Source organism: Pyrus communis, chromosome 5, assembly GCF_963583255.1.
Source record: "Pyrus communis chromosome 5, drPyrComm1.1, whole genome shotgun sequence".
NCBI lineage: Eukaryota > Viridiplantae > Streptophyta > Magnoliopsida > Rosales > Rosaceae > Pyrus > Pyrus communis.
This window is the reverse complement of record NC_084807.1, coordinates 12,860,240-12,932,328: the sequence shown is the minus strand read 5'-3', so window position 1 is coordinate 12,932,328 and position 72,089 is coordinate 12,860,240. Positions and strand designations below refer to the sequence as shown.

General features: G+C 38.7%; 1 protein-coding gene and 2 non-coding genes across 3 annotated transcripts; 2 read left to right on the top strand and 1 right to left on the bottom strand.

The window, feature by feature from the left end:
* Positions 1-31,170: 31,170 nt before the first annotated feature.
* LOC137734292 (uncharacterized) lies at positions 31,171-38,720 on the bottom strand (the record flags this gene model as incomplete). The annotated part of the gene is made up of 5 exons (XM_068473583.1): positions 31,171-31,214; positions 36,665-36,898; positions 37,145-37,513; positions 37,715-37,909; positions 38,633-38,720. Coding segments are annotated over 5 exons (930 nt in total), but the record flags the coding sequence as incomplete, so codon positions are not given.
* Positions 38,721-40,785: 2,065 nt separating this feature from the next.
* LOC137735799 (small nucleolar RNA R71) lies at positions 40,786-40,896 on the top strand. The gene has a single exon (XR_011068705.1). It is a non-coding gene; the product is annotated as a small nucleolar RNA R71 (small nucleolar RNA).
* A 25,289-nt stretch (positions 40,897-66,185) lies between these two features.
* TRNAD-GUC (transfer RNA aspartic acid (anticodon GUC)) lies at positions 66,186-66,259 on the top strand. The gene has a single exon. It is a non-coding gene; the product is annotated as a tRNA-Asp (tRNA).
* The last annotated feature ends 5,830 nt before the right edge of the window (positions 66,260-72,089 follow it).

The following is a 72,089-nucleotide window of genomic DNA, read 5'->3' as shown; positions in this document are numbered from 1 at the left end:
AAGTCTTAAGCAAGAGATCCAGCAGCTTAAGTACGAGAATAGAAGTTTTCATGTGCTTGCAAATAACTATTCGACGGGCATGAAGAGGAAGCTTGATGAGCTGCAAGAGTCTGAAGGTCGGATTCACAGTGACCGTCAAAGGTTTTCGTCTTTCCTCCAAAGGCACCTTTTTCCTGGCTCATCCAGCGCTTGGCCAAGTATTGAGGCCTGGAATGCTCTATCTTCGATGCCTCCCGCTCCGATGCCTTCCGCTTCGATGCCTTCCGCTCCGATGCCTTCTGCTTCGATGCCTTCTGCTCCGACGCCTCGTAGTGGGGCTTCACGTAAACAACCTTTGTGAAGCTCCACCTTTCTCCATGTTTAGTATCTTTATTTAATATATAAATTTTTTTTTTTTTTTTTTTTTTTTTAACATGCTTTGTTGCATTGGGTTGCCTCCCAAGTAGCGCTTTCTTTTACGTCTTGCAGCCGGACGAAGAACCCAGTCCCTCCAGGATATGTTCACGAATCGGATGAGAACTCCGAGTCATAAACTAGTACCTAAAACAAGAAACAAAACACGATAAGAATCTGGAATAAAATAAAATCAAATGAAAATAAAACAATCCAAGGGATTAGCAAATTTTCTAATCCCCGGCAACGGCGCCAAAATTTGATGCGAGATTTATACGCGCACAAATTAAACCCTCTTTTCGTCAAATTGTAGTATATGTATAAGTAGGGATCGTTCTGGACCGGGGATTAGGAGGGATTGTTAATCACTTGGATTTGACTCAAAAACGTAAAATAACAATATGAAACACTATACTAGACTCAAAGAATACAAAACTAAACTTTAAAACACTAAGACAAACCAAAAGACTCAAAACAACACAAACACACTCAAATCTGCCTAAAAACCACTTTCTGGGCAGATTTGAGCACAAACACAAATTTGGACGAAATTAAGTAATAACTTGACTCAAGAACGTAAAAACACAATATAAAACACTAAACTAACTCAAAGAATGTAAAACTAAACACTTCAAACATTAAAACAAACCAAAAGACTCAAACATCACCCAAAACACTCAAAACTGCCTTAAAATCACTTTCTGGGCAGTTTTGAGCACTTTGGTGAATTTGGACGAAATTATGTAACAAAATGAATCAAAACACTTATAAACATAAACTAAAACACTTTCTACTAAATTGGACAATAAAGTAAAGGGGGATTGAGTTTTATACGAAATTAAATAAAATGTACAGATTCGAATTAAGACAGATAGTATATATGAATGTGATGAAATGGAATGAATGGATGGATGCTAGCCAAGGGGTTCATCTCCATACATGTTATACTTGCATAATAAATGATTTCCAATTGCATTTCAATAAACCAAGAATTCTCAACACCCCAAGTTAACCGTGATGCACTAATTAACCTTCAAATCTTCCTAACGTTATTGAATTGGATGATGCATGCGACAATTCAAAACATTCCCCACAAGTCCTCAACATGAATGCATAGAAGAGGTACAAGCAAGAATCATTACGCTCTATGAAAATTATAAGTGTTGACGAGGCATTCGTTACTATGAATGCATGAAACTCTTGCCAAGAATTCGTTTAACGCGATTGTTTATAAGCAACCTCCACTACTTATGAATATAAGTTCGTAACTATTAGGTGAAACTCACTTATATTCTAGCGTCATATTCATGCATGAAAATTAAGCGTGCACTCTCAATAAACATACATAAATAAGTTATCAATAAAACGGTTAAACAAATTGAATCACAACTTATGAAACGCAATTAGAAGTAATCAAATCAAAATGCAAGCATAAACATATATTCGAATCACCCCCCAACCAAGGGGGAGTTTAGTTCCTTATGATACAAAACAAAGAGAATCAAAGAAACACCTAAACATTCCAACAACTCAAACTTGAATTGTAAGAACGTTTAGGCACTCTTATCTTCCTCTTCGTTCTAGCAAAAGGTCTAAGGATAGTTTGATGGTGTGAATGGTTTGGGTAGTGGTGGAGGAATGGAAGGATGGTGTTTGGATTTGTAGGGAAGACTCACGGCACAAAGGGGGTGGTTTGATGGTCTACATATCTGCAATGGATGAGTTTATGGAAGAGTGTTTGGAATGGGTGAATTTCTGGCACAAAGGCCTTATTTCTGTGGTGAATGGATCCCCCCCTCCTTGTGGCTGCAATGAAGGGTTATTTATAGGTGAAATGGGGGGAACATGACAGCTAGGAGGGTGGTGGAAATCTGGAATGGTGATGGGAGATGCATGTGGCTGATTTATGCATGTGATTAAAGGGTGGAAATGCATGTGCTTTGAATAAGTGGCTGCATGTGCAAGGGGACAATCTGGAAATGAGATGGGAGATGCATGTGGCTGATATGAATGTGTTTGCATGTGAATTAAAGCTTGGGTGAATGATGATAAATGCATGTGGATGGAAATAATGAAGGGTGAATGTGCATGTGCTGCAATGGGTTGGGAAAACATGTGAGGGAATGATTAAGGTGAATGAATAATGAAATGGGAAAGCATGTGCAAAAGGGGAATGCATGTGGCTGCAAGGTTTTGTGTTAGGTGATGGGTGCATGTTAAGTGATAAGTGATATGACAAGTGATGATGATAAGTGATAAGTGATTATGATAAGTGATATGATAAGTGGTTATGATAAGTAATAAGTGATAAGTGATAAGTGATATGATATGTGGTTATGATAAGTGATAAGTGGTGATGATAAGTAATGGGAGCATGTGAGGGAATGAATAATGAATGCATGTGTATGGTTTTGGGAGAAAGGTGGAGATGCACGGCATAAGGGAATTGGAAAGGTTTAAATGTCCTAAAACTAAAGGGAACAAGGTTCCAACACTTTGGTCTTCAATTTCGTCCAACATTTTGGCGCCAAGCATAAGCTATCCATCCTTAGCCCAAAAGTGCTCCAAAAGTCTCCAAAATGCATCTTTTTGCTCCTTTAGCCCTTTGGACCTACAAACACACGAAAATAGCTTAAAGTACTAAAATAACTAAAGAAACATAACGTAAATGCACGAGAACAAGCCATTTAAGTCGCATGAATATGCTCCTATCAGTAAGCAATCAGGAATGGATTCCAGGCAGTCGATTCCAGAACAGAAGACTGACTCCAAGTGCCTTTGATTGCTTTCATTTTACTTTGCCATGCGAGTAATAACAAGGACAAAGGAAAGGACAGGGAAAGAGCATGATATGAGATACTTTTGCTTTAGACCTTGATGATATGAGATACCTTTGCTTTTGAAGAAACGGCGAATGAAGCAGCACATGTATTTGTTGTGGTTGTCTCCACATGCTTCGATCGACCGTTTCCTTCTGCGTTATTTGTACTCCAGGTTTCTGGTATCTTCTTTGGGGGAGAAAAAATTGAGTATTTCAAGAGGCTTTGCTGGGAGTGCGCCCTCAGAGGTGAGGAAGAGTTGGACATTTTCTTCAATTTACCTTGCCATAAGAGATAAAGTCGACATATATAGAGATAATATCAAGTGGTGGTACTGTTCTTTTACCCTTGTCGACAAACGTTTTGATCTCGCAAATCCGGCTTTTTGAAATAGTGGCGCCTCTTCGATTTCTGAACGACGCCCCTTCGATTTCTGAACGATGCCCCTTCGCTTTCTGAACGACGCCCCTTCGCTTTCTGAACGACGCCCCTTCGCTTTCTGAACGACACGTAGTAGTGCAGATGCGGCTCCTTTTGACAAAGCTGCACGCGTTTTCTGAAAAGCAGAGAAAGCGTCGCCGAACTTTGCGCTTGTCGGCTAAAGACGTGTAGTTGCGATGATGGCCTCCACGTGTTTTCGACTTTGTCAGATATCTTTTGACAAAGTTGAACGCGTTTTCTGAAAAGCCGCGAACGCGTCGCCGAACTTCACGCAGGAAAATCCGGATTTTTGAATCGATGGTCGGGGCGCCTTGGCTTCTTATAGAGGTATTGATCACCCCAACATGCACTCTCTGAAGAATTCCCATTCTTGAAAATCGACTCTGGCCCTTTGAGAATTAACTCCATCCACCCCTTCTCTCTGAACACCTTTGAAAAATGGCTAACTCATCGAACCTTAGCTTAGATTTGAGTCTCAGCAGCGATCCGGTTGCGCCCCGCCAAGGTAATGTATGGCGCCCTTCTTTCTTTTCTTCTAACGGTCCTCTTACAGGTGAGGACTCCATGATGACGGATGCAACAACAGCTACGATAGTAGCTAGGAACCTCCTCACTCCTAAGGATAGTAGGCTGCTTTCAGGACGGTCCGATGAGTTGGCCGTTCAAGAATCCCTCGCTCTCAGCGTTCAGTGTGCAGGCTCTGTGTCCAACATGGGCCAACGCCTTCTTGCTCGCTCCCGTCAGGTTGAATCGTTGATGGCAGAGGTGGAAAGTCTCAAGCAGGAGATCAAACTGCTTAAGCATGAGAATAGAAGTTTGCACGTGCTTGCCAACAATTATTCGACGGGCATGAAGAGGAAGCTTGATGAGCTGCAAGAGTCTGAAGGTCGGATTCAAAATGACCGTCAAAGGTTTTCGGCTTTCTTCCAGAGGCACATTTTTCCTGGCTCATCTAGCGTTTGGCCAAGTATTGAGGCCTCGAATGCTCTATCTCCGATGCCTTCCGCTCCGATGCCTTCCGCCTCGATGCCTTCGGCTCCGATGCCTCCCGCTTCTAGAGTTTTGCCAAGGAGTGGGGCTTCAAGCAAACAACCTTTGTGAAAGTTACATTATTTTGCCATGTTATTATTATTATTATTATTTTTTTTTACATGCTTTATTCAGTGCATTGGGTTGCCTCCCAAGTAGCGCTTTCTTTTACGTCTTGCAGCCGGACGAAGAACCCAGTCACTCCAGGATATGTTCACGAATCGGATGAGAACTCCGAGTCATGAACAAGTACCTAAAACAAGAACCAAAACAAGATTAAGAATCTGGAATAAAATAAAAACAAACGAAAATAAAACAATCCAAGGGATTAGCAAATTTTCTAATCCCCGGCAACGGCGTGATAGGAGCATATTTACGCACCTTAGTTTAGCTTGTTCTTGTGCATTTATAGTGTTTTTCCTTAGTAAAGTAGTCTTTTAAGCTAGTTTTATGTATTTTCAGGTTTTAAGGGCAAAGTATGCAAAAGAATGCATTTTGGAGCAAATTAGAGCTTGGAATGGACATCATATGCTTGGAGCCAAGAGGATGGACGAAATTGAAGACTTGAAGATGATGATTCCTACTTGAGCAAGGTTTCCTAGTTGAAGTAGGAAAGTCCCTGATGGAAGATGGTTTCCTAGTTGAATTAGGATTCCTAGTTAAAATGGGTTTCCTAGTTGAATTAGGATTCCTAGAAGAACAAAGTTTCCTACTCAAATAAGGTTTCCTACTTGAAGTAGGAAAGGCAAAGTCCAAATGGTCTCAAGTGAAGCAACAAAGAAGTTTTCCAAGTCCAAGAAGGAAAAGGAGTCCAAGATGAAGAAGGAATGACAAAGACAAGGTTTCCTAATCCTAATAGGCAAAGTTTCCATGTGCAATGAGGAGTCCTTATCCATTTAGGGCACCTTATCCTTGTTCTAGAAACCTTATCCTTGTTCTAGAAACCTTATCTTTGTTCTAGAACCCTTATCCATCCTTGCCATGAGTTTTCCTTGCATTGGAGGGTTTCTAGAAGCCCTAAATCTGCCCTATCCTTTAAGTGCCGCACCTATCCCTTCTAGAAAGCTGATTTCCCTTGCCTTGCAAGGCATTCTAGAAGCCTTATCACCTTATCTCCTTACCTGCCGCACCTAGGAAGCATTATCCCTTTCTATTTCTGATTTCTAAGCCTATTTCCTTGTGGATTTGGGTTATTCAAGTCCATATCTGATTACCCTAGGGTTTTAAGTGCCTATATATACTCATATTAACCCCTAGATCATTGAACCACCTCTCATACACATTCATTAATTCCAGAAATTCGTCCAACCCTCTCCACACCCTTGCCGCTTCCCCTAAACACTACTACATCCCTCCATAACCATGCATCCATACACCTAAGGCCCTAAACCTGTCCCTAGACCCTTGCCGCACCAAGGAGGAGGAGAAGGAAGCTCGGGAGTTCATGCAATTCGAGTTCGCGTCGCTGGAATTTCTAGGTGTTTCTTTTCCTTTGAATTCAATGTTTAATTTCAATTCTCTTTGTTTTGTGCGTATGAGGAACTAAACCCCCCTTTGGCTAGGGGGGGATTCGAAACCATGAACATGCTTGCTATATGATTTGATTACCTCTAATTGTGTTTCATAAGTTGTGAATTCAATTTACTTATCTATTTGAATTAAACTGATTTGTGTGTGTTGGTTGAGAGTGCACGCTTAATTATCATGCGTAATTCTAATGCTAGGATATAAGGAAGTTTCACCTAATCATTACAAACTTATATTCACAAGTAGTAAAAGTTGATGATCTCAATTGCGTTAAGTAAATTCTTGGCATAAGTTTCATGCAATTCATAGTAACGAGTGCTTCGTCAATGCTTATGGTTTTCAAAGAACTTAATGATTCTTGCTTGTATCTCTATTATGCAATTCATGTAGGGAACTTGTGGGGAATACTTTGGGTTGTCGTATGCAATCATCCAATTCAATAACGTTAGGAAAATCTGAGGGTTAATTAGTGCAATTCACGGTTAATCTGGGGCGTTGAGAATTCAATGGTTTATTGAAAAGCAATTAGAAATCGTTTTGTGTGCAAGTATGGCATGTGTGGAGATGAACCCCTTAGCTAGCCTTCATTCCATTCATTAAATCCAAATTCGTTTAAAAATCTGTTCGTTTTACAAAGTTTAAGTTTTGTTTTCAAATTCGTCAAAACCAATCCCCCTTTACTTTAGTGTCCAATTTAGTTAGAAAGTGTCTTAGTTTGTGTTTCTAAGTGTTTTGAATCAATTTATTACCCAATTTCGTCCAAAGTAGTCAAAGTGCTCAAAACTGCCCAGATTGTGTTTTTAAGGCAGTTTTGAGTGTTTTGGTGCTGTTTTGAGTCTTTTGGTTTGTCTTAGTGTTTTAAAGTTTAGTTTTGCATTCTTTGAGTCTAGTATAGTGTTTTATATTGTGTTTTTACGTTTTTGAGTCAATTCCAAGTGATTAACAATCCCTCCTAATCCCCGGTCCAGAACGATCCCTACTTACATTCTTCACTACAATTGATAAAAAGAGGGTTTAATTTGTGTGCGTATAATTCTCATATCAAATTTTGGCGCCGTTGCCGGGGATTAGCAACTTTGCTAATCCCTTGGATTGTTATTTTCGTTTTTCTTATTAGATCAGATTCTTATGTTATTTTGTTTCTTGTTTTAGGTACTTGTTTATGACTCGGAGTTCTAATCCGGTTCACGAACATATTTTAGACTTTGACGACGATTTTGAGCGTGAGTTGAGACGTAAGAAGAAGAACCCGGAACCTAGTGAATCAAGTGCAAGTTCCGAGTCCGTTTCTGAATTTGAAGAAGAAGTGGAAGACATGGCAGCGGACAACCGAACAATCAAGGAGCTTTCCGCTTCGGGATTGGCCAATGCCGCACCCTTGTGCATCCAATACCCAAGGGCGGCTCAAGACAAGTGATAGGAGCATATTTACGCACCTTAGTTTAGCTTGTTCTTGTGCATTTATAGTGTTTTTCCTTAGTAAAGTAGTCTTTTAAGCTAGTTTTATGTATTTTCAGGTTTTAAGGGCAAAGTATGCAAAAGGATGCATTTTGGAGCCTTTTGGAGCAAATTAGAGCTTGGAATGGACATCATATGCTTGGAGCCAAGAGGATGGACGAAATTGAAGACTTGAAGATGATGATTCCTACTTGAGCAAGGTTTCCTAGTTGAAGTAGGAAAGTCCCTGATGGAAGATGGTTTCCTAGTTGAATTAGGATTCCTAGTTAAAATGGGTTTCCTAGTTGAATTAGGATTCCTAGTTAAAATGGGTTTCCTAGTTGAATTAGGATTCCTAGAAGAACAAAGTTTCCTACTCAAATAAGGTTTCCTACTTGAAGTAGGAAAGGCAAAGTCCAAATGGTCTCAAGTGAAGCAACAAAGAAGTTTTCCAAGTCCAAGAAGGAAAAGGAGTCCAAGATGAAGAAGGAATGACAAAGACAAGGTTTCCTAATCCTAATAGGCAAAGTTTCCATGTGCAAATAGGAGTCCTTATCCATTTAGGGCACCTTATCCTTGTTCTAGAAACCTTATCCTTGTTCTAGAAACCTTATCTTTGTTCTAGAACCCTTATCCATCCTTGCCATGAGTTTTCCTTGCATTGGAGGGTTTCTAGAAGCCCTAAATCTGCCCTATCCTTTAAGTGCCGCACCTATCCCTTCTAGAAAGCTGATTTCCCTTGCCTTGCAAGGCATTCTAGAAGCCTTATCACCTTATCTCCTTACCTGCCGCACCTAGGAAGCATTATCCCTTTCTATTTCTGATTTCTAAGCCTATTTCCTTGTGGATTTGGGTTATTCAAGTCCATATCTGATTACCCTAGGGTTTTAAGTGCCTATATATACTCATATTAACCCCTAGATCAGACCACCACCTCTCATACACATTCATTAATTCCAGAAATTCGTCCAACCTTCTCCACACCCTTGCCGCAGCCACCAAACACCTTTCTCCTTAGTTTTAAGCCTTGCCGCACCATCCCCTTCCCCTAAACACTACTACATCCCTCCATAACCATTCATCCATACACCTAAGGCCCTAAACCTGTCCCTAGACCTTTGCCGCACCAAGGAGGAGGAGAAGGAAGCTCAGAAGTTCATGCAATTCAAGTTCGTGTCGCTGGAATTTCTAGATGTTTCTTTTCCTTTGATTTCAATGTTTAATTTCAATTCTCTTTGTTTTGTGCGTATGAGGAACTAAACCCCCCCCTTGGCTAGGGGGGGATTCGAAACCATGAACATACTTGCTATATGATTTGATTACTTCTAATTGCGTTTCATAAGTTGTGAATTCAATTTACTTATCTATGTGAATTACATTGATTTGTGTGTGTTGGTTGAGAGTGCACGCTTAATTATCATGCATAAATTGGATGCTAGGATATAAGGAAATTTCACCTAATCGTTATGGAATTATATTCACAAGTAGTAAAGGTTGATGATCTCAATCGCGTTAAGTAAATTCTTGGCATAAGTTTCATGCAATCATAGTAACAAGTGCTTCGTCAATGCTTATGGTTTTCATAGAACTTAATGATTCTTGCTTGTATCTCTATTATGCAATCATGTAGGGGACTTGTGGGGAATGTTTTGGGTTGTCGTATGCAATCATCCAATTCAATAACGTTAGGAAAATCTGAAGGTTAATTTAAGCGAACCTAATTAACTTGGGGCGTTGAGAATTCATGGGTTATTGAAAAGCAATTGGAAATCGTTTTATATGCAAGTATAACATGTGTGGAGATGAACCCCTTAGCTAGCTTCCCATCCATTCAATTCCATCAAATTCGTTTTTACAATCTGTTCTAATTTAAAAAGTTTGTTTTGTTTTTAAATTCGTCCCAAAACCAATCCCCCTTTACTTTGTTGAGTCATAGTAGTTAGAAATCACTTTAGTTTGTGTTTTTAAGTGTCTTAGGTCAAGTTAAAACCAATTTTCGTCCAAAGTTGTGTCTAGTGTTCAAAACTGCCCAGATTGTGTTTTTAAGGCAGTTTTGAGTGTTTTGGTGCTGTTTTGAGTCTTTTGGTTTGTCTTAGTGTTTTAAACTTTAGTTTTGCATTCTTTGGGTCTAGTTTGGTGTTTTATATTGTGTTTTTACGTTTTTGAGTCAAATCCAAGTGATTAACAATCCCTCCTAATCCCCGGTCCAGAACGATCCCTACTTACATTCTTCACTACAATTGATAAAAAGAGGGTTTAATTTGTGTGCGTATAAAACTCGCATCAAAATTTTGGCGCCGTTGCCGGGGATTAGCAACTTTGCTAATCCCTTGGATTGTTATTTTCGTTTTTCTTATTAGATCAGATTCTTATGTTATTTTGTTTCTTGTTTTAGGTACTTGTTTATGACTCGGAGTTCTAATCCGGTTCACGAACATATTTTAGACTTTGACGACGATTTTGAGGGTGAGTTGAGACGTAAGAGGAAGAACCCGGAACCTAGTGAATCAAGTGCAAGTTCCGAGTCCGTTTCTGAATTTGAAGAAGAAGTGGAAGACATGGCAGCGGACAACCGAACAATCAAGGAGCTTTCCGCTTCGGGATTGGCCAATGCCGCACCCTTGTGCATCCAATACCCAAGGGCGGCTCAAGACAAGACTGCTGAATTCGAATTGAAGTCAAGCCTGTTACATCACATTCCGAAGTACCATGGGCTATCCATGGAAGATCCGAACAAGCATTTGAAGGAGTTTGAAGTCGTTTGCTCAAGCATGACTCCGGTGAATGTAGATGAGAGCATCTTGAAGATGAAGGCCTTTCCCTTTTCTCTCCAAGAGAAAGCGAAAGATTGGTTGTACGAATTGGCTCCCGGAACTGTCACATCATGGGAGAGCATGAAACGAGCTTACTTGGAGAAGTTTTTCCCAACTTCTCGAGTCATCCTCCTACGAAAAAGGATAAGTGGAATTCAACAAGATGAAGGTGAATCCTTTCCTACTTATTATGAACGTTTTAAATCTCTTGTTGCTTCATGTCCACAGCATCAAATGAAGGAGGAACTACTTCTACAATACTTTTACGAGGGACTTCTACCTATTGAACGTCAAATGCTAGATGCCTCAGCGGGAGGAGCCTTGGTGGACAAGACCCCCACGGCTGCAAAGACCTTGATTGCTAATCGAGCATTGAATGCTCAACAATACGAAGGCGTTGGACAGAGGAGTACCCCACGGCAACACCAAGTCAATGAGGTAAGTGCCATAACCGAACTTCAAAATCAAATGGCTAACCTTACTACGTTGCTTTCTCAGGTGGTGGAAGGTCCAAAAGTCAAAACAGTAGCTTCTTGTGGCGTATGCTCCATGCAAGGACACCCTACGGACAAGTGCCCACAATTAATCGAGAATGGAGGGTGGGAGACACTCAACGCCGTGGGATATGGCAACCAATACCAATCACGTGGTGATCCGTTCTCTAATACTTACAATCCCGGTTGGCGTGATCATCCGAATTTCAAATGGCGAGACCCCCAACAAGGTCAACAACAAAGCGGATTTAGGCAACAACCCCCGGGTTTCTATCAAAAGCCGTTGGCACCACCACAAGCCCAAGCACAACCTGCCCAAAGCAATGTAGGTAATTCAAGTGATAATGATAAGATTTTTCAATTACTTACTACTTTGACGCAGGAAGTCCAAACTCAAAACAAAGAGAGATAAATCCAAGACAAGAGGGTGGACAACTTGGAGAAGCAAGTGGGACAGATTGCCGAGTTCATGGGGCAATTTCGTGAGCAAGGAAGGTTGCCTAGCTCAACGGTGGTCAATCCGAAAGGTGGATTCGAATCTGCAAAAGCTATGCATTTGCGAAGTGGAAAGCAAGTCGGATCTGACCTCAACCCATCCAAATCACGTTCCAACGAGGAGGACGAGTTGAGAATTGAAGAGGAGGAGCAAAGGCCACTCACGGCCAAGGTGGAACCAAATGTGCCGCAAGTTCCAAGTGATCCCAAGTCGTCCAAATTGTCCAATAAAGGTAAAAACGTGTCAAGTTCAGTTCCTACTAATGATTTTCCTGCGAATGTTCCTTTTCCTAGTAGGTTTAAGCAAACAAAGAAAGAAGAAGCGGAAAAGGACATTTTGGAGACGTTTCGGAAAGTTCAAGTCAATATCCCCCTTTTGGATGCAATCAAGCAAGTCCCGAGGTACGCCAAGTTCTTGAAGGAACTTTGCACCAATAGGAGGAGGATTTCGACCAAGGAGGTGGTCAAAGTAGGTGAAAACGTCTCAGCCATCTTACAACGCAAGCTGCCCCCAAAATGCAAAGATCCGGGTAGTTTTACAATTCCGTGTGTTATTGGTAATTCTAGGTTTGAATCTGCCATGTTAGACCTAGGTGCATCTATAAATGTCATGCCATATTCAATTTATGCATCTATGAACCTAGGAGCGTTGAAAAACGATGGTGTGATCATACAATTAGCCGATAGATCTAATGCCTATCCAAAAGGAGTTTTGGAAGATGTGTTAGTGCAGGTTAATCATTTGATCTTCCCGGCGGACTTCTACGTACTTGAGATGGATGACTCGGACCATGCCCCTTCATTGCCCATCCTCCTCGGAAGGCCATTCATGAAAACTGCTCGGACGAAGATTGACGTCTATAATGGCACGTTGACGATGGAATTTGATGGGGAAGTTATTAATTTTAATCTTTCTAATTCTATGAAGTACCCTAGTGAGAATCATTCATGTTTTGCTATTGATGTAATTGACTCTTTGTCGCAGGACTATTTTGACAAATTGAACAACGATGCACTTGAATTGGTCATTGCACAAGGCATGGACAAGCAAAACATTGAAGCCACAACCATGGGAACCCACGGCATGCATGATCATTCTTTTGCCGTGCCCCCTAATGATGAGGTCATTGAGATGGTGGCTGCCCTCGAGTCATTGCCATCACAATCGGGTAAGTATTCGAACCCTATTTTAAGTTCAGTTTCGGCTAATAAAATGCTTCCCTCAGTTGTGCAGCCACCTACACTTGAACTTAAGCCGTTGCCTAGTCACTTGAAGTACGTTTTCTTGGGCGAGGATGACACGTTGCCCGTCATTATTTCATCCTCACTCACGGCACAAGAAGAGAGCAAATTGGTACGAGTGCTTAAGGAGTACAAAACAGCAATTGGATGGACCTTGGCCGACATCAAGGGAATTAGCCCTACTACATGCATGCATCGCATACTTCTAGAGGAGGGGTCCAAAACATCCAGAGAGGCTCAACGCCGTCTCAACCCTCCGATGATGGAAGTTGTGAAGAAGGAGATAATCAAGCTTTTGGATTGTGGAGTAATCTATCCAATCTCGGATAGTAAGTGGGTCTCACCCGTGCAATGTGTTCCGAAGAAATCTGGAGTGACTGTGGTTGCAAATGCCGAGAATGAACTTGTTCCTCAACGCATTCAAACCGGTTGGAGGGTGTGCATCGATTATAGGAAGCTAAACGCCGCAACAAGGAAGGATCACTTCCCACTGCCGTTCATCGACCAAATGCTTGAGAGGTTAGCCGGTTATGCTTTCTATTGTTTTCTTGATGGTTATTCTGGTTATAATCAAATTGTCATAACACCCGAAGATCAAGAAAAAACCACTTTTACATGCCCCTTCGGTACTTTTGCATATCGTCGCATGCCTTTTGGTTTATGTAATGCACCTGCTACATTTCAACGATGCATGATGAGCATATTTTCTGATTATGTTGAGAAAATCATTGAAGTGTTTATGGATGATTTTAGCGTGTTTGGTGACTCTTTTGATGGTTGCTTGCATAATCTTAGTTTAATCTTAAAACGTTGCGTTGAAACTAACCTTGTTCTTAATTGGGAAAAATGCCATTTCATGGTTAAACAAGGCATAGTTTTAGGTCATATAGTCTCTGAAAACGGTATTGAGGTTGATAAGTCGAAAATAGATCTTGTACGTCACTTACCCTCTCCAACTTCGGTTAGAGAGGTTCGTTCTTTTCTTGGCCATGCAGGATTTTATCGTAGGTTTATCAAGGATTTCTCGAAGGTTGCACAACCTCTTTGCCGTTGATAGAAGCATATATATGCGCCTTAGTTAGGTAGTTCTTATGCATTTATGTTGTGTTTTCTTACTTAATTTAGTGTTTAAAGTCATTTTCGTGTGTTTATAGGTTCATATGGCTAAGGATGCAAAAGGATGCCTTTCGGAGCCTTTTGGAGCAAATTAGAGATGGGAATGGATATCATATGCTTAAAGCCAAGTAGATGGACGAAATTGAAGACCAAACCATTCACTTATCACCCAAGTGTGTAATAGGATCAATTGGAAGGCAAGAAGGTGTAAACCTGATTTGCAAGTTGTGAAAACAAGAAAAAAAACGCTCAAAACACATGCCATATGTGGAAATACCATTTACATCAGATTTGAGCCATTTAACTTACCTTAAACACTTACCTTGTTTGTCATCCTCTCAGCCATATTTTAAAGTAATGAAAACCTGATTTGGAGGTGGAAAATAAGGAAACAAAGTTCAAAACAAATGCCATTCTCCTTAAATCAGATTCTAGCCTTTTATACACACTTCATTCCAACCACTCCACATGCATTTCCAACCCACATGCCCCTTTAATCATTCAACCATGCAGCCACACATTCACCCACATGCATTTCCACCCACATGCTCTCCCATTTCAGATTGCATCACACATCATTCCACACCATCATTTCAGCACATGCACTTCCCCCTTTCTTTAATCCATTGCAGCCACATGCACTTCCCCCTTTACCATTGCAGCCACATGCACTTCCCCCTTCATCATTTCAGCCACCAAACACCCACATGCACTCCCACTCCAGATTTTCAGCCATCCCAATTCATCATTGCACATCAACACATTCTATCATTTCCACATGCATTCCCCTTACAATTTCAGCCACTCCACATGCATTTCTAGCTTTCCACCAAGTTCCTAGCTGTCATGTTCCCTCTTTTTCACCTATAAATAAGCATCCATTGCAGCCACAAATCACACACTCTTCCATTTCAGAAAACCATCTCTCATACACATTCATTCACGCCAGAAATTCCTCCCCTCTCTCTAGCACTACCATACTTCACCATTCTTCATATTTTCTGCCCAAAAACACTCCTTACCTTCCCCTACATCCATCCCTACCCTAAACACATCCTTCTACATCATCCATAACCCCCAAAACTCACCAAAACCCCTTGGGCCGCAGCAACTAGAGGAGAAGAGGCCTAAACGTTCATACAATTCAAGATTGAGTTGTTGGAATTTTTAGGTGTACTTCGATTCTTGTTTTCAATGTTTACTTTGTTATTACTCTCTAAGTTTGTTGTAATCATGAGTGGCTAAACCCCTAATTAGTTAGGGGAAAGTTTGAAGCCATGGATATGTTTGAAATATGAATTGATTTCTTCCATTTGTGATTTGTTAATTTGTGATTGCAATTCAATTATCATGTTTATTAAAGACTTGTTTTTGTATGTTGATTAGGGATGCATACTTAGTCTTCATGCATAAACTCGATGCTAGTTTATAAATGAGTTTCACCTAATCGTCACAAGTTTATAAACATGAGTAGTGAAGGTTGCTAGTCACAACCGCGTTAATTGAATTCTTGGCAAAAGTATCATGCATTCATAGTTACAATTGCCTCGTCAACACTTATAATTTTCATAGAGCATAATGATCTCTCATTGTATCTCTTCTATGCATTCATGTTGAGAACCATTGGAGAATGATTTGAATTGTCGCATGCATCATCCAATTCAATAACTTAAGGAAAATTTGAGAGTTAATTAGTGCATCACGGTTAACTTGGGGTGTTGAGCATCATAGTTAATGAAAAACAATTGGAGAATCGATTCATATATAAATGTGTCATGTGTGGAGAATGGACCTCTAACTAATCCATCCATCATCTTGTTTCTCAAATCCGTTTATACAATCTGCCTAGTTTATTAACTTGTTTTATTTAATTTAATTTCGTCAAAACCTTAATCCCCCTTTACTTTAGTGTCCAACTTAGTTAGAAAGTGTCTTAGTTTGTGTTTTTAAGTGTTTTGATTCAAATTGTTACACAAATTCGTCCAAATTCACCAAAGTGCTCAAAACTGCCCAGAAAGTGTTTTTAAGGCAGTTTTGAGTGTTTTGGGTGATGTTTGAGTCTTTTGGTTTGTTTTAGTGTTTTAAAGTTTAGTTTTGCATTCTTTGAGTCTAGTAAGTGTTTTATATTGTGTTCTTACGTTTTTGAGTCAATTTCACATTGATTAGCATCCCTAGTTAATCCCCGGTCTAGAACGATCCCTATTTGCTCATTTACTACAATTGTCATCCATAGGGTTTAATTTGTGTGTTTAACTATTTTCGCATCAGCCGTCTCCTACAAAAAGACGTGACGTTTGAATTCACCAAGGAGTGCACGGCATCATTCAACCAACTTAAGGAGTTGTTGACCACGGCACCCATCATTGTTCCACCGGATTGGAGTCTACCTTTCGAGCTCATGTGTGATGCGTCCGACTATGCTTTAGGAGCTGTTTTAGGACAAAGAAAGGACAAGAGGCCGCATGTCATCTACTACGCCTCACGGACATTGAACGATGCACAATTAAACTACTCCACTACGGAAAAAGAACTTCTTGCCGTTGTCTTTGCTTTAGATAAATTTCGATCATATCTAATTGGCACTAAAGTAATTGTTTTCACTGATCATGCAGCTCTGAAGTACTTGCTCACTAAAAAGGAGGCCAAACCACGGCTAATTCGATGGATGTTGCTACTTCAAGAGTTCGACATAGAGATTCGGGACAAGAAGGGAAGTGAAAACGTGGTGGCTGACCACCTAAGCCGAATGGTGCACAATGAAGAGGCCTTACCCATTGCCGAGACATTCCCCGATGAACAATTGCTGTCCATTAAGGTTAGTGCACCTTGGTATGCCGATATTGTTAATTTTTTGGTGTCAAAACGTATTCCAAGTGAGTTCACTAGGCACCAACGTGATAAACTTAGGCATGATGCACGATTTTATGTGTGGGATGATCCATACTTATGGAAATTTTGTCCCGATCAGATTATACGTCGTTGTGTGCATGATTCTGAATGTCATTCAATTTTGAGTTTTTGTCATACATATGCATGTGGAGGGCACTTTGGCACACAACGCACGGCCCTCAAAGTGTTACAATGTGGTTTTTATTGGCCTAGTATTTTTAAGGATGCTAGAACATTTTGCTTGACATGTGATAAATGCCAAAGAATGGGTGGTATTAGTGCAAGGGACCAAATGCCGCAGGTTTCTATCCTAAATGTTGAAATTTTTGATGTTTGGGGTATTGATTTTATGGGTCCCTTCCCTTCATCGTATGGTTTCATGTATATTTTGCTTGCGGTTGATTATGTGTCAAAATGGGTGGAAGCCAAGGCCACCCGGACTAATGATTCTAAAGTGGTTGCAGATTTTATTAGAACTAACATTTTTGCAAGGTTTGGAATGCCACGAGTGATCATTAGTGATGGAGGGTCACACTTTTGCAATCGGACCATTGAAGCGTTATTGAGGAAATACCATGTCACCCATAAGGTTTCTACACCTTACCATCCTCAAACGAATGGCCAAGCCGAGGTTTCCAACCGAGAGATCAAGCAAATACTTGAGAAGACCGTTGGGCCAACAAGGAAGGATTGGAGTTTACGGTTAGATGATGCACTTTGGGCGTATCGTACGGCGTACAAAACCCCCATTGGGATGTCCCCTTTTAGACTTGTCTATGGCAAGGCGTGCCATCTTCCCGTGGAGTTGGAGCATAAAGCTCTTTGGGCCGTCAAGAAGTTCAACATGCACTTAGATGAAGCGGGAAGTCTTAGGAAATTCCAATTGAATGAGCTTGATGAAATACGGCACGAGGCGTACGATAATGCACGCATTTACAAGCAAAAGACCAAAGCTTTCCATGACAACATGATCCGTGGGAAATCATTCTCAATTGGGCAGAAAGTGCTATTGTTCAATTCCCGTTTACGTTTGTTTCCCGGTAAGTTACGTTCTAAGTGGATCGGACCATTTGTTATTACTAATGTTTTTGTTCATGGTGCAGTCCAAATCCAAAGCTTGAAAACGGGACAAGAATTCAAGGTGAACGGGCATCGTTTGAAGCCCTATTATGACACCTTTGTGGAGCATGCTGTGGATGACATACCCTTGGAAGCCGTGGGCCCTAGTAAGGAGTGAATGAGGTCTTCGTCCGGCTGTACGACGTTAAAGCAAGCGCTACTTGGGAGGCAACCCATGCATTCAACAAAGAGAAGAGTTTAGGAACGCAAATCTGGAATTGGAGTGCTTTCTCGGTCTTCCTAAACTCTTCTCTTTGTTGTTGATTTTGTTTCTGCCATGTTAGGTTGTTAGATGTTGTTTTGTTTGTGTGTGAGTCTATGCTTGAAACATTGAGGACAATGTTTGATTTAAGTGTGGGGGGGTAACCAAAGTGTTTTGATGCAAATTCGTAGGGTTTTGTCTCCCATAATTTCAAATGTTGTTTCTTGCTGCTTTTAGGTGTTTTTAGGCTGTTTTGGTGTGTTTTAGTATTTGTTGTTCTAAAAATCCGAAAATCCCAGAAAAAATTGAAAAAATTGTTTTGAAAACCCAAAAAGAGTTGTTTTTAAGTTGTTTTTGTGTGTTTGTTTGTGTCTTAGGGTACCTTCCAACACAATGATGAGGATTCGGTTTGTAATTGCATGACTGTTAAAGAGAATAATTAACATGGATGAAAGTTTGATTTACTCTTTGTTTATGCTTGGTTGTGGTTATAACTTATGACTTCACATGTAATCAAAAAGAAGAAAAAAATTAGTTTTTGTAACATGCTTGAAGGAAGGAACTCAAACTAATGCTACAACCTTGTGAGACTTGAGCCTAAACGTTTATTTGGAGAGTTAAAATCTGTGCATTCTTGTTTTCTAAAGTCGTTGCATGATCTCATTTTTCTTTGCTTGGTTACTACTTAGAAGGCGTTTCATCATTTAGTTCCAAATACTAGAACTCATGCCAATTTCATTCAAAACATGTTATTGAATTACATAACACATATTCAAGATGAAGTTAGTAGTAACCACCATAGCCAAATTGCCATATTTCCCTATTTCATTTGTTTGTAGGTTTAACCCCGTTGAGCCTTGTTTAGCCTATGTTGTTTGTTAACCCACATTATCCTCACCTGGCCTAGATTAGGATTATCCATACCCTTGTTCTTGAAGCATAGTAAAAGCATAACTCAAAGATGAATTCCTTTTGATCATTGCATTGTGGAAAACAAGTGTGGGGGAAGGATTCTTGATATATGGGTGTGCCAAAGTCTTGAATGAGGCACGGCAAAGAAAAGAAAAAAAAAAAGAGAGAGAAAAAAAAAAAAAAAAAATTCGTGGAAAATAAGAAGAAAAAAAGAAAAAGTTGTGAAAAGTATGAAAAGGAGTTGAAAGAGCATAAAATGAGCTCTAAGTTGTTGGTTATTGAAGAAAGGGTCCAAAACGTTGCATTTGACCCTAAGTATGCACGTGTATTCCCCTTTGTGTTTAAAGTTATTTTCTGCACTCTAAAGTGAATTCTAAGTATCAAGTTCATTGCTTTGCTTACTATTGTTTAAGAACGTTTGTTTTATCCTTTACCTTTCTTTGTTAGCCAATACCCCTAACCCCATTACAACCCTTGACTTTAATCTTGAGTGTTATGTGTTTCAATTTGTGGAGTCTAAAATTGGTACGAGAATATGGTGTCACTGGTTCTCGCATCTAAGTAGTAGCATTCCATTCATGAGATCATATTGATAAACATGCTTTGTAACTCCGAAAAGTGCTTTCTTTGTTATACATATATGTGAGCATTCGTTTTTATATTTACATCAATCTTCTCACATATAACTAGTATAGGGTGTGTAGTCAGAAAATCTGTGTGAAAATAGAGTGCATATCTAGTAAGGAATTGAGGAAATTCTCTAAGGCATGTTACTACATTCAAAATCATGTTTTAATTGGTTATTTGTGAACTAATGAGCAGTGACTATGATTAAGTAAATGCTTAAGCGTAAAGAAGGCTAAAATCTATGGGAATGATGATTTTTAACATGTCATGTGCATTGGAAATCTCTGAGATGATTGTTGGAAGGTGTAGGTTGTGTTTTACTCGTTTTACTTCATTTAGTTACTTTGTTTCATTTTGTTTTGCTCGAGGACTAGCAAAAGCTAAGTGTGGGGGAATTTGATAGGAGCATATTTACGCACCTTAGTTTAGCTTGTTCTTGTGCATTTATAGTGTTTTTCCTTAGTAAAGTAGTCTTTTAAGCTAGTTTTATGTATTTTCAGGTTTTAAGGGCAAAGTATGCAAAAGGATGCATTTTGGAGCCTTTTGGAGCAAATTAGAGCTTGGAATGGACATCATATGCTTGGAGCCAAGAGGATGGACGAAATTGAAGACTTGAAGATGATGATTCCTACTTGAGCAAGGTTTCCTAGTTGAAGTAGGAAAGTCCCTGATGGAAGATGGTTTCCTAGTTGAATTAGGATTCCTAGTTAAAATGGGTTTCCTAGTTGAATTAGGATTCCTAGAAGAACAAAGTTTCCTACTCAAATAAGGTTTCCTACTTGAAGTAGGAAAGGCAAAGTCCAAATGGTCTCAAGTGAAGCAACAAAGAAGTTTTCCAAGTCCAAGAAGGAAAAGGAGTCCAAGATGAAGAAGGAATGACAAAGACAAGGTTTCCTAATCCTAATAGGCAAAGTTTCCATGTGCAAATAGGAGTCCTTATCCATTTAGGCCACCTTATCCTTGTTCTAGAAACCTTATCCTTGTTCTAGAAACCTTATCTTTGTTCTAGAACCCTTATCCATCCTTGCCATGAGTTTTCCTTGCATTGGAGGGTTTCTAGAAGCCCTAAATCTGCCCTATCCTTTAAGTGCCGCACCTATCCCTTCTAGAAAGCTGATTTCCCTTGCCTTGCAAGGCATTCTAGAAGCCTTATCACCTTATCTCCTTACCTGCCGCACCTAGGAAGCATTATCCCTTTCTATTTCTGATTTCTAAGCCTATTTCCTTGTGGATTTGGGTTATTCAAGTCCATATCTGATTACCCTAGGGTTTTAAGTGCCTATATATACTCATATTAACCCCTAGATCAGACCACCACCTCTCATACACATTCATTAATTCCAGAAATTCGTCCAACCTTCTCCACACCCTTGCCGCAGCCACCAAACACCTTTCTCCTTAGTTTTAAGCCTTGCCGCACCATCCCCTTCCCCTAAACACTACTACATCCCTCCATAACCATTCATCCATACACCTAAGGCCCTAAACCTGTCCCTAGACCTTTGCCGCACCAAGGAGGAGGAGAAGGAAGCTCAGAAGTTCATGCAATTCAAGTTCGTGTCGCTGGAATTTCTAGGTGTTTCTTTTCCTTTGATTTCAATGTTTAATTTCAATTCTCTTTGTTTTGTGCGTATGAGGAACTAAACCCCCCCTTGGCTAGGGGGGGATTCGAAACCATGAACATACTTGCTATATGATTTGATTACTTCTAATTGCGTTTCATAAGTTGTGAATTCAATTTACTTATCTATGTGAATTACATTGATTTGTGTGTGTTGGTTGAGAGTGCACGCTTAATTATCATGCATAAATTGGATGCTAGGATATAAGGAAATTTCACCTAATCGTTATGGAATTATATTCACAAGTAGTAAAGGTTGATGATCTCAATCGCGTTAAGTAAATTCTTGGCATAAGTTTCATGCAATCATAGTAACAAGTGCTTCGTCAATGCTTATGGTTTTCATAGAACTTAATGATTCTTGCTTGTATCTCTATTATGCAATCATGTAGGGGACTTGTGGGGAATGTTTTGGGTTGTCGTATGCAATCATCCAATTCAATAACGTTAGGAAAATCTGAAGGTTAATTTAAGCGAACCTAATTAACTTGGGGCGTTGAGAATTCATGGGTTATTGAAAAGCAATTGGAAATCGTTTTATATGCAAGTATAACATGTGTGGAGATGAACCCCTTAGCTAGCTTCCCATCCATTCAATTCCATCAAATTCGTTTTTACAATCTGTTCTAATTTAAAAAGTTTGTTTTGTTTTTAAATTCGTCCCAAAACCAATCCCCCTTTACTTTGTTGAGTCATAGTAGTTAGAAATCACTTTAGTTTGTGTTTTTAAGTGTCTTAGGTCAAGTTAAAACCAATTTTCGGCCAAAGTTGTGTCTAGTGTTCAAAACTGCCCAGATTGTGTTTTTAAGGCAGTTTTGAGTGTTTTGGTGCTGTTTTGAGTCTTTTGGTTTGTCTTAGTGTTTTAAACTTTAGTTTTGCATTCTTTGGGTCTAGTTTGGTGTTTTATATTGTGTTTTTACGTTTTTGAGTCAAATCCAAGTGATTAACAATCCCTCCTAATCCCCGGTCCAGAACGATCCCTACTTACATTCTTCACTACAATTGATAAAAAGAGGGTTTAATTTGTGTGCGTATAAAACTCGCATCAACAAGACTGCCGAGTTCGAATTGAAGTCAAGCCTGTTATATCACATTCCGAAGTACCATGGGCTATCCATGGAAGATCCGAACAAGCACTTGAAGGAGTTTGAAGTCGTTTGCTCAAGCATGACTCCGGTGAACGTGGATGAAAGCATCTTGAAGATGAAGGCCTTTCCCTTTTCTCTCCAAGAGAAAGCGAAAGATTGGTTGTACGAATTGGCTCCCGGAACTGTCACATCATGGGAGAGCATGAAACGGGCTTTCTTGGAGAAGTTTTTCCCAACTTCTCGAGTCATCCTCCTACGGAAAAGGATAAGTGGAATTCAACAAGATGAAGGTGAATCCTTTCCTACTTATTATGAACGTTTTAAATCTCTTGTTGCTTCATGTCCACAGCATCAAATGAAGGAGGAACTACTGATGCGGGAATTATACGCGCATAAATTAAACCCTCTTTTCGTCAAATTGTAGTATATGTATAAGTAGGGATCGTTCTGGACCGGGGATTAGGAGGGATTGTTAATCACTTGGATTTGACTCAAAAACGTAAAAACAAAGTTAAAAACGTTCACAAAGACTCAAAGGACTCAAAACAAGTTCAAAAGACTCAAAACTGCCTAAAAACACTAACTAGGCAGTTTCTGACCTTAAACCCAATGTTGGACGAATTTAAGATTATGGTTTGATTCAAACATAAAAACACAATATAAAACACTATACTAGACTTAAAGAATGCAAAACTAAACTTTAAAACACTAAAACAAACCAAAAGACTCAAACATCACCCAAAACACTCAAAACTGCCTTAAAATCACTTTCTGGGCAGTTTTGAGCACTTTGGTGAATTTGGACGAAATTGTGTAACAAAATGAATCAAAACACTCATAAACACAAACTAAAACACTTTCTAACTCAAAGAATGTAAAACTAAACACTTAAAACATTAAAACAAACCAAAAGACTCAAACATCACCCAAAACACTCAAAACTGCCTTAAAATCATTTTCTGGGCAGTTTTGAGCACTTTGGTGAATTTGGACGAAATTGGGAAATAAAATGAATCAAAACACTCATAAACACAAACTAAATGTATTTCTAACTAAATTGGACATTAAAGTAAAGGGGGATTGAGTTTTATACGAAATTAAATAAAATGTACAGATTCGAATTAAGACAGATAGTTTTATATGAATGAATGAATATATGGCTAACCTTACTACGTTGCTTTCTCAGGTGGTGGAAGGTCCAAAAGTCAAAACCGTAGCTTCTTGTGGCGTATGCTCCATGCAAGGACACCCTACGGACAAGTGCCCACAATTAATCGAGAATGGAGGGTGGGAGACACTCAATGCCGTGGGATATGGCGACCAATACCAAACACGTGGTGATCCGTTTTCTAATACTTACAATCCCGGTTGGCGTGATCATCCGAACTTCAAATGGCGAGACCCCCAACAAGGTCAACAACAAAGCGGATTTAGGCAACAACCCCCGGGTTTCTATCAAAAGCCGTTGGCACCACCACAAGCCCAAGCACAACCTGCCCAAAGCAATGTAGGTAATTCAAGTGATAATGATAAGATTTTTCAATTACTTACTACTTTGACGCAGGAAGTCCAAACTCAAAACAAAGAGAGGCAAATCCAAGACAAGAGGGTGGACAACTTAGAAAAGCAAGTGGGACAAATTGCCGAGTTCATGGGGCAATTTCGTGAGCAAGGAAGGTTGCCTAGCTCAACGGTGGTCAATCCGAAAGGTGGATTCGAATCTGCAAAAGCTATGCATTTGCGAAGTGGAAAGCAAGTCGGATCTGACCTCAAACCATCCAAATCACGTTCCAACGAGGAGGACGAGTTGAGAACTGAAGAGGAGGAGCAAAGGCCACTCACGGCCAAGGTGGAACCAAATGTGCCGCAAGTTCCAAGTGATCCCAAGTCGTCCAATTCACCCAATAAAGGTAAAAACGTGTCAAGTTCAGTTCCTACTAATGCTTTTCCTTTGAATGTGCCCTTTCCTAGCAGGTTTATGCAATCTAAGACAGAGGAGGATGAAAAAGACATCCTGGAGACGTTTAGGAAGGTGCATGTGAATATCCCACTCCTTGATGCAATAAAGCAAATTCCGAAGTACGCTAAGTTTTTGAGGAAGATTTGTACAACAAGGAAACGGATTCGGGAGAAAGAGGTGGTACATGTAAGTGAGAATGTCTCTGCAATGTTGCAAAGAAAGCTGCCACCTAAATGCAAAGATCCAGGTAGTTTCACTATCCCTTGTGTAATTGGAAATACAAGGTTCGAACATGCTATGCTAGATTTAGGTGCATCAATTAATGTCATGCCATACTCTGTTTATGCATCTATGAATCTAGGAGAGCTTAAAAATGATGGTGTTATTATTCAATTAGCGGATCGATCTAATGCATACCCGAGAGGAGTTTTGGAAGATGTTTTGGTGCAGGTGGACCACTTGATTTTTCCTGCAGATTTCTATGTGCTTGACATGGAGGATTCAACCCACTCTCCACCATCGCCACTCTTACTTGGACGACCTTTCATGAAAACAGCCCATACCAAGATTGACGTGGCCAAGGGAGCCTTAACTATGGAGTTTGGCGGTGATACGATTAACTTTAAAGTTTCTGAATACATTGAGAATCCTAATGACGTTCGTTCTTGTTTTGCCATTGGTACAACTAAAAATATAGGGCAGGAATGTTCAACACCAATCAAGAAGGATGCATCTAAAACCACCATCGAGGAAGGAATTGGAAGAAAGCACAAGGAGCACGCCACTGCCCTAAAAACACCCAATCTGGCCGTACCTAAGGATAAAATTGGCGAGATGGTGGCTGCCCTAGGGGCATTGCCACAACATCCTAGTAAGTCTCCAATCCCAATTCCAATTCCCATTTCAACTAATAGGTTGTTACCTTCTTTGGTGCAGGTTCCAAATCGATTTCAAGGTGGTGGGAGCGTCTACATGAACTATAGGAACCAAAATACCACCATTAGGGAGGATCACTATCCCCTCCCATTCATAGAGCCATATGACGAAAGTGTTGAAGGGCAAGTTGTGGAGGACATCCCACTCCATGCCGTGGGCTCCAAGAGAGGATAAGAAGAATGTTCGTCCGGCTGTACGACGTTAAAGCAAGCGCTACTTGGGAGGCAACCCATGCATTCAACAAAGGAAGACCGAGAAAGCACTCCAATTCCAGATTTGCGTTCCTAAACTCTTCTCTTTGTTGTTGATTTTGTTTCTGCCATGTTAGGTTGTTAGATGTTGTTTTGTTTGTTGTTTGCTATTTGTGTGAGTCTATGCTTGAAACATTGAGGACAATGTTTGATTTAAGTGTGGGGGAGTAACCAAAGTGTTTTGATGCAAATTCGTAGGGTTTTGTCACCCATAATTTCAAATGTTGTTTCTTGCTGTTTTTAAGTGTTTTTAGGCTATTTTGGTGTGTTTTAGTATTTGTTGTTCTGAAAATCCGAAAATCCCAGAAAAAATTGAAAAAATTGTTTTGAAAACCCAAAAAGAGTTGTTTTTAAGTTGTTTTTGTGTGTTTGTTTGTGTCTTAGGGTACCTTCCAACACAATGATGAGGATTCGGTTTGTAATTGCATGACTGTTAAAGAGAATGATTAACATGGATGAAAGTTTGATTTACTCTTTGGTTCATGCTTGGTTGTGGTTATAACTTATGACTTCACATGTAATCAAAAAGAAAAAAAGAAAAATCAGTTTTTGTAACATGCTTGAAGGAAGGAACTCAAACAAATGCTACAACCTTGTGAGACTTGAGCCTAAACGTTTATTTGGAGAGTTAAAATCTGTGCATTCTTGTTTTCTAAAGTCGTTGCATGATCTCATTATTCTTTGCTTGGTTACTACTTAGAAGGCGTTTCATCATTTAGTTCCAAATACTAGAACCCATGCCAATTTCATTCAAAACATGTTATTGAATTGCATAACACATATTCAAGATGAAGTTAATAGTGACCACCATAGCCAAATTGCCATATTTCCCTATTTCATTTGTTTGTAGGATTTAACCCCGTTGAGCCTTGTGTAGCCTACTTTCTTGGTTAAACCACAATTATCCTCACCTAGCCTAGATTAGGACCACCCATACCTTTGTTCTTGAAGCATAGTAAAAGCATAACTCAAAGATGAATTCCTTTTGATCATTGCATTGTAGAAAACAAGTGTGGGGGAAGGATTCTTGATATAGGGGTGTGCCAAAGTCTTGAATGAGGCACGGCAAAGAAGAAAAAAAAAAAGAGAGAGAAAGAAAAGAAAAAAGAAAATTCGTGGAAAATAAGAAGAAAAAAAAGAAAAAGTTGTGAAAAGTATGAAAAGGAGTTGGAAGAGCATAAAATGAGCTCTAAGTTGTTGATTATTGAAGAAAGGGTCCAAAACGTTGCATTTGACCCTAAGTATGCATGTGTATTCCCCTTTGTGTTTAAAGTTATTCTCTGCACTCTAAGTGAATTCTAAGTATCAAGTTCATTGCTTTGCTTACTATTGTTTAAAGAACGTTTGTTTTATCCTTTTCCTTTCTTTGTTAGCCAATACCCCTAGCCCCGTTACAACCCTTGACTTTAATCTTGAGTGTTATGTGTTTCAATTTGTGGAGTTTAAAATTGGTACGAGCATATGGTGTCACTGGTTCTCGCATTTAGGTAGTAGCGTTCCATTCATGAGATCATATCTAAACATGTTATTAACTCCGAAAAGTGCTTTCTTTGTCATACATATATGTGAGCATTCGTTTTCATATTTACATCTATCTTCTCACATATAACTAGTATAGGGTGTGTAGTCAGAAAATCTGTGTGAAAATTGAGTGCATATCTAGTAAGGAATTGAGGAAATTCTCTAAGGCATGTTACTACATTCAAAATCATGTTTTAATTGGTTATTTGTGAACTAATGAGTAGTGACTATGATTAAGTAAATGCTTAAGCGTAAAGATGGCTAAAATCTGTGGGAATGATGATTTTTAACATGTCATGTGCATTGGAAATCCCTGAGGCGATTGTTGGAAGGTGCAGGTTGTGTTTTACTCGTTTTACTTCGTTTATTTACTTTGTTTCATTTTGTTTTGCTCGAGGACTAGCAAAAGCTAAGTGTGGGGGAATTTGATAGGAGCATATTTGCGCACCTTAGTTTAGCTTGTTTTTGTGCATTTATAGTGTTTTTCCTTAGTAAAGTAGTCTTTTAAGCTAGTTCTATGCGTTTTCAGGTTTTAAGAGCAAAGTATGCAAAAGGATGCATTTTGGAGCTTTTTGGAGCAAATTAGAGCTTGGAATGGACATCATATGCTTGGAGCCAAGAGGATGGACGAAATTGAAGACTTGAAGATGATGATTCCTACTTGAGCAAGGTTTCCTAGTTGAAGTAGGAAAGTCCCTAAATGGAAGATGGTTTCCTAGTTGAATTAGGATTCCTAGTTAAGATGGGTTTCCTAGTTGAATTAGGATTCCTAGTTAAGATGGGTTTCCTAGTTGAAATAGGATTCCTAGAAGAATGAAGATTCCTACTCAACTAAGGTTTCCTACTTGATGAAGGAAAGTCAAAATCCAAATGGTCTCAAGTGAAGCAACAAAGAAGCTTTCCAAGTCCAAGAAGGAGAAGAATTCCAAGATGAAGAAGGATTAGCTTTCCTAATCCTAATGCACAAGGTTTTCAGCCACAAAGAGGAGTCCTAAACACTTTAGGACACCTTATCCTAATCCTATAGGGATGCCATGCACTTTACCTTATCTTGGAGGGTTTCTAGAAGCCTTAGATGCCCTATCCTATCTTTGCCGTGGGTTTTATCCAAATCCCCTTAGTTTTTAGGCTTTCTAGAAGCCCTAACATTATCCCTACAAAGGTGCTGCACCCTTATCTCTTTTTCCCTACAAATTTGGCCCTTAAAACATGATTCTAGGAACCTTATCTTATCTCCTACAAAAGTGGCGCCCCAAATCCTTCTAGAAGTGCCAATTTCTGCCACAAAACACTTTGTTTCTAGAACCCTAAAAATCTGGCGCCTCTATTCCTTTTCCTTTGGGGTTTCCTACCTTCTAGATGGCCTATTTCCTTGTGGATTTGGGTTATTCAAGTCCATATCTGATTACCCTAGGGTTTTAAGTGCCTATATATACTCATATTAACCCCTAGATCAGATTACCACCTCTCATACACATTCATTAATTCCAGAAATTCGTCCAAACACCTTTCTCCTTAATTTTAAGCCTTGCCGCACCATCCCCTTCCCCTAAACACTACTATATCCCTCCATAACCATGCATCCATACACCTAAGGCCCTAAACCTGTCCCTAGACCCTTGCCGCACCAAGGAGGAGGAGAAGGAAGCTCGGGAGTTCATGCAATTCGAGTTCGCGTCGCTGGAATTTCTAGGTGTTTCTTTTCCTTTAAATTCAATGTTTAATTTCAATTCTCTTTGTTTTGTGCGTAAGAGGAACTAAACCCCCCTTTGGCTAGGGGGGGATTCGAAACCATGAACATGCTTGCTATATGATTTGATTACCTCTAATTGTGTTTCATAAGTTGTGAATTCAATTTACTTATCTATTTGAATTAAACTGATTTGTGTGTGTTGGTTGAGAGTGCACGCTTAATTATCATGCGTAAATCTAATGCTAGGATATAAGGAAGTTTCACCTAATCGTTACAAACTTATATTCACAAGTAGTAAAAGTTGATGATCTCAATTGCGTTAAGTAAATTCTTGGCATAAGTTTCATGCAATTCATAGTAACGAGTGCTTCGTCAATGCTTATGGTTTTCAAAGAACTTAATGATTCTTGCTTGTATCTCTATTATGCAATTCATGTAGGGAACTTGTGGGGAATACTTTGGGTTGTCGTATGCAATCATCCAATTCAATAATGTTAGGAAAATCTGAGGGTTAATTAGTGCAATTCACGGTTAATCTGGGGCGTTGAGAATTCAATGGTTTATTGAAAAGCAATTAGAAATCATTTTGTGTGCAAGTATGGCATGTGTGGAGATGAACCCCTTAGCTAGCTTCCCATCCATTCAATTCCATCAAATTCGTTCTACAATCTGTTCTAATTTAAAAAGTTTGTTTTGTTTTTAAATTCGTCCAAAACCAATCCCCCTTTACTTTGTTGAGTCATATTAGTTAGAAATCACTTTAGTTTGTGTTTTTAAGTGTCTTAGGTCAAGTTAAAACCAATTTTCGTCCAAAGTTGTGTCTAGTGTTCAAAACTGCCAGATTGTGTTTTTAAGGCAGTTTTGAGTGTTTTGGTGCTGTTTTGAGTCTTTTGGTTTGTTTTGGTGTTTTAAAGTTTAGTTTTGCATTCTTTGAGTCTAGTATAGTGTTTTAAACTTGTTTTTACGTATTTGAGTCAGTTTCCAAGTGATTAACAATCCCTCCTAATCCTCGGTCCAGAACGATCCCTACTTACATTCTTCACTACAATTGATAAAAAGAGGGTTTAATTTGTGTGCGTATAAATCTCGCATCAGAAGACTCATGGCACAAAGGGGGTGGTTTGATGGTCTACATTTCTGCAATGGATGAGTTTATGGAAGAGTGTTTGGAATGGGTGAATTTCTGGCACAAAGGCCTTATTTCTGTGGTGAATGGATCCCCCTCCTTTGTGGCTGCAATGAAGGGTTATTTATAGGTGGAATGGGGGGAACATTGTTGATGTAATATTTCCTTCCTAATGCTAGAATATATTTAGTATAATGGCATAAGTAAGGGTGTCGAAACCACAGGGACTAATTGGACCTTTGTAACTACTTGTTTGCAAGAAATCTAAGAAATGAATCAAACTAGTCTAAATAGGCAGATTTGAATCAAACTAATCAAACTATGCAGATTTTGTTGTTTTAACTTGAAAGCATAAGAGAATGAAGTAAACACAAATCAATGAATCAACAACCAATATAATGAGATAGTATCAATGGAAATGAAACTAGGGATTCGATTTCACCATTGCTCAATTAAATCCATGTTTGTTAAGTTGGTTTATACTCATTCATCTACAAATTTCTTGAGTTTGTTTCACTTGGATATGATCAACCATATGATGTGTGGATTTGATCAAATGTCTATAATCTTGAACCTAATTGTGATGTGCAACTTTGGTTCATAATCTAGAGTATGTAATGCACAAGAAACGTTCACTAAACCAAAGGGAACACTTGGCAGGATGTTTGCCAATCTTTCCCTTCATTCATTCACAAATCCACCAATATTAGACATGATGTATGTTTTAATCTTGGCTAAACAACCTGTGGTTAACTCAAATGGCGATCAAGCATACAAATCAACCCACAAATTCACAATTATAACAGAGAATGAATCAAGAACTAGGTAGACAAACTGAGCATTCTAACTTAATTACATAGCAACTTTGCAAGGTTACATCGAATCCCTAGAGGAAGCTTAGTTACAATTCATGTTTACAAAAGATTTGACATAAAAGTATAAAACATGAATGAACATAGAATTGATAAGAATGAACCCTTGAAGCAAAACTGATGTTGAAGTCCTTGAAGAGTTCCTTGGTGTTGCTTCTCCAAATGTGGTGCGGATGAAGTAGATTGGTTTGGTTTGGATGGTTTCTGCCCTTAGGACAGAAATGGACAGAGAATGGGGTGAAGTAGGGGGGTTTTAGAGTGTGTAATGGACTGAAAACGAAGAAGGAACCTTGCGGATGGGAAAGGGAGAGAAAATGAGCAGTTTCTGTGAAAGGAAAAGAATGTAGAATGCAATGCAATGGAGAGGACGAATTAGAGTGAATGATGGACAGAAAATGGAGCCAAATAGGGTGTGTGTGATCCCCCAACATTCAGATTGGATCTAGCCTTTGTTTACTCAGATGGCAGAGCATAATTCAGATGGAATGATGGGTTTCTGAGTGTAGTGGACGCATGGCTTGGACAATTCTGCAAGTATGTGTTTTGTTTAATCAAAATGCATGTGTAAAGTCTGCCACAAGGGAGTGGAACCTGCAAAGGTCAATTGGAGCACCAGAAAATGTTTATACAAGTCTGAAAATGGGAAGAACACATGGCATGGACAAAGGAATGGGTTGGATTTCTGAAATGATGGCATGAAATGGAATTTCTGGAATAAAGGATGCAAGGAATGGACATAATCTGCAGGTATGTGGATATTTAATCCAAGAAACATGTGCAAAGTGTTTGAACATGCATGTGAATGCATGTTTTGGTGTTGAAACCACCTAATCTGACTTCAATGCTTGTTTTATTTAGAATCACTCAATTTGGCCGAATTTCACCACATTCCTTCATTTGCCTTCCAATTGATCTTATTACACACTTGGCTGCACACTAACACCAAACAAAGTAAAATGCAACTAGTTTAATCCAAAAACAATACAAAAACGCCAAATAAGAAAGCTATACATGCATGCAAAATGTGACTATCAAATACCCCCAAACCTGGTTTTTGCTAGTCCTCGAGCAAACTTAAAACTAAAACACACAAAACTCAAACATCTAACTAAACCACTTTCGCTAGCTAAACGATTGCACTGAGCATGTGCAACAAGCCTTTGAACCCCTAGGTGTCCCTAGTTGGAGGAGTTGTGTCTCCTGAGGGTTTACAGTGATGACACCCACAAACATTTACAAAATCTGCAAACAACTTGGTTAAAACATGCTTTAAACAAACTAATAAGAACCAATGAAGATTTTGTCATTCATTCAACTCAAAAGATTGCCACTTCAAAGAATCGTATCAATTGTAACGTATAAAGATATTTCTCCATGTCTTACAACTTCAAGGTCACCATACCCAAATGCTTCAGATAGAATTCGCCTCAACTCTACTCCTCACAGAATCCACTCAAGTTTTCACTCAGATCTTAAGGTTTAGTCTCTCAACAACATATATGAGTGAAATTATGTAAAGGAAATCAAAATTCTCACATATGAAATCTGAAATGGAAGCACAGTTTCTGAGTAGATCTCATGAAATGAATCAGATGCTAAGAATATAGATAACACACACACTTACCATCACCCATGAATACATGATGCGAGATTTATACGCGCATAAATTAAACCCTCTTTTCGTCAAATTGTAGTATATGTATAAGTAGGGATCGTTCTGGACCGGGGATTAGGAGGGATTGTTAATCACTTGGATTTGACTCAAAAACGTAAAAACAAAGTTAAAAACGTTCACAAAGACTCAAAGGACTCAAAACAAGTTCAAAAGACTCAAAACTGCCTAAAAACACTAACTAGGCAGTTTCTGACCTTAAACCCAATGTTGGACGAATTTAAGATTATGGTTTGATTCAAACGTAAAAACACAATATAAAACACTATACTAGACTCAAAGAATGCAAAACTAAACTTTAAAACACTAAAACAAACCAAAAGACTCAAACATCACCCAAAACACTCAAAACTGCCTTAAAATCACTTTCTGGGCAGTTTTGAGCACTTTGGTGAATTTGGACGAAAATTGGGAAATAAAATGAATCAAAACACTTAAAAGCACAAACTAAATTGATTTCTAACTAAATTGGACATTAAAGTAAAGGGGGATTTAGATTTATACGAAAATTGAAATAACAAAACAAGTTAATAAACTAAACAGATTGTAAAACGAATTTGATGGAATGGAATGAATGGATGATAGATTGGCTAAGGGGTTCATCTCCATACATGTTATACTTGCATAATAAAATGATTTCCAATTGCATTTCATTAAACTATGATACTCAACACCCCAAGTTAACCGTGATGCACTAATTAACCTTCAAATCTTCCTAACGTTATTGAATTGGATGATGCATGCGACAATTCAAAACATTCCCCACAAGTCCTCAACATGAATGCATAGAAGAGGTACAAGCAAGAATAATTACGCTCTATGAAAATGATAAGTGTTGACGAGGCATTCGTTACTATGAATGCATGAAACTCTTGCCAAGAATTCGTTTAACGCGATTGTTTATAAGCAACCTCCACTACTTGTGAATATAAGTTCGTAACTATTAGGTGAAACTCACTTATATTCTAGCGTCATATTCATGCATGAAAATTAAGCGTGCACTCTCAATAAACATACATAAATAAGTTATCAATAAAACGGTTAAACAAATTGAATCACAACTTATGAAACGCAATTAGAAGTAATCAAATCAAAATGCAAGCATAAACATATATTCGAATCACCCCCCAACCAAGGGGGAGTTTAGTTCCTTATGATACAAAACAAAGAGAATCAAAGAAACACCTAAACATTCCAACAACTCAAACTTGAATTGTATGAACGTTTAGGCACTCTTCTCTTCCATGCCTCATTCGTACAAAACAAAGAGTATTGAAATTAAACATAGAAATCAAAGAAACACCTAAACATTCCAACAACTCAAACTTGAATTGTATGAACGTTTAGACACTCTTATCTTCCTCTTCGTTGTAGCACAAGGTCTAAGGATAGTTTGATGGTGTGAATGGTTTGGGTAGTGGTGGAGGAATGGAAGGATGGTGTTTGGATTTGTAGGGAAGACTCACGGCACAAAGGGGGTGGTTTGATGTCTACATTTCTGCAATGTATGAGTTTCTGAAATGGAAGTGTGTATGAGAATGGATGAATTTCTGGCACAAAGGCCTTATTTCTGTGGTGAATGGATTGTGTATGAATGAGTGTGAATGAATGAGTATTTATAGGTGAAATGGGGGGAACATGACAGCTAGGTTGCATGTGCACATGTTGGTTGAATGATTATGAGTGCATGTGGCTGAAATAGCATGTGGAATGGCTGGAAATGCAAGGAGAAGGCATGTGCACGGTTTTGGGAGAGAATGGGAGTGCAAGTGGCTGAAATGTTAGAGGAACAAGTGCATGTGGCTGCATTGTGGTGCAATGATGGAGGAACAATCTGAAAATGCAAGGTATGGCTGGAATGATTGTGTTTGTTTGAATGTGCATGTGATTAAATTAAAGGATGCAAAGTAAATAAATAATGAATGCATGTGTTGATATGAATGTGTTTGCATGTGAATTAAAGCTTGGGTGAATGATGATAAATGCATGTGGATGGAAATAATGAAGGGTGAATGTGCATGTGCTGCAATGGGTTGGGGAAAACATGTGAGGGAATGATTAAGGTGAATGAATAATGAAATGGGAAAGCATGTGCAAAAGGGGAATGCATGTGGCTGCAAGGTTTTGTGTTAGGTGATGGGTGCATGTTAAGTGATAAGTGATATGATAAGTGATGATGATAAGTGATAAGTGATAAGTGATAAGTGATATGATATGTGGTTATGATAAGTGATAAGTGGTGATGATAAGTGATATGATATGTGGTTATGATAAGTGATAAGTGGTGATGATAAGTAATGGGAGCATGTGAGGGAATGAATAATGAATGCATGTGTATGGTTTTGGGAGAAAGGTGGAGATGCACGGCATAAGGGAATTGGAAAGGTTTAAATGTCTTAAAACTAAAGGGAACAAGGTTCCAACACTTTGGTCTTCAATTTCGTCCAACATTTTGGCGCCAAGCATAAGCTAACCATCCTTAGCCCAAAAGTGCTCCAAAAGTCTCCAAAATGCATCTTTTTGCTCCTTTAGCCCTTTGGACCTACAAACACACGAAAATAGCTTAAAGGACTAAAATAACTAAAGAAACATAACGTAAATGCACGAGAACAAGCCATTTAAGTCGCTTGAATATGCTCCTATCAATACATCCTCAATGATCAGCTAGGTCTTTCTCAAGATTGTAATGTAAGGCTTAGGTTATAGGTTACGAGAGAAGTGATATGAAGTACTAGAGCTTGGGGCATACCAAAGTGTTCTTGAGGGTCATGCTCTTCAATTGCATTTGTTTTCTTTCTTCTTTGTTTTTGGCATCCAGGCCCTATGTCTTATAATGAGGAGATTTGGAACTTGTATCCATTTTAATTCTCTTCTTTTCTTTTTTTTTTATATAACCCCTTTTTTTTAGAAGCATCTTCAACATAGGTGCCCTCGGTACATGCCACAATCTTGTTCTATAACTCAATCTGCCCTTAGTCTTCATCACATTGGTATTCCCCAAACTATAAGGCATGGCTTGTAATGGGCTAGAATGGGTAGATTATGGTGTGGGTGATGAAAGAATTGGGCTAAAGTGTTTGGCTGCAACGAGGGTGAATGGAGCACACAAATGGGTAGGATTTAAGCCTTTTAGTAGTTAAACATGCATAGCCTAACATCATCTCATTGAGTTCATTCATGAATGATACTAAATACATGGTATCTGCAAAGGAAAATGATTCTTAGCATCCAAACGAAATAGAAATAATGAGATCATTTAAAGTGAAAATGAAAGAAAAAGATAGGAGTAGAAACACTTTAAACCCTCTCAAATAAGCAATTAGGCTCAAAATAACTCACTAGGGTAGTCTCCACTATTCTTCTTCCAGAATTTGAGTATGGTACCTCTATCATCATAATTTCAAGAGTTATAGCTTTATAAAGGACAACAAGATGCAACTCTTTTCCATAGCAACCCAATTGTTTGTTTTCAAACATAGTCCTCATATACATTCATATTAGCATGCAAAAACACTTTTAACCAAAACTAACACCTCAAATAGGCACAAGCACAAAACAACAAACACAAAACAAAACTTCCAAACCACCCCCAAACCTAATCTAAACATTGTCCTCGATGTTTAAACTTGTATGCAATGTAAGTAGGCAAAGAAAATAGAATGGTAACAAAATAAAATAAACACAACATAAAGAAAGAACACAAACCACACTAGGTTGCCTCCTAGCAAGCGCTTTATTTAATGTCTAGGCAAGACATGGTAGCTTGTTCATGGTGTTGAAAATTCAAGAACATCCACGACTTGATACACTTGCTCTTCATCCACTTTATCCAAGTATGGTTTCAATCGCTGCCCGTTGACTTTAAAAGAAGTGCCATTCTTCATGTTCTCTATCTCCACAGCTCCATGGGGAAATGTTTGCAAGACTTTGAATGGTCCCACCCACCTAGACTTCAGTTTTCCTGGAAAAAGTCTCAAACGTGAGTCATACAAAAGTACTTTCATACCTTGGTGAAACTCCTTCCTTAGGATGGCCTTGTCATGATAGAGCTTAGTCCGTTCCTTGTAGATTTTGGCATTCTCATATGCCTCATTTCTAAGCTCTTCCAACTCATTAAGTTGGAGCTTCCTTGCTACTCCAGCATCCTTGTAATCAAAGTTGAACTTCTTGATGGCCCAATATGCACGGTGTTCAAGCTCCATTGGCAAATGACAAGCTTTCCCAAACACAAGGCGATAAGGACTCATGCCAATGGGGGTCTTGTATGCTGTTCTATATGCCCATAGTGCATCATTTAACCTCAATGACCAATCCTTCCTTGTAGGGCTCACAGTCTTCATCAAAATGTTCTTGATCTCCCTATTGCTAATCTCCACTTGCCCTGAAGTTTGAGGATGGTACGGGGTTGCCACTTTGTGATTGATGTTGTACTTCTTCATCAAGGATTCAAAAGGTTTGTTGCAGAAATGGCTGCCACCATCACTAATAATAGCTCTTGGGGTTCCAAACCTACAAAAAATCACATCTTTAAGAAAATTCAACACAACCTTATGATCATTAGTTCTTGTAGCAATGGCTTCAACCCATTTGGATACGTAATCCACTGCCACCAATATGTATAAGTAGCCAAAAGAGGATGGAAATGGTCCCATGAAATCGATTCCCCAAACATCAAAGAGTTCCACCACCAAAATGTTGTTCAATGGCATTTCATTTCTTCGACTAATGTTCCCCATCTTCTGGCACCTATCACACTTAGAGCAAAAATCAAAAGCATCTTTGAATAAAGTAGGCCAAAAGAAACCAGATTGTAAAACCTTTAGAGATGTCTTTTTGGCACCAAAATGGCCTCCACATGCCAATGTGTGGCTAAATGTTAGGATGCTTTGTTGCTCACTCTCTGGGACACATCTCCTAATGATTTGATCAGGGCAATATTTAAACAAATATGGTTCGTCCCAAACGTAGTGCTTTACCATGGCAAGGAACTTCTTTCTTTCCTGAAAAGAAAGGTCATTTCTCATTATATCACAAGCAAGATAATTAACAAAATCTGCATACCATGGTTCTTTTTCTTGAACAACAAAGAGTTGCTCATCTGGAAATGATTCATTTAGGGGCAAGGGTTGTCCCACTCCATGGTTTTCATTAAGCCTGGACAAATGGTCAGCCACAACATTATCACTGCCCTTCTTATCTCGAATTTCCAAGTCAAACTCTTGTAGTAAGAGTATCCATCTAATCAAGCGTGGTTTAGCATCTTTCTTTGTCATCAAATACCTAATGGCTGCATGATCAGAAAACACAATAACTTTAGATCCCACAAGATATGACCTAAACTTTTCTAAGGCAAAAACAACAGCAAGCAACTCCTTTTCAGTTGTGGAATAGTTAAGTTGTGCATCATGCAGAGTCCGGCTTGCATAGTAGATCACATGTGGAAGCTTGTTCACCCTTTGCCCTAAAACTGCACCAATAGCATAGTCAGAGGCATCACACATCAATTCAAAAGGTAAAGACCAATTTGGTGCCATAATAATAGGAGCCGAGGTTAGTTCATTTTTCAAAGTATTGAATGCATCCATACAAGCCTTATCAAAATGAAATGCAACATCTTTAGCTAACAGATTGCATAATGGACGAGTGATCATTGAAAAGTTCTTAATGAAACGACGATAAAAACCCGCATGGCCCAAAAAACTTCTTACTCCCTTCACAGTGGTGGGGGCTACCATATTGGTGATGACGTCAATTTTGGCTTTGTCCACCTCCATTCCTTTGCTAGAGATTACATGTCCCAACACAATTCCTTGTTTCACCATAAATTGGCACTTTTCCCAATTGAGAACCAAATTTGTTTCCTGACATCTTTGAAGTACTAACGATAGATGGTTAAGACATTCATCAAAAGAGGAACCAAACACTGAGAAGTCATCCATAAATACCTCAATGAACCTTTCTACCATGTCAGAGAAGATGGCCAACATACATCTTTGGAATGTTGCTGGAGCATTGCAAAGTCCAAAAGGCATTCTCCTGTATGCAAATGTGCCAAAGGGGCAAGTAAAGGTTGTTTTCTCTTGATCCTCCGGAGCGATTGCAATTTGATTGTAACCTGAGTAACCATCAAGAAAACAATAGTGTGAGTAACCCGCCAATCTCTCAAGCATTTGATCTATGAAAGGCATAGGAAAGTAATCTTTTCTAGTGCTAGAATTCAACTTCCTGTAATCGGTGCAAACACGCCAACTGGCCGTGGGCTTGGTGGTCACAAGCTCATTGTTTTCATTCCTCATCACAGTGATTCCCACCTTCTTAGGCACCACCTGAATAGCACTCACCCATTTGCTATCAGAAATGGGATATATGATCCCCACATCTAACAATTTTAACACCTCATTCCTAACAACTTCCTTCATGTGTGGATTGAGCCTTCTTTGTGGCTCACGGCTTGTTTTTGCTCCTTCCTCCAAAAGGATCCTATGCATGCACATGGTAGGGCTTATTCCCTTGATATCTGCAATAGACCAACCAAAAACAGATTTGAACTCTTTTAACACCCTAATTAGTTTATCTTCTTCAATTGGGGTGAGATCAGAAGCTATGATAACTAGAAGAGTTTCAAATTCAGCTAGATATGCATATTTTAGATGTGGTGGAAGTGGCTTAAGTTCAAGTTTTGGTGCCTTAACAGTGGAAGGAGTTAGATGTGATATTGATGATTCTAAAGGCTCAAAACGAGGTGAAACATTCAAAGGATACAATGCCAATGCTTCCAAGGCAGCTACTTCTTCCATGAGTGCATCTTCTTCATCAAACTCATCTTGAGATTGACTCAAAACAGTTTGTAAGGGTTCATTCGATTGTGCCTGCAAGAACTTAGAGAATACAAGTGAATCAAGCACATCAATGGCATAACAATCAAGAGATGACGAAGGATGAGAAAGAGATTCAAACACTTTGAATTGAACTGTCTCTCCTAACACTGTCATAGTGAGGAGTCCATTTTGCACATCAATGATGGTCTTGGCTGTGGCCATGAAGGGTCTTCCAAGCAATATTGGCAACTCACGATCATGTATAGGAGCTTCTTCCATGTCCAACACTACAAAATCTGCAGGCAAGATTAGTTTATCAACTTGAACTAGAATATCTTCTACTATACCTCTTGGATATTTCACTGATCTGTCTGCAAGTTGTAATGAAATGGTGGTGGCTTTCAAATCTCCCAAACCTAGTTGAAGGTACACTGAATAAGGCATTAAGTTGATGCTAGCACCCAAATCAAGCATTGCCTTCTCTACTTTCTTGTCCCCTATGGTGATGTTGATAGAGAAACTGCCTGGATCCTTGAGCTTTGGTGGAAGTTTTCTTTGCAAAACTGCACTCACATTCTCAGACACCACAACCTTCTCATGTGGTCCATACTTCCTTTTGTAGCTGTTTAACTCCTTGAAGAACTTCCCATATGCCGGCATGTTCCTAATGACATCAAGCAAAGGTAAGTTAACATTCACTTTGCTCAGTATATCAAAAATTTCTTTGAATGACTTATCCTGCTTGCTCTTGGCAAGTCTTCCAGGGAATGGTATTGGTGGAGTGTATGGTTTCTCGGCCTTGTGAAGATTTGGTGCTTCCAGGGAGGAAGTGGCATGGCTTGGTTCCTCAATTGATTTCTCATTGTCTCCTTGAGTGACACCTGCATTCACATGATCATATTCATTAGTAACTTCATTGCCAACTCTATTATCAATAACCTTACCACTTCTAAGTGTAGTGATTGCTTTGGCTTGCTCTTGGTTCCTTTGGAGTATCACAGGTTGGCTTGGAAACTTCCCAACCTCTCTTTGGTTCAAGGCATCTGCAATCTGCCCCAATTGTGTCTCCATTTTGGTTAGGGCTGCTGAATGTTGTTGGAGAGCGCTATTTGTGGAATGTTGGAATTGCAAAGTGTTTTGGGCTAACAATTTAACCGTGTCCTCAAGGCTAGTGGCAGGTTTTGGTTGGAAATTTTGGATTGGATTGTTGTTCTTCCATGAAAAATTGGGATGATCTCTCCAACTCGGGTTATATGTATTGGAATACATATCATTCCTTGGCCTTTGGTTGTAAGAATTCATGAGGTTCACTTGTTCTTGAACATACTCGGGATAAGCCTCCCTAGATGGACATTGGTGAGTAGGATGGCTTGGTATGTTGCAAATGGCACACACTTCATTTGCTTTTGGCACCATGTTGAGCACGGATTCAAGCTTCCTTTCTAGGTTAGCAACCTGCAACAAAAGCTCATGATTAGCACTTGTTTCATAGACTCCAACTTTCTTACCCCTTAAATCTTTGTGTTGAGCATTAGACCCCAACATCTCATAAATGTTATATGACTCTTGAGCATTCTTTTTCTTCAATGCTCCACCTGCTGCATTATCAACAGTTGATTGACAATTTTGGGTTAGTCCATCATAAAAAATTTGCATTTGTAAGTGAAAAGGTAACCCATGGTGTGGACATTGTATCAAGAGGCCTTTAAAACGCTCCCAACACTCATTGAAAGGTTCACCATCATCTTGTTTGAAGTTGAAGATTTGTCCCCTTAATGTGGCTGTCTTTTGAGTGGAAAAGAACTTCTCCAAGAACTTCTTAGCCACGGCATCCCATGTCGTGAGGGAACCTGGTGTTAGAGTCATCAACCAACTCTTGGCCCTATCTTTCAAGGTGTAAGGAAACACTCTCATCCTCAAATTTGCTTCACTTACTCCCTGCAAAGGTAAACCACTCACAACATTGTAAAACTCTTTAATATGAGCTAAAGGGTCTTCATTAGGTAAGCCATAAAATGAAGGAAACATATGGAAATGTGAAGATTTGAGATCATAGTTTCTAGCTTCTGTGGGCAGCAAGATGCATGAAGGTGAATTTGGTATGATTGGTTGAGCAAAGTCCTCCAAAGCTCGAAGCTCATCTAGGTTGCCCGCCATCTCTTCCTCTCTTTCCCAATCAACTTGCTCAGATCCTTTACTTGTTGAACTAGGTGAAGTCCTTTCCTCTTCCTCACAGATTAGGGATGAACTTGATGGCACAAAGTTGTCCAAAGTGTGGCCCTTCAACCGTTCAATCCTTTGGCCTAGCTCAACAAGTTTATTTGACATATACTACCTGAAACAAAGTAACACAAGTGTGAATGAAAATCAAGAAGCAAACCACAATGAAAAGAACAAAAATAAACTTAAAAACGTTTGAAAAGACTCAAGGGATGTGGAACTAAACTCTTAGAACACTTAAACAATCCTAAAACCCAAAACAGCAACTAGAAGACTCAAAATTGCCTAAAAACCACTTTCTGGGCAGTTTTGAGCACCTACACTAATTTGGACGAAATTGGATGGAAACTTGAATCAAAACACTTATAAACACAAATCAAAACACTTTCTAACTAATTTGGACAAAACAAAAACTCAAAGGACTCAAAACAGATTCACAAGACTCAAAACAAGCTAAAAACTCTCAAAACTGCCTAAAAACACAAACTGGGCAGTTTTGACACTAAACTCAATTTTGGACGAAAATTAGGTTTGAGCTTGACTCAAAATGCTTCAAAACACAAGATAAGACAGATTCTAAGCTTAAGACTTAACAAACTATGGGGAGAAATTGTATTTGGACGAAATGCAATTAAATGGGCAGATTATAACAAAAGCAGATTGCAAAGCAAGTTGATGTAAACCAATGGATAATGGAATGGCTAAGGGATTCTTTTCCATATATGAAATGTATGCAACTTAAATCAACTTCCAATTATCAATTTGACAAGTTATGAACCTTGACACTAATCAAAATAGCAAACAAGCAAACAAGCAATTACAAGGGACTGAAATCAGTCCCCGGCAACGGCGCCATTTTTGTTGATGTAATATTTCCTTCCTAATGCTAGAATATATTTAGTATAATGGCATAAGTAAGGGTGTCGAAACCACAGGGACTAATTGGACCTTTGTAACTACTTGTTTGCAAGAAATCTAAGAAATGAATCAAACTAGTCTAAATAGGCAGATTTGAATCAAACTAATCAAACTATGCAGATTTTGTTGTTTTAACTTGAAAGCATAAGAGAATGAAGTAAACACAAATCAATGAATCAACAACCAATATAATGAGATAGTATCAATGGAAATGAAACTAGGGATTCGATTTCACCATTGCTCAATTAAATCCATGTTTGTTAAGTTGGTTTATACTCATTCATCTACAAATTTCTTGAGTTTGTTTCACTTGGATATGATCAACCATATGATGTGTGGATTTGATCAAATGTCTATAATCTTGAACCTAATTGTGATGTGCAACTTTGGTTCATAATCTAGAGTATGTAATGCACAAGAAACGTTCACTAAACCAAAGGGAACACTTGGCAGGATGTTTGCCAATCTTTCCCTTCATTCATTCACAAATCCACCAATATTAGACATGATGTATGTTTTAATCTTGGCTAAACAACCTGTGGTTAACTCAAATGGCGATCAAGCATACAAATCAACCCACAAATTCACAATTATAACAGAGAATGAATCAAGAACTAGGTAGACAAACTGAGCATTCTAACTTAATTACATAGCAACTTTGCAAGGTTACATCGAATCCCTAGAGGAAGCTTAGTTACAATTCATGTTTACAAAAGATTTGACATAAAAGTATAAAACATGAATGAACATAGAATTGATAAGAATGAACCCTTGAAGCAAAACTGATGTTGAAGTCCTTGAAGAGTTCCTTGGTGTTGCTTCTCCAAATGTGGTGCGGATGAAGTAGATTGGTTTGGTTTGGATGGTTTCTGCCCTTAGGACAGAAATGGACAGAGAATGGGGTGAAGTAGGGGGGTTTTAGAGTGTGTAATGGACTGAAAACGAAGAAGGAACCTTGCGGATGGGAAAGGGAGAGAAAATGAGCAGTTTCTGTGAAAGGAAAAGAATGTAGAATGCAATGCAATGGAGAGGACGAATTAGAGTGAATGATGGACAGAAAATGGAGCCAAATAGGGTGTGTGTGATCCCCCAACATTCAGATTGGATCTAGCCTTTGTTTACTCAGATGGCAGAGCATAATTCAGATGGAATGATGGGTTTCTGAGTGTAGTGGACGCATGGCTTGGACAATTCTGCAAGTATGTGTTTTGTTTAATCAAAATGCATGTGTAAAGTCTGCCACAAGGGAGTGGAACCTGCAAAGGTCAATTGGAGCACCAGAAAATGTTTATACAAGTCTGAAAATGGGAAGAACACATGGCATGGACAAAGGAATGGGTTGGATTTCTGAAATGATGGCATGAAATGGAATTTCTGGAATAAAGGATGCAAGGAATGGACATAATCTGCAGGTATGTGGATATTTAATCCAAGAAACATGTGCAAAGTGTTTGAACATGCATGTGAATGCATGTTTTGGTGTTGAAACCACCTAATCTGACTTCAATGCTTGTTTTATTTAGAATCACTCAATTTGGCCGAATTTCACCACATTCCTTCATTTGCCTTCCAATTGATCTTATTACACACTTGGCTGCACACTAACACCAAACAAAGTAAAATGCAACTAGTTTAATCCAAAAACAATACAAAAACGCCAAATAAGAAAGCTATACATGCATGCAAAATGTGACTATCAAACATAACAGCTAGGAGGGTGGTGGAAATCTGGAATGGTGATGGGAGATGCATGTGGCTGATTTATGCATGTGATTAAAGGGTGGAAATGCATGTGCTTTGAATAAGTGGCTGCATGTGCAAGGAGACAATCTGGAAATGAGATGGGAGATGCATGTGGCTGATATGAATGTGTTTGCATGTGAATTAAAGCTTGGGTGAATGATGATAAATGCATGTGGATGGAAATAATGAAGGGTGAATGTGCATGTGCTGCAATGGGTTGGGAAAACATGTGAGGGAATGATTAAGGTGAATGAATAATGAAATGGGAAAGCATGTGCAAAAGGGGAATGCATGTGGCTGCAAGGTTTTGTGTTAGGTGATGGGTGCATGTTAAGTGATAAGTGATTATGATAAGTGATATGATAAGTGATGATGATAAGTGATAAGTGATAAGTGATATGATATGTGGTTATGATAAGTGATAAGTGGTGATGATAAGTGATATGATATGTGGTTATGATAAGTGATAAGTGGTGATGATAAGTAATGGGAGCATGTGAGGGAATGAATAATGAATGCATGTGTATGGTTTTGGGAGAAAGGTGGAGATGCACGGCATAAGGGAATTGGAAAGGTTTAAATGTCCTAAAACTAAAGGGAACAAGGTTCCAACACTTTGGTCTTCAATTTCGTCCAACATTTTGGCGCCAAGCATAAGCTATCCATCCTTAGCCCAAAAGTGCTCCAAAAGTCTCCAAAATGCATCTTTTTGCTCCTTTAGCCCTTTGGACCTACAAACACACGAAAATAGCTTAAAGGACTAAAATAACTAAAGAAACATAACGTAAATGCACGAGAACAAGCCATTTAAGTCGCATGAATATGCTCCTATCAAATACCCCCACACTTATCTTTTGCTAGTCCTCGAGCAAAACAAAACAACAAAAGAACACGAAACTAGACAAAACGAACAAAACACAACCTACACCTTCCAACAATCGTCTCACGGATTTCCAATGCACATGACAAGTTAAAAATCATTAGTCCCATAGATTTTAGTCATCTTCACACTTGAATACATTCTTAATCATAGTCACCACATACTATTTCACAATTAAGCATTTAAAACCATGTTTTGAATGAAGTAACATGCCTTAGAGAATTTGCTCAAATCCTTACAAGATATGCACTTGTTTTTCACACAGATTTTCTGACTACACACCCTACACTAGTTATATGTGAGAAGATTGATGTAAATATGAATTCTAACACTCACATATGTTATATCAAAGAAAGCATTTTCTGGATTTACGATAATGACATGAATATGATCTCATGAATGGAATGCTACTACTTAGAATGAGAACCAGTGATTCCATAAGCTCATATCAATTCCAAACTCCACATATTGAATACATAACATCAAGATAGAAGTTGAGGGTTGTAACGGGGCTAAGGGTAATGGTTTAACAAAGAAAGGTAAAGTAAAACAAAGGTTCTTAAAGTAATAGGAAGCGAAGTAATGAAATTGACACCTAAACTCACTTTTAATGGCAGAAATCAACTTTTAAACACAAGGGAAGATTCATGCAACAACTAGGGTCAAATTCACTCTTTTGGACCCTTCCTTCAATAACCAATGCTTGTGAGATCATTCTCACTTATTTTTCAACTCTTTTTTTTTTCTCTTTCTTTTCAACAATTTTTTTCTTTATTTCATTCTTTGGCCGTGCCCTATTATCTTCCCCCACACTTATTTTCTGCAGTATATTGATCAAAAGGAGTTCATTCTAAGTCATGCTTCACTATCCTTTAAGAACAAGGGGTTAACAAAGAAAATAAGCTTGAAAAGGCTCAAAAGGGGTAATCCTACAATACATGTGAAAAGGGATAGGCTTTTTGGCTTTGGCTTGACTAACAACTTCATCTTGTTGTATGTTATGCAATCAATATCATGCTTTGAATGAAACGGATATAAGTTCTAGCATTTAGTTCTATCATGATACAATTGCATTCTAAGTAGCAACCAAGCAAGGAATAATGAGATCATGCAACAACTTTAGAAAACAAAGAATCACAGAAAATAACTCTCCAAAGAAAGTAATGGCTCGAGTCTCACAGGGATGTAGCGTTTGTTTGAGTTCCTTCCTTCAAGCATGTTACAAAAAACGAATTTTTCTTTTATGATTGCATGTGAAGTCATACATTATAACCATAACCAAGCATATACCAAGAGTAAATCAAACTTTTCTCTATGTTAATAACTCTTTTTAACCGTCATGCAATTACAAACCAAATCCTTATCATTGTGTTGGAAGGTACCCTGAGACACAAACACACAAAAATGACTCAAAACACTCTTTTTAGGCTTTTTAAAACATGTTTTTCAAATTTTTATGTGATTTTCGGAGTTATAAAACAAAACACACTAAAAACACTCTAAAACAATTTAAAAACACCTTAAAACAGCAAGGAACAACATTTGAAGTTATGGGTGATAAAATCCCACGAATTTGCATTAACAACATTAGTTACCCCCCCACACTTAAATCAAACATTGTCCTCAATGTTTTAAGCATAGATTCACACAAAACATAAGTAAACACACAAACAACATTTATACATACTAAACATGGCATAATGTAAATAACAAAGAGAAGAGTTTAGAGACGCAAATCTGGTTGTGGAATGTAAATTCCATCTTCTCCTTGTTGATTGCATTGAGGCTTGATGTTGGTGATTCCACAGGGGTTCCTCCCATCGTTGATTTTCCTTTGTGCTACTCTTGAACTGGGCAGCAGGATTCTTTTGGTCTCCCCCGAAGGTCTGAGCTTACTCCTTTGGTCTGTTTCTTTGTTCAATCTTTCCAATTCGTATTGAAAAGGGTTGGAGTATAACTCAGCCTATGTTTGTCTCCACATGCTTCAATGTATCATTTTCCCTTGCCTTGCTTGCTCCCCTTGCAGAAGTGGTCCCTTCTCTGGAAGTGTGTCAACCGTTGAAGATGACTACTCGAGAGCAACGCTAGGTAAGCAATCAGGAATGGATTCCAGGCAGTTGGTTCCAGAACAGAAGACTGACTCCAAGTGCCTCTGATTGCTTTCGTTTTACTTTGCCATGCGAGTAATAACAAGGACAAAGGAAAGGACAGGGAAAGAGCATGATATGAGATACTTTTGCTTTAGACCTTGATGATATGAGATACCTTTGCTTTTGAAGAAACGGCGAATGAAGCAGCACATGTATTTGTTGTGGTTGTCTCCACATGCTTCGATCGACCGTTTCCTTCTGCCTTATTTGTACTCCAAGTTTCTGGTATCTTCTTTGGGGGAGAAAAAATTGAGTATTTCAAAAGGTGTTGCTGGGAGAGCGCCCTCAGAGGTGCGGAAGAGTTGGACATTTTCTTCAGGTTTGCCTTGCCATAAAAGACGAAGGTCGACATATATAGAGATAATATCAAGTGGTGGTACTGTTCTTTTACCCTTGTCGACAAACGTCTCTTCAATTTCTGAGCAAACGGCTCTTCGATTTCTGAACGGACGCCCCTTCGATTTCTGCACAGGCGCCCCTTCGCTTTCTGAACGACACGTGGTAGTGCGGATGCAGCTCTGTCAGAGCTCTTTTGACAAAGTCGCACTCGTTTTCTGAAAAGCAGAGAAAGCGTCGCCGAAATTTACGCTTGTCGGCAAAAGTGTAGCTGCGATGATGACCTCCACGTGAACTTTTGACAAAGTTGAACGCGTTTTCTGAAAAGCAGAGAAAGCGTTGCCGAACTTCCGTCGGAAATTCTGGCTTTTTGAATCGGTGGACTCGTCGCCTTGGCTTTTTTATAGAGCTATCGATCACCACAACAAACACACTCTGAAGAATTCCCATTCTTGAACATCGTCTCCGGCCCTTTGAAATTTAACTCCATCCATCCCTTCTCTTTGAACACTTTTTGAAAAATGGCAAATCCATCGAACCTTAGCTTGGAATTGAGCCTTAGCAGTGATACGGGCGTGCCGCGTCAAGGTAACGTATGGCGCCCTTCTTTCTTATCTTCTAACGGTCCTCTTTCAGGTGAAGACTCCGTGATGCAGGACGCCACAACAGCTACAATAGTAGCTAGGAACCTCCTCACTCCAAAAGATAGTAGGCTGCTGTCAGGACGGTCCGATGAGTTGGCCGTTCAAGAGTCCCTCGCACTTAGTGTTCAGTGTGCGAGTTCTGTGTCCAACATGGGCCAACGCCTGCTTGCCCGCTCCCGTCAGGTGGAATCATTGATGGCAGAGGTAGAAAGTCTTAAGCAAGAGATCCAGCAGCTTAAGTATGAGAATAGAAGTTTGCACGTGCTTGCAAACAACTATTCGACGGGCATGAAGAGGAAGCTTGATGAACTGCAAGAGTCTGAAGGTCGGATTCAAAGCGACCGTCAAAGGTTTTCTGCTTATCTCCAGAGGCACCTTTTTCCTGGCTCATCCAGCGCTTGGCCAAGTATTGAGGCCTGGAATGCTCTATCTTCGTTGCCTCCCGCTCCGATGCCTTCCGCTCCGATGCCTTCCGCTTCTATGCCTCCTGCTTCTATGCCTTCCGCTCCGACGCCTCGTAGTGGGGCTTCACGTAAACAACCTTTGTGAAGCTCCAACTTTCTCCATGTTTAGTATCTTTATTTAATATATAAATTTTTTATTTTATTTTATTTTATTTTATTTTTTTAACATGCTTTATTTATTCAGTGCATTGGGTTGCCTCCCAAGTAGCGCTTTCTTTTACGTCTTGCAGCCGGACGAAGAACCCAATCACTCCAGGATATGTTCACGAATCGGATGAGAACTCCAAGTCATAAACTAGTACCTAAAACAAGAAACAAAACAAGATTAAGAATCTGGAATAAAAACAAACAAAAATAAAACAATCCAAGGGATTAGCAAATTTTCTAATCCCCGGCAACGGCGCCAAAATTTGATGCGGGAATTATACGCGCATAAATTAAACCCTCTTTTCGTCAAATTGTAGTATATGTATAAGTAGGGATTGTTCTGGACCGGGGATTAGGAGGGATTGTTAATCACTTGGATTTGACTCAAAAACGTAAAAACAAAGTTAAAAACGTTCACAAAGACTCAAAGGACTCAAAACAAGTTCAAAAGACTCAAAACTGCCTAAAAACACTAACTAGGCAGTTTCTAGCCTTAAACCCAATGTTGGACGAATTTAAGATTATGGTTTGATTCAAACATAAAAACACAATATAAAACACTATACTAGACTTAAAGAATGCAAAACTAAACTTTAAAACACTAAAACAAACCAAAAGACTCAAACATCACCCAAAACACTCAAAACTGCCTTAAAATCACTTTCTGGGCAGTTTTGAGCACTTTGGTGAATTTGGACGAAATTGTGTAACAAAATGAATCAAAACACTCATAAACACAAACTAAAACACTTTCTAACTCAAAGAATGTAAAACTAAACACTTAAAACATTAAAACAAACCAAAAGACTCAAACATCACCCAAAACACTCAAAACTGCCTTAAAATCATTTTCTGGGCAGTTTTGAGCACTTTGGTGAATTTGGACGAAATTGGGAAATAAAATGAATCAAAACACTCATAAACACAAACTAAATGTATTTCTAACTAAATTGGACATTAAAGTAAAGGGGGATTGAGTTTTATACGAAATTAAATAAAATGTACAGATTCGAATTAAGACAGATAGTATATATGAATGTGATGAAATGGAATGAATGGATGGATGCTAGCCAAGGGGTTCATCTCCATACATGTTATATTTGCATAATAAATGATTTCCAATTGCATTTCAATAAACCATGAATTCTCAACACCCCAAGTTAACCGTGATGCACTAATTAACCTTCAAATCTTCCTAACGTTATTGAATTGGATGATGCATGCGACAATTCAAAACATTCCCCACAAGTCCTCAACATGAATGCATAGAAGAGGTACAAGCAAGAATCATTACGCTCTATGAAAATTATAAGTGTTGACGAGGCATTCGTTACTATGAATGCATGAAACTCTTGCCAAGAATTCGTTTAACGCGATTGTTTATAAGCAACCTCCACTACTTATGAATATAAGTTCGTAACTATTAGGTGAAACTCACTTATATTCTAGCGTCATATTCATGCATGAAAATTAAGCGTGCACTCTCAATAAACATACATAAATAAGTTATCAATAAAACGGTTAAACAAATTGAATCACAACTTATGAAACGCAATTAGAAGTAATCAAATCAAAATGCAAGCATAAACATATATTCGAATCACCCCCCAATCAAGGGGGAGTTTAGTTCCTTATGATACAAAACAAAGAGAAATCAAAGAAACACCTAAACATTCCAACAACTCAAACTTGAATTGTATGAACGTTTAGGCACTCTTATCTTCCTTTCCTCATTAGTACAAAACAAAGAGTATTGAAATTAAACATAGAAATCAAAGAAACACCTAAACATTCCAACAACTCAAACTTGAATTGTATGAACGTTTAGGCACTCTTATCTTCCTCTTCGTTGTAGCACAAGGTCTAAGGATAGTTTGATGGTGTGAATGGTTTGGGTAGTGGTGGAGGAATGGAAGGATGGTGTTTGGATTTGTAGGGAAGACTCATGGCACAAAGGGGGTGGTTTGATGGTCTACATTTCTGCAATGGATGAGTTTATGGAAGAGTGTTTGGAATGGGTGAATTTCTGGCACAAAGGCCTTATTTCTGTGGTGAATGGATCCCCCTCCTTTGTGGCTGCAATGAAGGGTTATTCATAGGTGGAATGGGGGGAACATGACAGCTAGGAGGGTGGTGGAAATCTGGAATGGTGATGGGAGATGCATGTGGCTGATTTATGCATGTGATTAAAGGGTGGAAATGCATGTGCTTTGAATAAGTGGCTGCATGTGCAAGGAGACAATCTGGAAATGAGATGGGAGATGCATGTGGCTGATATGAATGTGTTTGCATGTGAATTAAAGCTTGGGTGAATGATGATAAATGCATGTGGATGGAAATAATGAAGGGTGAATGTGCATGTGCTGCAATGGGTGTTGATGTAATATTTCCTTCCTAATGCTAGAATATATTTAGTATAATGGCATAAGTAAGGGTGTCGAATCCACAGGGACTAATTGGACCTTTGTAACTACTTGTTTGCAAGAAATCTAAGAAATGAATCAAACTAGTCTAAATAGGCAGATTTGAATCAAACTAATCAAACTATGCAGATTTTGTTGTTTTAACTTGAAAGCATAAGAGAATGAAGTAAACACAAATCAATGAATCAACAACCAATATAATGAGATAGTATCAATGGAAATGAAACTAGGGATTCGATTTCACCATTGCTCAATTAAATCCATGTTTGTTAAGTTGGTTTATACTCATTCATCTACAAATTTCTTGAGTTTGTTTCACTTGGATATGATCAACCATATGATGTGTGGATTTGATCAAATGTCTATAATCTTGAACCTAATTGTGATGTGCAACTTTGGTTCATAATCTAGAGTATGTAATGCACAAGAAACGTTCACTAAACCAAAGGGAACACTTGGCAGGATGTTTGCCAATCTTTCCCTTCATTCATTCACAAATCCACCAATATTAGACATGATGTATGTTTTAATCTTGGCTAAACAACCTGTGGTTAACTCAAATGGCGATCAAGCATACAAATCAACCCACAAATTCACAATTATAACAGAGAATGAATCAAGAACTAGGTAGACAAACTGAGCATTCTAACTTAATTACATAGCAACTTTGCAAGGTTACATCGAATCCCTAGAGGAAGCTTAGTTACAATTCATGTTTACAAAAGATTTGACATAAAAGTATAAAACATGAATGAACATAGAATTGATAAGAATGAACCCTTGAAGCAAAACTGATGTTAAAGTCCTTGAAGAGTTCCTTGGTGTTGCTTCTCCAAATGTGGTGCGGATGAAGTAGATTGGTTTGGTTTGGATGGTTTCTGCCCTTAGGACAGAAATGGACAGAGAATGGAGTGAAGTAGGGGGGTTTTAGAGTGTGTAATGGACTGAAAATGAAGAAGGAACCTTGCGGATGGGAAAGGGAGAGAAAATGAGCAGTTTCTGTGAAAGGAAAAGAATGTAGAATGCAATGCAATGGAGAGGGCGAATTAGAGTGAATGATGGACAGAAAATGGAGCCAAATAGGGTGTGTGTGATCCCCCAACATTCAGATTGGATCTAGCCTTTGTTTACTCAGATGGCAGAGCATAATTCAGATGGAATGATGGGTTTCTGAGTGTAGTGGACGCATGGCTTGGACAATTCTGCAAGTATGTGTTTTGTTTAATCAAAATGCATGTGTAAAGTCTGCCACAAGGGAGTGGAACCTGCAAAGGTCAATTGGAGCACCAGAAAATGTTTATACAAGTCTGAAAATGGGAAGAACACATGGCATGGACAAAGGAATGGGTTGGATTTCTGAAATGATGGCATGAAATGGAATTTCTGGAATAAAGGATGCAAGGAATGGACATAATCTGCAGGTATGTGGATATTTAATCCAAGAAACATGTGCAAAGTGTTTGAACATGCATGTGAATGCATGTTTTGGTGTTGAAACCACCTAATCTGACTTCAATGCTTGTTTTATTTAGAATCACTCAATTTGGCCGAATTTCACCACATTCCTTCATTTGCCTTCCAATTGATCTTATTACACACTTGGCTGCACACTAACACCAAACAAAGTAAAATGCAACTAGTTTAATCCAAAAACAATACAAAAACGCCAAATAAGAAAGCTATACATGCATGCAAAATGTGACTATCAATGGGTTGGGAAAACATGTGAGGGAATGATTAAGGTGAATGAATAATGAAATGGGAAAGCATGTGCAAAAGGGGAATGCATGTGGCTGCAAGGTTTTGTGTTAGGTGATGGGTGCATGTTAAGTGATAAGTGATTATGATAAGTGATATGATAAGTGATGATGATAAGTGATAAGTGATAAGTGATATGATATGTGGTTATGATAAGTGATAAGTGGTGATGATAAGTGATATGATATGTGGTTATGATAAGTGATAAGTGGTGATGATAAGTAATGGGAGCATGTGAGGGAATGAATAATGAATGCATGTGTATGGTTTTGGGAGAAAGGTGGAGATGCACGGCATAAGGGAATTGGAAAGGTTTAAATGTCCTAAAACTAAAGGGAACAAGGTTCCAACACTTTGGTCTTCAATTTCGTCCAACATTTTGGCGCCAAGCATAAGCTATCCATCCTTAGCCCAAAAGTGCTCCAAAAGTCTCCAAAATGCATCTTTTTGCTCCTTTAGCCCTTTGGACCTACAAACACACGAAAATAGCTTAAAGGACTAAAATAACTAAAGAAACATAACGTAAATGCACGAGAACAAGCCATTTAAGTCGCATGAATATGCTCCTATCAAATACCCCCACACTTATCTTTTGCTAGTCCTCGAGCAAAACAAAACAACAAAAGAACACGAAACTAGACAAAACGAACAAAACACAACCTACACCTTCCAACAATCGTCTCACGGATTTCCAATGCACATGACAAGTTAAAAATCATTAGTCCCATAGATTTTAGTCATCTTCACACTTGAATACATTCTTAATCATAGTCACCACATACTATTTCACAATTAAGCATTTAAAACCATGTTTTGAATGAAGTAACATGCCTTAGAGAATTTGCTCAAATCCTTACAAGATATGCACTTGTTTTTCACACAGATTTTCTGACTACACACCCTACACTAGTTATATGTGAGAAGATTGATGTAAATATGAATTCTAACACTCACATATGTTATATCAAAGAAAGCATTTTCTGGATTTACGATAATGACATGAATATGATCTCATGAATGGAATGCTACTACTTAGAATGAGAACCAGTGATTCCATAAGCTCATATCAATTCCAAACTCCACATATTGAATACATAACATCAAGATAGAAGTTGAGGGTTGTAACGGGGCTAAGGGTAATGGTTTAACAAAGAAAGGTAAAGTAAAACAAAGGTTCTTAAAGTAATAGGAAGCGAAGTAATGAAATTGACACCTAAACTCACTTTTAATGGCAGAAATCAACTTTTAAACACAAGGGAAGATTCATGCAACAACTAGGGTCAAATTCACTCTTTTGGACCCTTCCTTCAATAACCAATGCTTGTGAGATCATTCTCACTTATTTTTCAACTCTTTTTTTTTTCTCTTTCTTTTCAACAATTTTTTTCTTTATTTCATTCTTTGGCCGTGCCCTATTATCTTCCCCCACACTTATTTTCTGCAGTATATTGATCAAAAGGAGTTCATTCTAAGTCATGCTTCACTATCCTTTAAGAACAAGGGGTTAACAAAGAAAATAAGCTTGAAAAGGCTCAAAAGGGGTAATCCTACAATACATGTGAAAAGGGATAGGCTTTTTGGCTTTGGCTTGACTAACAACTTCATCTTGTTGTATGTTATGCAATCAATATCATGCTTTGAATGAAACGGATATAAGTTCTAGCATTTAGTTCTATCATGATACAATTGCATTCTAAGTAGCAACCAAGCAAGGAATAATGAGATCATGCAACAACTTTAGAAAACAAAGAATCACAGAAAATAACTCTCCAAAGAAAGTAATGGCTCGAGTCTCACAGGGATGTAGCGTTTGTTTGAGTTCCTTCCTTCAAGCATGTTACAAAAAACGAATTTTTCTTTTATGATTGCATGTGAAGTCATACATTATAACCATAACCAAGCATATACCAAGAGTAAATCAAACTTTTCTCTATGTTAATAACTCTTTTTAACCGTCATGCAATTACAAACCAAATCCTTATCATTGTGTTGGAAGGTACCCTGAGACACAAACACACAAAAATGACTCAAAACACTCTTTTTAGGCTTTTTAAAACATGTTTTTCAAATTTTTATGTGATTTTCGGAGTTATAAAACAAAACACACTAAAAACACTCTAAAACAATTTAAAAACACCTTAAAACAGCAAGGAACAACATTTGAAGTTATGGGTGATAAAATCCCACGAATTTGCATTAACAACATTAGTTACCCCCCCACACTTAAATCAAACATTGTCCTCAATGTTTTAAGCATAGATTCACACAAAACATAAGTAAACACACAAACAACATTTATACATACTAAACATGGCATAATGTAAATAACAAAGAGAAGAGTTTAGAGACGCAAATCTGGTTGTGGAATGTAAATTCCATCTTCTCCTTGTTGATTGCATTGAGGCTTGATGTTGGTGATTCCACAGGGGTTCCTCCCATCGTTGATTTTCCTTTGTGCTACTCTTGAACTGGGCAGCAGGATTCTTTTGGTCTCCCCCGAAGGTCTGAGCTTACTCCTTTGGTCTGTTTCTTTGTTCAATCTTTCCAATTCGTATTGAAAAGGGTTGGAGTATAACTCAGCCTATGTTTGTCTCCACATGCTTCAATGTATCATTTTCCCTTGCCTTGCTTGCTCCCCTTGCAGAAGTGGTCCCTTCTCTGGAAGTGTGTCAACCGTTGAAGATGACTACTCGAGAGCAACGCTAGGTAAGCAATCAGGAATGGATTCCAGGCAGTTGGTTCCAGAACAGAAGACTGACTCCAAGTGCCTCTGATTGCTTTCGTTTTACTTTGCCATGCGAGTAATAACAAGGACAAAGGAAAGGACAGGGAAAGAGCATGATATGAGATACTTTTGCTTTAGACCTTGATGATATGAGATACCTTTGCTTTTGAAGAAACGGCGAATGAAGCAGCACATGTATTTGTTGTGGTTGTCTCCACATGCTTCGATCGACCGTTTCCTTCTGCCTTATTTGTACTCCAAGTTTCTGGTATCTTCTTTGGGGGAGAAAAAATTGAGTATTTCAAAAGGTGTTGCTGGGAGAGCGCCCTCAGAGGTGCGGAAGAGTTGGACATTTTCTTCAGGTTTGCCTTGCCATAAAAGACGAAGGTCGACATATATAGAGATAATATCAAGTGGTGGTACTGTTCTTTTACCCTTGTCGACAAACGTCTCTTCAATTTCTGAGCAAACGGCTCTTCGATTTCTGAACGGACGCCCCTTCGATTTCTGCACAGGCGCCCCTTCGCTTTCTGAACGACACGTGGTAGTGCGGATGCAGCTCTGTCAGAGCTCTTTTGACAAAGTCGCACTCGTTTTCTGAAAAGCAGAGAAAGCGTCGCCGAAATTTACGCTTGTCGGCAAAAGTGTAGCTGCGATGATGACCTCCACGTGAACTTTTGACAAAGTTGAACGCGTTTTCTGAAAAGCAGAGAAAGCGTTGCCGAACTTCCGTCGGAAATTCTGGCTTTTTGAATCGGTGGACTCATCGCCTTGGCTTTTTTATAGAGCTATCGATCACCACAACAAACACACTCTGAAGAATTCCCATTCTTGAACATCGTCTCCGGCCCTTTCTGGAATAAAGGATGCAAGGAATGGACATAATCTGCAGGTATGTGGATATTTAATCCAAGAAACATGTGCAAAGTGTTTGAACATGCATGTGAATGCATGTTTTGGTGTTGAAACCACCTAATCTGACTTCAATGCTTGTTTTATTTAGAATCACTCAATTTGGCCGAATTTCACCACATTCCTTCATTTGCCTTCCAATTGATCTTATTACACACTTGGCTGCACACTAACACCAAACAAAGTAAAATGCAACTAGTTTAATCCAAAAACAATACAAAAACGCCAAATAAGAAAGCTATACATGCATGCAAAATGTGACTATCAATGGGTTGGGAAAACATGTGAGGGAATGATTAAGGTGAATGAATAATGAAATGGGAAAGCATGTGCAAAAGGGGAATGCATGTGGCTGCAAGGTTTTGTGTTAGGTGATGGGTGCATGTTAAGTGATAAGTGATTATGATAAGTGATATGATAAGTGATGATGATAAGTGATAAGTGATAAGTGATATGATATGTGGTTATGATAAGTGATAAGTGGTGATGATAAGTGATATGATATGTGGTTATGATAAGTGATAAGTGGTGATGATAAGTAATGGGAGCATGTGAGGGAATGAATAATGAATGCATGTGTATGGTTTTGGGAGAAAGGTGGAGATGCACGGCATAAGGGAATTGGAAAGGTTTAAATGTCCTAAAACTAAAGGGAACAAGGTTCCAACACTTTGGTCTTCAATTTCGTCCAACATTTTGGCGCCAAGCATAAGCTATCCATCCTTAGCCCAAAAGTGCTCCAAAAGTCTCCAAAATGCATCTTTTTGCTCCTTTAGCCCTTTGGACCTACAAACACACGAAAATAGCTTAAAGGACTAAAATAACTAAAGAAACATAACGTAAATGCACGAGAACAAGCCATTTAAGTCGCATGAATATGCTCCTATCAACTACTTCTACAATACTTTTACGAGGGACTTCTACCTATTGAACGTCAAATGCTAGATGCCTCAGCGGGAGGAGCCTTGGTGGACAAGACCCCCACGGCTGCAAAGACCTTGATTGCTAATCGAGCATTGAATGCTCAACAATACGAAGGCGTTGGACAGAGGAGTACCCCACGGCAACACCAAGTCAATGAGGTAAGTACCATAACCGAACTTCAAAACCAAATGGCTAACCTTACTACGTTGCTTTCTCAGGTGGTGGAAGGTCCAAAAGTCAAAACCGTAGCTTCTTGTGGCGTATGCTCCATGCAAGGACACCCTACGGACAAGTGCCCACAATTGATCAAGAATGGAGGGTGGAAGACACTCAATGCCGTGGGATATGGCAACCAATACCAAACACGTGGTGATCCGTTTTCTAATACTTACAATCCCGGTTGGCGTGATCATCCAAATTTCAAATGGTGAGACCCCCAACAAGGTCAACAACAAAGCGGATTTAGGCAACAACCCCCGGGTTTCTATCAAAAGCCGTTGGCACCACCACAAGCCCAAGCACAACCTGCCCAAAGCAATGCAGGTAATTCAAGTGATAATGATAAGATTTTTCAATTACTTACTACTTTGACGCAGGAAGTCCAAACTCAAAACAAAGAGAGGCAAATCCAAGACAAGAGGGTGGACAACTTGGAGAAGCAAGTGGGACAGATTGCCGAATTCATGGGGCAATTTCGTGAGCAAGGAAGGTTGCCTAGCTCAACGGTGGTTAATCCGAAAGGTGGATTCGAATCTGCAAAAGCTATGCATTTGCGAAGTGGAAAGCAAGTCGGATCTGACCTCAAACCATCCAAATCATGTTCCAACGAGGAGGACGAGTTGAGAATTGAAGAGGAGGAGCAAAGGCCACTCACGGCCAAGGTGGAACCAAATGTGCCGCAAGTTCCAAGTGATCCCAAGTCGTCCAATTCATCCAATAAAGGTAAGAACGTGTCAAGTTCGGTTCCTACTAATGATTTTCCTGCAAATGTTCCTTTTCCTAGTAGGTTTAAGCAAACAAAGAAAGAAGAAGCGGACAAGGACATTTTGGAGACGTTTCGGAAAGTTCAAGTCAATATCCCGCTCCTAGATGCCATAAAGCAAGTGCCCAAATACGCTAAGTTCTTGAAGGAACTTTGCACCAATAGGAGGAGAATTTCGAACAAAGAGGTTGTAAAGGTAAGTGAAAACGTCTCAGCCATCTTGCAACGTAAATTGCCCCCTAAATGCAAAGATCCGGGTAGTTTTACAATTCCTTGTGTTATTGGCAATAATCGTTTTGAACATGCCATGCTAGACTTAGGTGCATCTATTAATGTTATGCCTTACTCAATTTATGCATCTATAAACCTAGGTGAGTTAAAAAATGATGGTGTGGTTATTCAATTAGCCGATAGATCTAATGCCTATCCAAAGGGTGTTTTGGAAGATGTTTTAGTGCAGGTTAATGATTTAATCTTTCCGGCTGATTTTTATGTACTTGAAATGGAAGACTCGGTTCATTCTCCACCCTTGCCACTCCTACTTGGAAGACCATTTATGAAAACAGCTCAAACGAAGATTGATGTGGCCAAGGGAGTATTAACAATGGAGTTTGGTGGTGATATAATTAAATTCAATGTTTATGACTCTATTAAGAAGCCTAATGATGTTCGTTCTTGTTTTGCCATTGATGTGCATAAGGATATAGGGCAGGAACAATCCACACCTATCAAGAAGGATGCATCAAGAACCACCATTGAAGAGGGAATTGGAGTGGTTGCCCTAAAACCATCCAATCTGGCCAAGAGTAGCCATAGTGACTTTGTTGATATGGCTGCCACTTTTGAGCCTCCATCACAATATGTTTGTAAGTCTCCAACCCCAATTCCAATTCCCATATCAACTAATACGGTGTTACCTTCTTTGGTGCAGGTACCCAATCGATTTCAAGGTGGTGGGAGCATTTACATGGACTTTAGGAACCAAAACACCACAATCCGGGAGGATCACTATCCCCTCCCATTCATTGAGCCCTATTATGAGAACTTTGTGGAGCATGCCGTGGATGACATACCCTTGGAAGCCGTGGGCCCTAGTAAGGAGTGAATGAGGTCTTCGTCCGGCTGTACGACGTTAAAGCAAGCGCTACTTGGGAGGCAACCCATGCATTCAACAAAGAAAGACCGAGAAAGCACTCCAATTCCAGATTTGCGTTCCTAAACTCTTCTCTTTGTTGTTGATTTTGTTTCTGCCATGTTAGGTTGTTAGATGTTGTTTTGTTTGTTGTTTGTTATTTGTGTGAGTCTATGCTTGAAACATTGAGGACAATGTTTGATTTAAGTGTGGGGGGTAACCAAAGTGTTTTGATGCAAATTCGTAGGGTTTTGTCACCCATAATTTCAAATGTTGTTTCTTGCTGTTTTTAGGTGTTTTTAGGCTGTTTTGGTGTGTTTTAGTATTTGTTGTTCTAAAAATCCGAAAATCCCAGAAAAAATTGAAAAAAATTGTTTTGAAAACCCAAAAAGAGTTGTTTTTAAGTTGTTTTTGTGTGTTTGTTTGTGTCTTAGGGTACCTTCCAACACAATGATGAGGATTCGGTTTGTAATTGCATGACTGTTAAAGATAATGATTAACATGGATGAAAGTTTGATTTACTCTTTGTTTATGCTTGGTTGTGGTTATAACTTATGACTTCACATGTAATCAAAAAAGAAAAAAAATTAGTTTTTGTAACATGCTTGAAGGAAGGAACTCAAACAAATGCTACAACCTTGTGAGACTTGAGCCTAAACGTTTATTTGGAGAGTTAAAATCTGTGCATTCTTGTTTTCTAAGTCGTTGCATGATCTCATTATTCTTTGCTTGGTTACTACTTAGAAGGCGTTTCATCATTTAGTTCCAAATACTAGAACTTATGCCAATTTCATTCAAAACATGTTATTGAATTGCATAACACATATTCAAGATGAAGTTAGTAGTTACCACCATAGCCAAAAAGCCATCATTCCATGCATGTGTTTTTGTAGGTTTAACCCCGTTGAGCCTCGTTTAGCCTATGTTGTTTGTTAACCCACATTATCCTCACCTAGCCTAGATTAGGATTATCCATACCCTTGTTCTTGAAGCATAGTAAAAGCATAACTCAAAGATGAATTCCTTTTGATCATTGCATTGTAGAAAACAAGTGTGGGGGAAGGATTCTTGATATATGGGTGTGCCAAAGTCTTGAACGAGGCACGGCAAAGAAAAAAAAAAAAAAAATCGTGGAAAATAAGAAGAAAAAAAAGAAAAAGTTGTGAAAAGTATGAAAAGAAGTTGGAAGAGCATAAAATGAGCTCTAAGTTGTTGGTTATTGAAGTAAGGGTCCAAAACGTTGCATTTGACCCTAAGTATGCACGTGTATTCCCCTTTGTGTTTAAAGTTATTTTCTGCACTCTAAAGTGAATTCTAAGTATCAAGTTCATTGCTTTGCTTACTATTGTTTAAAGAACGTTTGTTTTATCCTTTACCTTTCTTTGTTAGCCAATACCCCTAGCCCCGTTACAACCCTTGACTTTAATCTTGAGTGTTATGTGTTTCAATTTGTGGAGTTTAAAATTGGTACGAGCATATGGTGGCATTGGTTCTCGCATCTAAGTAGTAACGTTCCATTCATGAGATCATATCTAAACATGTTATTAACTTCGGAAATTGCGTTCTTTGTTAAACATATATGTGAGCATTCGTTTTTAAATTTACATCAATCTTCTCACATATAACTAGTATAGGGTGTGTAGTCAGAAAATCTGTGTGAAAATTGAGTGCATATCTAGTAAGGAATTGAGGAAATTCTCTAAGGCATGTTACTACATTCAAAATCATGTTTTAATTGGTTATTTGAGAACTAATGAGTAGTGACCATGATTAAGTAAATGCTTAAGCGTAAAGATGGCTAAAATCTGTGGGAATGATGATTTTTAACATGTCATTGATAGGAGCATATTCATGCGACTTAAATGGCTTGTTCTCGTGCATTTACGTTATGTTTCTTTAGTTATTTTAGTCCTTTATGCTTCTTTTGTGTGTTTTCAGGTTCTAAGGGCAAAGTATGCAAAAGGATGCCTTTTGGAGCCTTTTGGAGCAAATTAGAGATTGGAATGGATATCATATGCTTGGAGCCAAGAGGATGGACGAAATTGAAGGATTCCTCCTCCATTGCAGCCACATGCACATTCAATCATTCACACCAAAACCTTGCACATGCTTTCCCATTTCATTATTCATTCACCTTGCAGCCACTCCACATGCATTTCTAGCTTTTCCTTTGCATTCCCCCTTTAATCAACACATGCATCCACTCACCAAGAAATCATTCATTCCACATGCACCCAAAACACCACCAGAAATCATCATTGCCCCATACCTTGCATTTTCAGATTGTTCCTCCATCATTGCACCACAATGCAGCCACATGCACTTGTTCCTCTAACATTTCAGCCACTTGCACTCCCATTCTCTCCCAAAACCGTGCACATGCCTTCTCCTTGCATTTCCAGCCATTCCACATGCTATTTCAGCCACATGCACTCATAATCATTCAACCAACATGTGCACATGCAACCTAGCTGTCATGTTCCCCCCATTTCACCTATAAATACTCATTCATTCACACTCATTCATACACAATCCATTCACCACAGAAATAAGGCCTTTGTGCCAGAAATTCATCCATTCCAAACACTCTTCCATAAACTCATCCATTGCAGAAATGTAGACATCAAACCACCCTTGTGCCGTGCCTTCCCTATTAATCCAAACACCACTCCCCAAACCATTCACACCATCAAACTATCCTTAGACCTTGTGCTACAACAACGAGGAAGAGAAGAGTGCCTAAACGTTCATACAATTCAAGTTTGAGTTGTTGGAATGTTTAGGTGTTTCTTTGATTTCAATGTTTAAATTCAATTCTCTTTGTTTTGTACATATGAGGAATGGAAGAGAAGAGTGCCTAAACGTTCATACAATTCAAGTTTGAGTTGTTGGAATGTTTAGGTGTTTCTTTGATTTCAAAGTTATGAGGAAATTCGAAATATATGTTTATGCTTCCATTTTGATTTGATTACTTCTAATTGCGTTTCATAAGTTGTGATTCAATTTGTTTAACCGTTTGATTGATAACTTATTTATGTATGTTTATTGAGAGTGCACGCTTAATTTTCATGCATGAATATGACGCTAGAATATAAGTGAGTTTCACCTAATAGTTACGAACTTATATTCACAAGTAGTGGAGGTTGCTTATAAACAATCGCGTTAAACGAATTCTTGGCATAAGTTTCATGCAATCATAGTAACGAATGCCTCGTCAACACTTATAATTTTCATAGAGCGTAATGATTCTTGCTTGTACCTCTTCTATGCATTCATGTTGAGGACTTGTGGGGAATGTTTTGAATTGTCGCATGCATCATCCAATTCAATAACGTTAGGAAGATTTGAAGGTTAATTAGTGCATCACGGTTAACTTGGGGTGTTGAGAATTAATGGTTTATTGAAATGCAATTGGAAATCATTTTATTATGCAAGTGTAACATGTGTGGAGAAGAACCTTCTAGCTAGCATTCATCCATTCATTTCATCACATTCATATATACTATCTGTTTTAATTCGAATCTGTACATTTTAGTTTAATTTCATCCAAAACCAATCCCCCTTTACTTTAATGTCCAATTTAGTTAGAAATACATTTAGTTTGTGTTTATGAGTGTTTTGATTCATTTTATTTCCCAATTTCGTCCAAATTCACCAAAGTGCTCAAAACTGCCCAGAAAGTGATTTTAAGGCAGTTTTGAGTGTTTTGGGTGATGTTTGAGTCTTTTGGTTTGTTTTAATGTTTTAAGTGTTTAGTTTTACATTCTTTGAGTTAGAAAGTGTTTTAGTTTGTGTTTATGAGTGTTTTGATTCATTTTGTTACACAATTTCGTCCAAATTCACCAAAGTGCTCAAAACTGCCCAGAAAGTGATTTTAAGGCAGTTTTGAGTGTTTTGGGTGATGTTTGAGTCTTTTGGTTTGTTTTAGTGTTTTAAAGTTTAGTTTTGCATTCTTTGAGTCTAGTATAGTGTTTTATATTGTGTTTTTACGTTTGAATCAAACCATAATCTTAAATTCGTCCAACATTGGGTTTAAGGTCAGAAACTGCCTAGTTAGTGTTTTTAGGCAGTTTTGAGTCTTTTGAACTTGTTTTGAGTCCTTTGAGTCTTTGTGAACGTTTTTAACTTTGTTTTTACGTTTTTGAGTCAAATCCAAGTGATTAACAATCCCTCCTAATCCCCGGTCCAGAACGATCCCTACTTATACATATACTACAATTTGACGAAAAGAGGGTTTAATTTATGCGCGTATAAATCTCGCATCAGTCATGTGCATTGGAAATCCCTGAGGTGATTGTTGGAAGGTGTAGGTTGTGTTTTACTTGGTTTACTTCGTTTATTTACTTTGTTTCATTTTGTTTTGCTCGAGGACTAGCAAAAGCTAAGTGTGGGGGAATTTGATAGGAGCATATTTACGCACCTTAGTTTAGCTTGTTCTTGTGCATTTATAGTGTTTTTCCTTAGTAAAGTAGTCTTTTAAGCTAGTTTTATGTATTTTCAGGTTTTAAGGGCAAAGTATGCAAAAGAATGCATTTTGGAGCAAATTAGAGCTTGGAATGGACATCATATGCTTGGAGCCAAGAGGATGGACGAAATTGAAGACTTGAAGATGATGATTCCTACTTGAGCAAGGTTTCCTAGTTGAAGTAGGAAAGTCCCTGATGGAAGATGGTTTCCTAGTTGAATTAGGATTCCTAGTTAAAATGGGTTTCCTAGTTGAATTAGGATTCCTAGAAGAACAAAGTTTCCTACTCAAATAAGGTTTCCTACTTGAAGTAGGAAAGGCAAAGTCCAAATGGTCTCAAGTGAAGCAACAAAGAAGTTTTCCAAGTCCAAGAAGGAAAAGGAGTCCAAGATGAAGAAGGAATGACAAAGACAGGGTTTCCTAATCCTAATAGGCAAAGTTTCCATGTGCAATGAGGAGTCCTTATCCATTTAGGGCACCTTATCCTTGTTCTAGAAACCTTATCCTTGTTCTAGAAACCTTATCTTTGTTCTAGAACCCTTATCTTTGTTCTAGAACCCTTATCCATCCTTGCCATGAGTTTTCCTTGCATTGGAGGGTTTCTAGAAGCCCTAAATCTGCCCTATCCTTTAAGTGCCGCACCTATCCCTTGCCTTGCAAGGCATTCTAGAAGCCTTATCACCTTATCTCCTTACCTGCCGCACCTAGGAAGCATTATCCCTTTCTATTTCTGATTTCTAAGCCTATTTCCTTGTGGATTTGGGTTATTCAAGTCCATATCTGATTACCCTAGGGTTTTAAGTGCCTATATATACTCATATTAACCCCTAGATCATTGAACCACCTCTCATACACATTCATTAATTCCAGAAATTCGTCCAACCCTCTCCACACCCTTGCCGCAGCCACTAAACACCTTTCTCCTTAGTTTTAAGCTTTGCCGCACCATCCCCTTCCCCTAAACACTACTACATCCCTCCATAACCATGCATCCATACACCTAAGGCCCTAAACCTGTCCCTAGACCCTTGCCGCACCAAGGAGGAGGAGAAGGAAGCTCGGGAGTTCATGCAATTCGAGTTCGCGTCGCTGGAATTTCTAGGTGTTTCTTTTCCTTTGAATTCAATGTTTAATTTCAATTCTCTTTGTTTTGTGTGTATGAGGAACTAAACCCCCCTTTGGCTAGGGGGGGATTCGAAACCATGAACATGCTTGCTATATGATTTGATTACCTCTAATTGTGTTTCATAAGTTGTGAATTCAATTTACTTATCTATTTGAATTAAACTGATTTGTGTGTGTTGGTTGAGAGTGCACGCTTAATTATCATGCGTAATTCTAATGCTAGGATATAAGGAAGTTTCACCTAATCGTTACAAACTTATATTCACAAGTAGTAAAAGTTGATGATCTCAATTGCGTTAAGTAAATTCTTGGCATAAGTTTCATGCAATTCATAGTAACGAGTGCTTCGTCAATGCTTATGGTTTTCAAAGAACTTAATGATTCTTGCTTGTATCTCTATTATGCAATTCATGTAGGGAACTTGTGGGGAATACTTTGGGTTGTCGTATGCAATCATCCAATTCAATAACGTTAGGAAAATCTGAGGGTTAATTAGTGCAATTCACGGTTAATCTGGGGCGTTGAGAATTCAATGGTTTATTGAAAAGCAATTAGAAATCGTTTTGTGTGCAAGTATGGCATGTGTGGAGATGAACCCCTTAGCTAGCCTTCATTCCATTCATTAAATCCAAATTCGTTTAAAAATCTGTTCGTTTTACAAAGTTTAAGTTTTGTTTTCAAATTCGTCAAAACCAATCCCCCTTTACTTTAGTGTCCAATTTAGTTAGAAAGTGTCTTAGTTTGTGTTTCTAAGTGTTTTGAATCAATTTATTACCCAATTTCGTCCAAAGTAGTCAAAGTGCTCAAAACTGCCCAGATTGTGTTTTTAAGGCAGTTTTGAGTGTTTTGGTGCTGTTTTGAGTCTTTTGGTTTGTCTTAGTGTTTTAAAGTTTAGTTTTGCATTCTTTGAGTCTAGTATAGTGTTTTATATTGTGTTTTTACGTTTTTGAGTCAATTCCAAGTGATTAACAATCCCTCCTAATCCCCGGTCCAGAACGATCCCTACTTACATTCTTCACTACAATTGATAAAAAGAGGGTTTAATTTGTGTGCGTATAATTCTCATATCACGGCGCCAAAATTTGATGCGAGATTTATACGCACACAAATTAAACCCTCTTTTCGTCAAGTTGTAGTATAGTGGTAAGTATTCCCGCCTGTCATGCGGGTGACCCGGGTTCGATCCCCGGCAACGGCGCCAAAATTTGATGCGAGATTTATACGCACACAAATTAAACCCTCTTTTCGTCAAATTGTAGTATATGTATAAGTAGGGATCGTTCTAGACCGGGGATTAGGAGGGATTGTTAACCACTTGGATTTGACTCAAAAACGTAAAATAACAATATGAAATACTAACTTAGACTCAAAGAATGCAAAACTAAGCTTTAAAACACTATGACAAACCAAAAGACTCAAAACAACACAAACACACTCAAATCTGCCTAAAAACCACTTTCTGGGCAGATTTGAGCACAAACACAAATTTGGACGAATTTATGTAATAACTTGACTCAAGAACGTAAAAACACAATATAAAACACTAAACTAACTCAAAGAATGTAAAACTAAACACTTAAAACATTAAAACAAACCAAAAGACTCAAACATGACCCAAAACACTCAAAACTGCCTTAAAATCACTTTCTGGGCAGTTTTGAGCACTTTGGTGAATTTGGACGAAATTGGGAAATAAATTGAATCAAAACACTTAGAAACATAAACTAAGACACTTTCTAACTAAATTGGACAATAAAGTAAAGGGGGATTGAGGTTTATACGAAATTAAATTAAATTGCACAGATTGTAAATTAAAGCAAAATGTAAATGTGAATGTGTGATAGAATTGAATGGAATTGAAATGAATGAATGCTAGCTAAGGGGTTCATCTTCACATATGTTACACTTGCATAATAAAATGATTTCCAATTGCATTTCAATAAACCATGAAACTCAACACCCCGGGTTAACCGCGATGCACTAATTAACCTTCAAATCTTCCTAACGTTATTGAATTGGATGGGTTAGCGCATACAACAATTCAAAACATTCCCCACAAGTCCTCAACATGAATGCATAGAAGAGATACAAGCAAGAAACATTACGCTCTATGAAAATTATAAGTGTTGACGAGGCATTCGTTACTATGGATTGCATGAAACTTATGCCAAGAATTCATTTAACACGATTGTTTATAAGCAACCTCCACTACTTGTGAATATAAGTTCATAACGATTAGGTGAAACTCACTTATATTCTAGCGTCATATTCATGCATGAAAATCAAGTGTGCACTCTCAATGAACATACATAAATAAGTTATCAATCAAACAGTTAAACGAATTGAATCCACAACTTATGAAACGCAATTAGAAGTATTCAAATCAAAATGCAACCATAAACATATATTTGAATCACCCCCTAACCAAGGGGGGGGTTTAGTTCCTCATGGTACAAAACAAAGAGAATCAAAGAAACACCTAAACATTCCAACAACTCAAACTTGAATTGTATGAACGTTTAGGCCCTCTTATCATCCATTCCTCATTCGTACAAAACAAAGAGCATTGAAATTAAACATTGAAATCAAAGAAACACCTAAACATTCCAACAACTCAAACTTGAATTGTATGAACGTTTAGGCACTCTTCTCTTCCTCTTCGTTGTGGCACAAGGTCTAAGGTGAGTTTGATGGTGTGAATGGTTTGGGGAGTGGTGGAGATATGGAAGAGGAGTGGTGGAAATGGAAGGATGGTGTTTGGATTCTAAGGGAGGACTCACGGCACAAAGGGGGTGGTTTGATGGTCTACATTTCTGCAATGGATGAGTTTATGGAAGAGTGTTTGGAATGGGTGAATTTCTGGCACAAAGGCCTTATTTCTGTGGTGAATGGATGTGAATGAGAATGAATGCAATGGATGCTTATTTATAGGTGAAATGGGGGGAACATGACAGCTAGGTTATGATGATGAATGCATGTGCAAAGTTGGTTGAATGATTATGAGTGCATGTGGCTGAAATAGCATGTGGAATGGCTGGAAATGCAAGGAGAATGCATGTGCACGGTTTTGGGAGAGAATGGGAGTGCAAGTGGCTGAAATGTTAGAGGAACAAGTGCATGTGGCTGCATTGTGGTGCAATGATGGAGGAACAATCTGAAAATGCAAGGTATGGCTGGAATGATTGTGTTTGTTTGAATGTGCATGTGATTAAATTTTGAAGATGCATGTGTTGAATTATGAAGATGCATGTGCAATGAAGTGGAATGACAATCTGAAATGGGATAGGTACCCACGGCAATGATGATTTCTGGTGGTGTTTGGGTGTATGTTTGAATGGTGCATGTGGGTGAAGGTGTGGCTGCATGGTTTAATTAATGGGAGTGCTGATAGGAGCATTTTTATGCGACTTAATTGGCTTGTTCTCATGCATTTATGTTGTTTTTCCTTAGTTAGTTTAAGTGTTTAAAGTCATTTTCGTGCAATTTCAGGTTTTAGTGTCAAAGTATGCAAAAAGAAGCAATTTGGAGCATTCTAGAGCATTTTTGGGCCAAGATTGGATAGTGCAAGCATGGAGGCATGAGGATGGACGAATTTGAAGGCTTGAATTCAGTTAGGGAGCTGCAAGGGGGCCTAAAAAAAACCTTATTTCTAGAAGGCTTTATCTATTCACACATGGTGCCTAATTTCTAGCTTGTCTCCTAGCCGTCCTAGCTTGTAACTAGCCGTCCTAGCTTGTCTCCTAGCCGTCCTAGCTTGTCACTAGCCGTCCTAGCTTGTCTACTAGCCGTCCTAGCTTGTCACTAGCAGTCCTACCTTGTCTCCTAGCCGTCCTAGCTTGTCTCCTAGCCGTCCTAGCTTGTCTCCTAGCCGTCCTAGCTTGTCACTAGCTGTCCTACCTTGTCTCCTAGCCGTCCTATCTTGTCTCCTACCTTGTCCAAGCTACACACATATATCCTTTAAGTGTTTCATGTATAGAATTTCTGGTACAAAAAACCTTTTGGTTTCAACTAAGTTCAAAACCTATTGGTTAGGGGTGATTTCGAAGCCATAACTATGTGTGCAAGTTGATTTGATAAATTCCAGTTATGAGTTCTTGAATCGTGAATGCAATTGGCTTAACTGTGCGAGTAATAACGTATTTGTGTTTGTTAATTAGGGGTCGACACTTAATTGGCTTGCATGAATATGATGCTAGAATATAAGTTTGTTTCACATAATTGTCACACACTTATATTCACAAGTAGTGAAGGCTGCTAGTCACAATCGCGTTAAGTTCAAATCCTAGCATAAGTGTCATGATGTCATAGTCACAAGTGCTTTGTCAATGCTTATAGTTTTCATTGAACGTAATGATCTTTGATTGTATCTTTATTATGATGTCATGTAAGGAACTTTTGAAGAATACTTTGGGTTGTCGTATGATGTCATCCAATTCAATAACACAAGGAAAACTTGAGAATTAACTAGTGATGTCACGGTTAATTTGTGGCACTGTCATTCATAATTCTATGAAGGAATAACTGGAAATCGAGTCATTTGCTTACTTGTCATGTGTGGAGAAAGAACCCCTAACTAGTCCATCATCCATTAAAAACCCCAAAAACGTTTCAAAATCAGTTTTACTTTGCAATCTGTTTTCTCAACTTTAATTTCGTCCAAATCAAATCCCCCTTTACTTTGAAGTCTCAATTTAGTTAGAAATTGTTTTGGTTCATGTTTTTAAGTGTTTTGAGTCAAGTTTTCAACCAATTTCGTCCAAATTAGTGTAGGTGCTCAAAACTGCCCAGAAAGTGGTTTTTAGGCAGTTTTGAGTCTTCTAGTTGCTGTTTTGAGTTTTTGTTTTGTTTTAGTGTTTTAACTTTGGTTTTTCATTCTTTGAGTCCAAATTAGTGTTTTTAACTTTGTTTTGGAGTTCTTAGGTCAGTTTTCAAGAGTTTAGCAATCCCTCCTAATCCCCGGTTTTGAACGATCACTACTTACATACTTTGCTACAATTGTCAGAAGAGGGTTTAATTTGTGTGCTTAATATATTTTGCATCAAATTTTTGGCGCCGTTGCCGGGGATTAGCAACTTTGCTAAATCCCTTGGATTGTTTTTGTTTCATTTATTTCACTTTGTTTCTGATTTTGTTGTAGTTTCTGACCTATTTTTGTTTCTTGTTTTTTTTTTTAGGTACTAGTGCATGACGCGGAGTTCTCAAACTGTGCATGCACATATCTTAGACTTTAACGACGATTTTGAACGTGATTTGAGAAGAAAGAGGAGGCATCCCGAACGTAGTGAACCTAGTTCAAGTTCAGAGGCCGAATCTGAGTTTGAAGAAGTGGAAGAAGAAGTTATGGCAGCGGACAATCGGACCATTAAAGAACTTTCGGCCTCAGGGTTGGCCAATGCCGCACCATTATGCATTCAATACCCCGCGGCTGCCCAAGGCAAGACCGATGAATTCGAGTTGAAGTCAAGCTTGTTGCACCACATTCCTAAATACCATGGGCTATCCATGGAAGATCCAAACAAGCATCTTAAAGAGTTTGAAGTAGTTTGTTCAAGCATGACTCCCGTCAATGTTGACGGAAGTATTTTGAAGATGAAAGCTTTTCCGTTCTCTTTAATGGATAAAGCTAAGGATTGGTTATACGAGTTGGCTCCTGGCACTGTCACTTCATGGGAGAGTATGAAAAGAGCGTTTTTGGAGAAGTTTTTCCCAACTTCTCGCATCATTCTTCTTCGTAAAAAAATAAGTGGAATTCAACAAGATGAAGGTGAGTCTTTTCCTGCATACTATGAACGTTTTAAATCACTTGTTGCTTCTTGTCCACAGCATCAGATGAAGGAGGAGCTACTTTTGCAATACTTCTACGAGGGCCTCCTACCACTAGAACGTCAAATGCTCGATGCCTCGGCAGGTGGAGCATTAGTGGACAAAACACCTATGGCTGCCAAGACCTTGATTTCTAATCGAGCGTTGAACGATCAACAATACGAAGGAGTAGGCCAAAGAGGACCCCCACAGCAACATGTTCATGAGGTAAGTTCTACTTCCGACATTAATTCACAATTGGCTAATCTTAATTCTATTGTGTCTCAGTTGGCCGAGGGCATGAAGTTGCAAGGACCAATTGTATGTGGCGTATGTTCTATGCATGGACATGCCTCTGAAAAATGTCCACAGTTGATTGAAAATGGTGGATGGGAAAGCGCCAATGCAATTGGGTTTCAAGGCCAAAACCAACCAAGGAACGATCCTTATTCCAACACGTATAATCCCGGTTGGAGAGACCACCCAAATTTCAAATGGAGGGAGCCCCAACAATCTCAAAACCAAGGAGGCTTTAGGCAACAACCCCCTGGGTTCTTTCCCAAAACCTACGGCCCACCCCAAAATCAAGCCCAATCCGGCCCAAGTGCCTCAGGTGTCTCTTGACAATGATGCACTTCTTAAGATACTAACTAAGTTGTCTAATGGGCAGGACGATCAAGCTAAGGCTATGCAAAACCAAGACAAAAGGGTGGATCAATTGGAGAAACAAATGGGGCAAATTGCCGAGTTTATGGGGCAGTTTCGTGAACAAGGAAAGCTCCCTAGTTCCACCGTTCCAAATCCAAAGGGAAGCTTCGAAAGTGCAAAGGCCATAACCTTGAGAAGTGGTGATGCGAGAATTATACGCACACAAATTAAACCCTCTTTTTATCAATTGTAGTGAAGAATGTAAGTAGGGATCGTTCTGGACCGGGGATTAGGAGGGATTATTAATCACTTGGATTTGACTCAAAAACGTAAAAACACAATATAAAACACTATACTAGACTCAAGGAATGCAAAACTAAACTTTAAATCACCAAAACAAACCAAAAGACTCAAAACAGCACCAAAACACTCAAAACTGCCTTAAAAACACAATCTGGGCAGTTTTGAGCACTTTGACTACTTTGGACGAAATTGGGTAATAAATTGATTCAAAACACTTAGAAACACAAACTAAGACACTTTCTAACTAAATTGGACACTAAAGTAAAGGGGGTTTG